This window comes from Sinohyriopsis cumingii, chromosome 1, assembly GCF_028554795.1.
Source record: "Sinohyriopsis cumingii isolate HCF-2022 chromosome 1, ASM2855479v2, whole genome shotgun sequence".
Taxonomy (NCBI): Eukaryota; Metazoa; Mollusca; class Bivalvia; order Unionida; family Unionidae; genus Sinohyriopsis; species Sinohyriopsis cumingii.
The window spans coordinates 190814216-190877654 of record NC_142961.1 but is presented as its reverse complement, the minus strand read 5'-3'; the positions used below and the strand labels follow the sequence as shown (position 1 = coordinate 190877654).

Here is a 63439-nt window from a genome sequence, read left to right as displayed (position 1 = left end):
CCTTAAGAACTGCTTATTTTGAGAAAATTGAATTTTTTTCCACCAGTTAGGAAACGTACATACAGAGATAAGACACATGTGTGTGTCTATATATATATATATATATATATATATATATATATATATATATATATATATATATATATATATATATATATATATATATATCTTCCGATTCTTTCTAGAGATTCAACGTAATTTTGAGATACGCCAACGTTCAATTACATCCCCGTTATCAATTTAGCTGTAGATGTAAATGTGAAACTTACTGCAAAAAGAAAATAACGATAAGAAATAACCACGACTCTTTAAATTGTCCACTTCAGAAATCTCGGAATTATATGTATGTAATGAACTGCGTTTTAAATACTTATAAATCCCCATAATATATCCAAACAGAACACAAACAGAAATGGAATACATTAGTATATGTTTGCACATATACACGTATGCACGCATGCATGCATGCATGCATGCATGTATGTATGTATGTATGTATGTATGTATGTATGTATGTATGTATGTATGTATGTTTATGTATATTGCTTTTCCGCGTATATTGACTATAGAAACAATCCCGATATCGTCTTGTGCAAAATAAATAGCGTACTGTTGGATATCTTGAGCGTTTCAAAATGACTGAAGGGATTTTGACATCCGCATTGTTATGTTTTACGGTTTCTGAACACTTTTGGAGAATATTTAAAAAATTAGAAACAGTGAAATAGAATTAAACAAAAATAGGTTATATTACTTACTATATATATATATATATATATATATATATATATATATATATATATATATATATATATATATATATATATATATATATATATATATATATATATATAATGTCTAATAGACAAATGTCACAAATAATACTATTAAAATTAATTTTGTCACCTGTTAAAAATATTAGGGAGATTCTGGCAGAAAAGTAGAAAATAAAAACTGTTGCCCTGCCATATACATTTTATTTGTAAAAAATGAAACTCTTCTTTCTTTCATTAACGTTTAGTTTTTAATTTACATACTTTGCAGAAGCGAATTAAGGAAGATATGTAATAGCAGGAAATGAATAGTCATTGGTTCTTTTTAAAATTATATTTGGTAACTTTTTCATCCTTTGGTCTCTTACATACATACATACATACATACATACACGCACACACGCACGCACGCACGCGCACACGCACACACACACACACACACACACACACACATACATACATACATACATACATCCATCCATGCATACATACATACATACATACATACATACATACATACATACATACATACATACATACATACATACAAAGCCTGGATCCAGAAATGGTGCAAGAACTGTTTCATGCTCAGTGTAAGAATTCCCAAATAGCCCGCATCTCAATCGTTCAGTGCAAAGTCAGAAGTCCTATATTTTCCGGCATTTTTGGACTTTTCATATTGCACTAGACCAGAGAATTCTGGTATCGCCCAAATTCACAAATTGCGCAGAACATTGATATTTTTAGCTCTCTTTAGTCAAACAAAACTGACGGTTAAGTACTCGATAAAATTTTTACACAGATTTGTCATGTAATGTTAAGGTCATTCAGTGATTGGGACAAATTGTCCGGAATGCGGAGATAGCGGCATTCACGGAGAGATTCGTAATCACAAGAAACGTTTGCTCTCTGTTCTCTACCTACCTCTTCCGTTGGCCGATAAATCTTTTTCTCCGGGCTACTGCTTAGTCTTTTGAAAACATCCTGAAGCAAGTAGTTCCGAATTACTTTGTTTTTAACTCTTCCTTTGAGGGGTGATCCACATTCTGATTTTGACTGATGCTCTCTTCCCCTTGAAGATTTCGAATTCCAAATGCTTGACAATGGAAAAGCGGTCAAAGATGCCATTGCGGGATTAGATACTTTACACGTAGATAAATGTCTTTTTGTTTCGCTCGATTCCTTACCCGGTACAAACTCTTGTCTGTAAATGTTGCTTTTTGAAGACTGGGTGGTGTGCATGACCCTATCTGAGCCATTTGTAAAAGAGGCAATTTGTACTTTTTTCCTGGCGCGGCTGATATTGTCATTAAATGAAAGCGGCATTCGGTTTTTACTTTCTCTGGCCTTGCGTGTTGTGTTTTCATTAACATCATTTATTGGTTTATAATAAATAAAACGACGTTTAACACGAAAATTGTCCACAGCTTCGGAGACATTCTTTTTCAATTTTGCTGCTTTAGTCAAGTCCCATTTGGAATCAACCTGCCTCCGTATACTTGGGTTCATTCTTTGTCCCGAGGAGTGAATATGATCTAAATAAGAGTCGGGCATTAACCTCGGTCCAGCCTCTTCCTTTTCTTTTAGGCTCCGTCTCTCTTCTTCGTACAGAGAAAGCATGTCATTCTGCTCAGTGCTTAAACGATCTAATTTCAACTTTAATTTTCTCTGGTAATTTCCGTAATTCTGCTTGTACCGTTCCATTGAAGATGAAAATGAAAATCTTTAAATGGCATGAACTTTCTCTTTGATATTCTGTTGACTGTTTATTAAACCGAAATTATTAAAACTATTGACATGGAACAAATATTGTGGGATAAAGATTTTATCACATCGTCATCAGATGATATTCATAAAACTGACAGGAGAAAATAGCCCACAAATAGAATGACGACTACGATGATAATAATATCCAAGGTAATATAGTGTAAAACCTCTGAAATGTGTCAGTAATATTGTTTATGGAAAGACTAATCCGTCCAATAATTTACCATCTTCTCTTAAAACGAACTTTTCACACACAAAAATGAACTCTAATCCAGACTTTCTTCAAGCCTTCTGCATGTGAAACAACCAAATTTGAGAGAAGAAAAGTTGCCATTCTTGTGCCCAAAGACTCTTCTAGATACTGATTCCTTCTTTAAAACGTCTTTCCTTAGTTGGTTTCTTCTTTACGAGGTGAGTCATGTCTTTAATTTCAAAGTCTAGCAGGTGCTTTTATATCCGGTATGCACTTGTCTTTTATGGCTGAAAAGCTGAATCGGTATTTCAACGTTCTGTGACAACAGGCAATTACGTTGTTTAATTGCTATACTTCCTGGTTCAGTTACAAACAATATTTAGAATTCATGGTGAAAATGATAATGAGGTGTTATAAGAGTAAGGTAACTCCATTAAATCAATACACTCAACACTCATTAGGCACTCGTGACGAATGAAATGATGTTCGAAGCTTCCAAGCACCATCTTTAAATATACATGGCAGGTTCATCAGAAATGACGATAGTTGAGGCAAAATCGTGATTTTCTTATATTTGTCTTGAATTCCGAAGGAAAAAATATCCATTGAAAGCGGACATTAAATAGTTTTAAGTTCTACATTTTTAACGCAGAACACCTAATGTACTAGGAAAATGGTCCTTTTATTACAACTGTGATGTGAGTGCTCTTTTCCAGCACTCTATCAAGCTGTTATGATTTGATTCTCTTCCTATAGCATAAATTGCGCAGGTAAAATAATCTGTTGCTATAGGAACACGTTATTTTCCTGCAGGGAATAGTTAATCTGCGAGCTTCATGCTGGTGGATGTATTGGTTTTGCTCAGAAATTAAACCGTAGCTCACTAAAGTTAATAGCAGGTACTTTAAATAAGATCTGCGTGTGAGGCAAATGTGCATGTTTGTCTTTATTCTTTATAGATAATGACAGGAACCCCTACATCCATAAATGTAATTAATCCATGAAGCAAATAATTGATTTTATGGTTAAAACTATTAAGTTGGTGACGTCAAACAGGACAGTTGTAAGAAACAAAGATTTTGACAAAATTTGATTTTCAACCAATAAGCGGTCTGATGACATTACGCGATTGAAATCATTTTTTCATCTCTACAAAACGTAGAAGAGCTATTATGCCTGTCCCCCAGCAATGGCATATATAAAACCGTATACGTATGTACCGGCTCCATGAATCTCAACTATTCCTTCTTTCTAAGTCCTAGACAACATCTTACGGCGGGTTTCACAGCACCTAGCCCATGGGGAAAGTGTTCATAGGGCAAACATAATACCTACATATACATTACTTTTACATTGTGGTTGCGATTTTGTGTTCTGACCATGCTAGTTGCACATTTCATAAATAATATTATGCTTGGAATCATGTTGGTGAGCGACTACATCTCGAAGTGTACTACATATGTTCACAAAAGTAGGCCGCTGTGACATGTATTTCGCTAGTTTATTTTTGAATCTGTTCATGTCAGAATCATCAAAATAGACAGTCATGTGCATCTCCATTCGTACCATGCCTTCCAAAGAAAGAAGGTCGATGTGACCTCCATTTCGCTTTGTATTGGATTGGGTTAAGTTTTGGGCTTAGTTTGTGACAAAACATATTTTCTTCTGCAAACATGCATTCTGCTTTACCTATTTTTTTTAAACCTTGGTGAAGGCGTGGATCTTGATGAGCATTACCTCATCGTGAAAGATGATCACAATGACCCATATTTCACACTTTACAAACTTGGTCTATATGTATTCTTATAAATTTATTTCTGAAGTTCCTTTCAAGATAGAATCATCAACCTAGATAATTCTATGAAATTATGTTCGTACTACACCCTTGCAGCAAAAGAAAGTCACTGTCACCCTCATTTAAGATTTACTGACCTTGGTCAATTGTTTGCATTTAGTAGATGAACAGATAGGTCTTTTGAATCTTGTGTATATATACCATTATACATAGATTCATGATAAAGAGTACTACATCCTCATCGCAAAAGTAATTTTCTGTGACCCATAGTTCATACTTCACTGACATGGTTTCACTCGATGTGACCCCTATTTCATAATTTCACTGACTTGGGTTTAATCACAAGCACCGTTCATGCCAGTATCATGAAGCTAGATGACTGTAAGCATTTTTAGTGCCACATCCTAACAATAAAAGGCCACCGCGACCTTCAGATCACATTTTACGAACTTGCGTTTTGCGTTTAGTCCGTGACCATTTACGTTTTGTACATCCTTAATACTATTTTTATATCTGGGATCATTAAATTTATTGAGAGAATGCATTTTGAAGAGTACGCCACATTTTCTTAAAAGTATATCCCTTTGACCCGTACATCACACTTCACTGATCTTGGTTGAAAACGTTTTAATGTTCATACCCGAATCATTACACATTACACTCTTAGTGCCATCCCGTACAAGAAATGTCACATTGACCTATATTTCACATTTATCTTCAGATAAACTGTTTTGCTTAGCTCGTGACCACAAGGGTATTTTGCATGTCACGTACATCTGTCCTTTCTAGAATTGTGAAACGTGGCGAGGGAATGCAATTTGATAAACACTGCTTCTTCATTTCAGTAATAGGTCATTATTATCCATATTTTATGGTTCACTGACTTCGTTTTTTCTTAGTCACTTTTCATGCTGAATCGTGAAATTAATGAGGATATGTATTTATTTCACTACTACACTTTTAGATATAAAGAAGCTCATCGTGACCTATATTTTAAATTTCACTTCCTTTGGTTAAGGGTTTGCTTATAGCTCACACCCACACGTGTTTTCGGCTTACTATATGCATTCTATCCTACCTAGAATCACAAACAACTAGGTTAGTGGAAGCATATTGATAAGTTATACACCTTTATTGCAAGAAGAGGTCATTGTGACCCATATTTTATGCTTAAGCGACTTTGGTGAAATGTGTTTAAACACATTTATCGGTTATTGTTTATGTTGCAATCATTAGTTTGATAATTTCATGTTTCTCTGTTAGTACTACACCCTTACAACCAAAGTAGGATACCGAGACCCTACATGGTATGCTGTACAATCACCAAGTTATTATTGTTATTATATATATATATATATATATATATATATATATATATATATATATATATATATATATATATATATATATATATATATATATATATATATATATATATATATGCGTACAACGTTACCTAGGGTGGATAATTGTTTTTCTAGTTAAGCAACTGAACTAGCATGTATCTCGTGTACGGTATGCATGGGTATTTCATCCTTACCAATACCCATTCTCCCGTAGATTCAAGGCAAGCTGTTTTTTCTAACTGACACACTGGTCTTTTGGATCATGTCAATGAGTATACGTTCTCCATCTTTGTTCTACAGCCATAGGGGTAAGTGTTACTTTTTTTTAATTTTATTTGATATGTGAATTATATTCAGTTTTTAATGTTGTAGTGTGAAATTTTGCCCTTACCACTACGCTATTAAGAGTTTAATTTTACTAGCATGTATCTATATTTCAATTCCGTACCTGTTTTTATGACCATTTTTTTTTGTAGCTGTCTGTGCGTATGTGTGTGCGGGTATATCAGGCTGTCGGTCTGGCCGTCTGTACGTTTGTATGGGGATATAAGCTGGTGAGACCATCAAGGCCATACAAGGACGAAACCGCTAATTTGTAAACTTGTGCGCATGGTGGATCCATGAAAGGAGTCTGTGGCCAATACAAGTGTATGCCAACCCAAGAATTAAGAGCTGTGTGGTTTGACAATGGACACGTAAACCAGGTCGAAATGTTTCAATTTGAAAGTTTTTACAAGTATTTATGAGTCATATGGCTGTACAAATTTCCGTGTCACGAGTTATATGATTGTTTCAACTGATTTTGTTGTTTCAGTTGAGTGCATTTGACTTACTTTCTCTACGTGAGATCATTTGTATCTTACTTTAATTACATGATAATATATGAATCACGTTTTTGTTTTCCTATTTGTGAATGTTTGTGTAAAGAAACTGAACGAGTCGTATGTTTAGAGCGTCAAAGAATCTCACTACATTTGCAGAGTATATACTTATTTTTATCAATTCATTTCATAAACTTCCATCTTTCATCAAATTGTGTTGTGTTGTCATTTGATCCAAGCATCCATTCAGGTCAAATGAGTATAGGAATGAGACGAATGAACTGTCTGTTACATACTTTTCATGTCAGGCCTAATTTGTAGTGGCTAATTAAATTTCTACAGGCTGTCACTCCATGGATACTCAAAGCCTGTAACTTTAGCCTAGTAAAATCGGGCCTCTAGAGGTGGAAAATGATATTGAATTCCCACGCAGATTTTAAAACAATAATTTTTTAAAAGCCAAATTAAAAAAAGAACATTATTCCCAGTTTTTTGTAAATTCATTAAATTTAAGTATCCTAGAAAAGAATACTATTTTGTATTTTGTTTGTCTTTTGATGACTTGTTATAGAGGTAGTTACGTAGTTGGGTTGGTAGGCAAGAACATTTGTTAACTGTGTGTCAAAACATAAGTGGCTATATAGGGCCAATTGAAAATACATTTTTTTTTTATAAATTTGAAGCCGATTAAACCTTAAAACAGAGAAATAAATTGCAAGAGAGTCCTTTGTAAAGATTACATAAGATTTAGTTTATTTCTGCATAATCGATCTTTACAATGGCTAATGGAGGCAACTAACAGCTTCGTAGAGGTAGGTTATGTAATCGTCGGATTATATTATGTTTTTGGTTTGTTTTAGCTTGAAATATCTCGGAGATTGTTGATGGGTCAACTTTAGTACCGTATAAATGGTGATTTTGTTATATTTTCTGGAAAGCTGTATTTTAAAAATTGATATTCCAATTCTTCCGGTATGGTGTTTTCAAAATTTTTTAATTTTGCGGTTGGAAACAAGCCTTGAACAAAATTACATACATTATAATTTTACATACTTTTACTGATATCTGAAGACGGCATGGATCTGTAATTTTCAAATAGTATTTCAGACCATTAAAACCACCGAAATAATACTTTGTGTAAAAAAGCTGAAAACGCAAGGTCCTCTAATGAAATTGTATGCCATGCAACCGAAGCCGTAACGGAATGGCACGTACCAAGTCAGAGATAAGTAGTATGGCAAACTATGGACACAACGATCAAGACGGCATACGAGCAGAACGAGTAGCTTCTTACACTTGGTACCAAACTCAATCGGCAAACCCATTTTTTATTTTCAAGAAAAAATGTTGAAACATTGTCGAGATCTGATGTTGACATTGTTTAGGAGAGTCAGCAATTGTTCCTGGCTCACGGCGGTATCGATCCTTTGAAGCATATGAATTAGTCTACCGAAAAAGTTCATGCCCGAGGACAAACTGTCAATTATACCACCATTATACCACCATAATCCATTCAAGCCATCATTCGTTGATCCGCAGCCAAAGCTACTTTATTACCGTACTCTGCGTAGGCTACATTATGAGGAAAACGTAGATTTGATCGAATGCAAAGTTTTTCCACGGATGAACTTGTTTCATTCTCTTTTACCATATTATTGCATTGGAAAAGCTTTATGCCGTACATGTGCTGAAACGTTTAATCAAGACCAGCCAAGTTGCCACGAACAAGCATTTACGGGAACGTTGGAAAATGTTGAATTGTTTCATGCTCAGGATAATGGACGCCAACTGTTAAAAGTCCACCAAATTTGGCACATTCCTATAGCAGAGCAATACCAACAATATGACGACTCCAGTGAAGGGATTTTTGTTTAGGATACGTCCAAAAGTTTCTAAAATTAAGCCAAGAAGCCAGTGGCTATCATTCTGTTTGCCTCCAGAAGACAAGGAGAAATTTAGTTGATACTGAGGTCAAAAAAAAAAAAATTAAATTAATGGCGGCTTAATGCTAATTTCGCGTTTGTCCTCGCAAATGTTTGATCTATTTATCATGCGGTTCTCGCTTGGATCTAAAGAGCTATTATCACAAGCTTCTCTCATTATTACTACTACTACTACTACTACTACTGAATATTCCTCTCTCAATGTATGATAAAACTATTAGGCGTATACGTGTATTTAATTTGTAGTGAGTGTTTGACCTTTGTTCGTAATTGAGGGTAAAGGCCTACCTGACTACTCGCAGGTTTCAAGTTTTTGTTTACTGATATTTCAGTTTAGGATCTAGTCTTGATTATGACCTCAGACGGTTCTAGAAGCGAACTTAATTACATTTTGGTATAACTTTCCATTAAGATGATTGACTTGTTTTTTTCATTCAGAAAATAAACATCGGTCTGTAATCATTTTACTGTTGTGTTCAGTTATAAATTGAAATGAATCATTTAAGTTATTCATTGGAATTGCAAAGTGCTCATTGAATTAAGGACCAAAATGCTACATTGGGATTATTGTGAATTCATTCCAAGATATTCTGGAGTATATCGTTCATCAAGACTGTTGGAACATCAACCCATTCAATGCTTTTGATACATCAGCACATCGTTCAAGATTACTGAAATTAATTCTAAACATTACGTACTTTTGGACTTGTAATAGAAGATTTGGGATTAGTTTTGACTTAATTCACAATAATGTACGTTCCTCATAAATTTTCACTTTATAATTTAAAGAAATTAATTTATTTGTTGATTTTACTAAATTTGTCTTTTCGCTTTTCTCTTTTACTTAGTTTAAGACCACACTGTCGTAACTCTATGGCTGTAAGGATTATGACGATGGTAATGGCGCAATCTCTCTCTCTCTCTCTCTCTCTCTCACACACACACACACACACACGTCATTTAAAATGCAATAATGATAATAATAATGATTATTATGGGTATGTTGACTAAAGCGCCTGTTACAGCCGGATATTAAATAAATTGGGTAGTACTTGCTGGAATTGTGCTTTCTGGATCGTAGTACAATCGAGTAAGCACGATGGATATAGGGCCATACCGTAAATTCGCTTAGCCTTTTATCCTGGTGACCAAGAAACCTTGCAGTGACAACAAAATTGCCACAGCATTAGAATAGAATAGACATTAATACTACTACTACTACTACTACTACTAATAATAATTATAATAATAATAATCATAACACTACAACTGCTGCTACTACTACTACTACTACTACTACTACTAACAATAATAATAATAACAATAATAATATACCCTAGGCATTGTATGATGGTATGAAGATCGTTTGAAGGAATCACGAATTTGACGATATTGAATCGTGAAATGAAAACAAACATCCCTTCTATGCTACAGTTTCTTTTATATAAAAAAAAAATCCATTAGAAAGTGATTTGGCCCATTAATTATTTTTCTTGTATTTTGTTAATAAATAAAGGATGAATGTGAAAATATGGTCATGCAACAATTCGATAGGTCAGGTTATATTAGAATATGCGTTAGAGTAGAGTATTCTGATACCTGTCACACATCAACATTTGTTTTAGCAGTATTACCAGATACGCCCTTGTAATTTTATATTAAGACAGCAAAATTTTGCGCATGATATATTAAATTGCATACAGTATTTACCTTGTTTATCGAAGATTAAGTATTATATTAGTCTCATTCAATCGCCACAATTAATCAGTCATCGAATAAATATATCACAATTTTCTGCCTGTGTGTTGTTTGAGCCTCTGTGAATGCGCGTGTTTTTTATTTGAGCCAAGAAGAAAAGACCTTATCACCTGTCGTATTTGAAGGCAAGAAGTATTATATTATAGACGTAGACTTTGTGGAAGTTTGCACCTAATCTTTAAAGCAAAGGAAGTTATTAAAATCATTACCCACAAGCTAGATTTCGTAAAACGTCTGCAATATTTTATTATTTATTTACATTTAAAACTATCGTAGAATTTGGAAGATTAACAATGTCGTGATACAGAACATTCGAAACATAATCGATGTTAATCGTTGTACGATTGAATGAATATTCAGTAAACCTGGATGTATATAGTATTTACACGTGTAATTGTCTCAGATCGCAATATAAAAAGAAAGATGAAAATCTGCCACTTGGATCTCACTGTACTTATCTCGCATTACTCTTGTGAAGAACAAAATCAAAACAATGTGTATGACACTCTTTGGTATTCGTTGATTTGCAGTAATATGTGTTTCTACTTGAAACTAGTGTTTTAGCATTATTTCTGACTAATCAATGACAAACTTTTTTCACAAAGAGTACAGCGTATTTCCAAACTTGTGTCGCTATGTGGAATTGTAGATTGAACTTTGGGTTATCATTTCAAGTGTTTCCTATCGGATCCACGCACGAAATACCCAAGAAACAAAATATATCAAATGTTAGGCCACATCTACATTTAAGATCGCAGGACACAGAACCATTTGTTATTTCTGGACGGCCATGCATTCAAATGTCCAAAAGTAAGGCCGTAGATTAAGAGAGGGTTTATACAAAATTGTAAGCTCAGGTCTCAAGATCTGCATTCACCATTTTAATGGCACTATATGTCATAAAAGAAGTCGAATCTGTAACTCTAAAGAATTTGGGATAGAGATCATGAAGGAATATATGTTTCAGAAAGGTTAGTAATACTTGTTTTACATCATATGTAGATTCCACAGAAAACTGCAACTATGCCGCAAGTTCATACTGGTAGATAATATGGTCTTATGCCATGGTATGCAATAGGAAGAACAAAACAGTGCAATGAGCAGCTGATAAGCTCTCAAATGATCCATCTAAATTAATTAAATGCACCAAAAGTTTCCCCATTACATGTCCTGCGTCTATGTTTTGCGTGCAAAGAATATTTTTTACCAAGTCTATAAACTAAATCTGTACACAATGACCCGGATGAATTTAATATGTTCTTTTTTTTAAACCAGCATCATACATACAAGTCAAAATATCCTTGAAAATTAATCATGCTGTACACGTGATACCTATGACAGAAACGAAATTATCCTACCAGCTGTCTATTAAATTATTGCAGTGTTTCCTGTGACAATACTGATAATAACTTCTCAATGCGCTTCTTTCCAGACAGTACAGCTGTGGTCAATTCTCTCCTTTTGACTCAACACGCACTCAATGCAGAACAGGGTTTAATAGGCACTTTTTCACACAGAATTTTGTTTGTTTGTTTGTTTCTTTTTTTGTTGTTGTGCAAGTAAACGTTCTGAAAACAAATATACACACAGAAAAAACATTTAAAGATGCATGGTGTTTCAAAGAATGATCGCCGAAGAATTGGTGTAAACGTTGTTCAACTGTAATAGAAGACGCTGGTAAAACGTTCGAACGAAGGACATGGTACAGTTCGACCTTGCGGTATCCATTCAGACGATTAAAGCACCTGCACGTATATATGCCTATTTACTAAATATGCATATTTATTTAAAAAAACGCATGATAAAATTTACACTTCGTGCGATGTATTTTGACATAAGATTGAATAAGCACCAAATTTTCCACACTACAAGGTCTGGAATAAAAACACGTTTATTGTACTCCAAATGAAAGGTCCAGAATATAAAAGAAGTAACAACTGGCATACGTTGTTCTTCTTAATGAAGCTGTCAATGATATCCTGCGTCTATGTCCTGTGTGCAAGAATATTTTCACGAAGACTGCAATCCAAACGTATATACAATGACGCGGGGGACTTTAAAATGTCCTTTTTCTAACAACACCCGTCAGCTCAAATAATCCGACCAATAATACACTGGAATGAATCGCAGTTTTAAGGTATTAATCCATTTAGGCATTAATCCATTTAGGTATTAATCCAGTGAAAGCAGCTTGTACCCTATTGGGGGTTGGCATTCGTTAGGTCTGGCAGCAAGTATATACAGTGCTTGATTTTTTAAATACTCTTCCCATGATGTGGCTCTGTGGAAATAAAAAGTGTACATGACTTTAGCACAGGAAATATTTCTTAATTTGGTTCATCAGTTTGTAAAACGTATTACTTGTAACAAAGGTTACCATAGCTCATGTAGGCATCATTCTGAGGCACTGGTGTTTACGTAGGATAGTTTTTATGCGGTACATAATTCAAAACACCGAGAGAAAAAGAACTGCTATTGAATGGATAATAAACTCAGTATCTAATGTCATTGGCAGACTGCTGAAGTCTGGAAATTAGTTGCTTATCCATATTTGTTTTCCTCTCGTTCTAGTTCGCTTTATATTTTTTCTAAAATGACACTAAGAAATTTACTCTTTTAGTTTATTTGAAAATGCCGATGTCCCCATATTGTAGAGAGTGTTAATGTCGAATTCATAATTGTATCTTTCGTGACAAACACCATAACATATCTCCATTTTAAAATAGTACATGTTTATTGAATGTTATTGGATAGAACCTTTCTATTTAACGTACCCATTCTTGTCTTCATCTGCGTCCATTATCAAGTTAACGTTCTGCTGGATGTGATGCTCCAATCGACTCAGATTGTCCTCTGAGAAAATGGCGTACCTGTTGATAACAGATATTGCTAAAATATTATGCATTAAAAATAATGATACTTTACAACTGTTTCCTGGATTGCATTTTAAATGATCACTTGAGTAAAATCTTCTATCAATAAATAGAAGTCTGCATGAAACACTTTTGTTTGCCATTCCAGCGTTGTATTTACCATCTATTTCCGTCCTTGAAACTTGCATTCCGGTTTCTGTTGGAGAAAAACAAATAAGAAAGCACCAACAGTTTATTTTAGATTGTTTTTTCATACTTTTACAGAACCTTTATAAATGCATTTTGCATTCAATACGATGTAATTAGTCTCGATTGTCTTTTATAAAGTTGGTCCATTGCTACTACGGTCCTGCAGTGTTATCTTCTTCAATTACTATTCACGTACATTAAAAGGTTTCAAGGAAAAAAGGCAAAGAAGTTTATCATGCCAGTCGTAAATTTAATTGACGCACCATTACAGCAAAAAGATGCTACTTCATCTGGCAACATTTGATCCACCCAATGTTATCTCATTTTCTAGTAAGTGACTGATTCATTATGGCTGGAGAAACGTAATACGATTTCTGGGTTTAAAAACTGTTATATTGGATTCATTTTGAACTGCCTAAGACAGGTTTCAGTAATTTTGTTTTTCATACTTCAAGTAGTTTTCAACAAATTTAACGATACATCCAACTTTTTAAAATTCAAGACGGGTCTGTAAACTGACCGACTTTTAGGCATTTGATCTACCTGACACGGAGATGGACAGGTACAGTTTAGCCCCTAATTAATCATCCGTTAATGTCAAATTGTTATAGATGGAGGCAACATCGCCACTAATCAGTACATTACGAAATGGATACATAGGTTATTTTCTTTCTATATCTCGTTTTATCCGACCAATTTGGAAACTCGGGTTGCAAAAAGTCGTAAAAGTGGATATAATAAAGTTAGAAGTATTGATGCAAAAATGGAATCTCTCGACCAACTCACCCGTGGAAAGAGTCGACTGGCTTGAAGAACATCCGGTACCAGGATAACGAGGCTTTTCTAGCCTCGTTTTCGGTTATCTCGCCGTCGCCATCTTTATCAAAAGCTTGAAATAATGTTCTCGCCATGGCGATCTCTCGTGGAGACAGCAATTTTACTAAAGAGTTCTGAAAGAGTTTTGTACAAAGATGTCTCTTGATTATCTCTTACAATAATAAGAGACCCAAATGGGTCAAAACAGAAATATCAGCAAAATGTAAGGCAGCTTGTTAAGAAATTTCGGTTAGTATACTGCTCTCTGATATTTAAATGTTTTTGGGGGCAATTCAAACTATATTTGAAGGCCGATTTGCATCATTCATGCAACAAAGGCCGCATTGAATAGAGGCTCAGTATCACTCATACCAGTTTGAAAGGCTTTCTACTAGGTCAAATTGATTGCAGATCAGCATCATTTATACAACCTTGACAGTTCTTCGTGATAAGATGCTTGGTGTCAAATTTTGTATAATTATGTTGTGTGATTATCTAAGTACGTCATTTAAAGATATTTCTAACTGTAGTAACGTTAACCATATTGGATATCGCATTAATATCAATAGTATAAAAAGGACAGGGCTAGAGAGTTTACAGTTAAATTTGATTTCGTTCTGCTCAAGCTATTGTCAATATCGTATAAAGGTTAGTATCAGTGGTCATATTTCATGACGAATCAGCGTTACAGACATAAACTTGAAAGACCGTTATGTGAGAATGCCTTCTGTAAAATTTGGTCACCTTGTGTGTTTAGGGGTATTTAAGAAGAATTCGTTTAAAGGTTTGTAGTTTTAGTAACAGTGAACATATCTGAAGAAAGGTTAGTATCATTGAAATCAAATTCAAGGGCCTTGACAACAAGGTGCGTTCTGTTAAATTCTGATGAGATTCTATACGACATTTCGTTTTCTTAGAAGAAGTTGCTTAAGGTTTTTTTTTTTTATTTTTCTCCTATTCTTGCAACGGCGGCGATATTTGGGGGCGTATCATCATCACATGTAGCAACTAAACGACTTTTTTTCCCCAATATGCTTTCTATCTAATTTTTGTTCAAATTCTCTTCCGTGGTCTATGACAAGAAGACATTTTAATATTTTTTTGCCTTTAGTAGCAGCAGCCATATTATACAACGGATTGGCCTCATTAATAAAAGTTTCATAAGACTATGATACGAAACATCTGTCAACTTTGATTAAATTGAAAAAGTCGTTTAAAGATTTTCAATATTAAGTATCGGTGACCCATAAAGTATGGCGGATAGGCATCGTTTACATAAACTTGAAAGGACTTTGTTCCAGAATGTTCCCTGTTAAGTCTGAATGAAAATGGTTGAGTGGTTGCGGAGAAATTGGAAACAGCAATTATTCATGGACGATACAAGCCGGACCCAGGACCATACCATAATCTCATGTAGCTTTATAACCAGCTTCCGGTATATTAAGAATTGTGCCAAAACAATCAACATGAGATAATTTTGGGAAACATTTTAACTCTAATAATACCCTGGAATAAAAAGGGCCAATATCTTCAGTGTAAATAGTTCAGATAGAAATTATAGCTTTATAAATACAACAGAAAGTAAAATCAGAATAATGGTGGCTTTTGTTTTGATAACACAATAAAGAAACAATCTCAAACTTATTACTCGGAACTCTCTCAATGGAAAAATAAAATAACGACAACTGATAATTCTTTTCTGAACATACTGATAAGTCCCTACATGAAATAATTAACTTCATGATTACATGTATCGCAAAATTAGAATGGAAAAAGAGCCCATTCATAATTTGAAGCATTCCCACCTAAATGTGTGTGTGTGTGTGTGTGTGTGATTTAGATTTTTAACGTAGCTTTAACATTTTTTTCAGTCATATCGCTATGATGTCTACACTATGGCAGTTTATAGTCATGTCTAGCAATGGGGCATCATGCCGCAGACATGTTGCATCATGTCCCACCCAGTCACATTATCTTGACACCAGGCTGACCAGCCCCAACACTAACCTCTTAATGTTGAGTGCCAAGCGAGGAAGCTGTTAGTACTATTTGTATAAGTGTTTGGTATCACCCCACCAAAATGAGTAGAGATGAAAAATCTTCATTGTTTCTAAATATAAGTGTGCATACTATTTTTGGATATTTTAGATTTAATTTAAGTCAATAAATAAAAACCATAATAATAATAATAATAATAATAATAATAACGACAAACTTACTTTCTTCCTTTGCTGGAGAATTTTGATGCTTTCGTAATTAAGAAACTCCCACCAAGATATGGTAGAGGTTTTACTTTTGTCCATAAGGTTGAAAATGGACTTTTCGTCTTCAATCTCCTCTTTGCTCATTTCTGTATTGAACAGTTCCTTATGACGGTGTTGACGGTAATTCAAAAACTCCTCCAGAGATATGTTGTTATCTTTTTGAAAGATGAGAGTAATGATCATGGAAATTAAGATTTGCAACATTGTTATTAAACTATTTAATGAGTAAAATCAACATTCTTTAACACTGCATTTTCAGAATGCTTAAATTATTGTTCCGCAGCGACCGATATTTAACATAAATGACAGACGATGTTAACATGCTTACCTTTTTATTGTTGAGTTGGATTCTTCCAGTTCGAGTGAAGTGAAATAAGATATTATAAACTCAATATAATGCAAAATTGGTGTTCTTATAAAGATTTCAGTCTGATCACACCTGTAATTTTTTCCAGAAAGTGAGAATTGTTCAGCGAAAGTTCGACGGAATAAAAAGAACATTTTATGGTTTCCCCAGACATATAGGAAATTTGTGTTATTAATATTTCCCCACTTTAGTAATGAGTATTAAAGCCTGAAATTGGTTAAAAGAATTGTTAAAGTTACTGATTGCATCTATACTGATACCATGTTAGCTTTAATATAAAGACAAAATGACTAATTTTATATATATTGGTACAATGTTAGCTTTCATATAATGACAAAATGACTGATTTTATGTATACTGGTACAATGTTGGCTTTCATATAAAGACAGAATGACTGATTTTATGTATACTTGTACAATGTTGTCTTTCATATAAAGACAAAATGACTAATTTGATATATATTGGTACAATGATGTCTTTCATATAAAGACAAAATGACTAATTTTATGTATACTGGTACGTGATGTTACCTAGCATATAAGGATAAAATATGACAGAAGGAGGAGAACCAATAGTTCCTTGCCATCCATTCAATGTCAGAAATGTTGAATTTGCATGCAAACATTTTAAGATTTTTAATGTATTGATTAGTTTCCAAATCACCATGGATTTATTTTAATTATAAAAACTTGTTAGCCTAAATTTAGTAATTAAAAACACCAGCACAATTGTATGTCATTGAGCAAGTACATATAATAGTACATGTTAAGCTTTGAGAAAGGCCCATATGTACCAGGTCAACCTACTGATCGCTTTTACAAATGGCGGCACATTTGAATAAACGTGTGACAGGTTTTACTTGGCTCAGACGATATGATACTGGTCAAAGTATTAAGCTGGTCATAAGTAACACAAAGAAAGGATACATATAAGTTGATTTAATGAATTCATTATCTTTAAAATATCTATTCTATTGGTCATTTGTAAGATTTTGATAATTTTACATCCAAATTCTCATTTGTAGCAGACATGACTCTGTTTCGTACATAGAGTTAAGAAGTAAATTATACATCACATTTCAAAGAGAAATTGCAAAAGAACACACAAACAAACGGGTTAACTTGTATCGGTATAATGATAAAGCAAAAGAGCACACAAACAAATGGGCGAATGGACGGAGTCTTATTCGTGTAATGACGAGACGAAGTCATATTCTACTTAAAGGATTGTTTACTTGACCATCTATTATAGATTTTAATGTTGTGCTTTACACAAGTAAAGTCTGTATTAAAAGCCTGCTATTCGGGTATAGTCCAGTAAATACGTAGGACTACTAATAATTGAGTGTCATCGTCCGACCCTAAAACTATAATTATGCTCACAATTATTTCGAATGGGAGGTAAGACATCACAATCATATGCTGAATAATTAATTTTGGCGTGAGAATTCTTTGTCATCTTGGAGCTGGGACTTTGGTACGTGTATTTGCTGGTGTTAATAGACTGAACTAGTCTGTTGAAGATTATGGATTCGGTTATACAGATTAGTACTTTAGAACTAACTAATGATCCAAGCTGTAAATTTTGTTGAAGACTTGCAAAATTAGAGCACGTGCTGTCATCCTGCAACGTAGATGTGACAGATGGTCGTCATCGTTGGCGCCAATACCAAGTGCTTGCTGAAATTGCTGCCAAAATGGATATAACCAGGAGAAAAAACATCATGCAAAAAGAGGTCATATCATTAGCTTTGCGAGAAGAGGACTGACCTAAAGGCAAATGACGGAAGCAAGAGGAATCCAGGTGGTACGAAAAAGGTGATTTTGTTGGAACTAAAGATGCCATGGAAAATTAGAATGGAGAGGCCAATAACAGGAAACTAGCCAAGTATCAACCACTCATCCATGAGTGCAAGTAGAATGGATGTAAGACCTTGAATCTGCCGGTGGAAATAAGATGTGACTTTGCATCACAGACCGTTTGGCCTTGGGAGTCATTAGGATTATAGGACCTAGCCGAAGGAATTTAGTCACCGATTTGGGCAAACAGTTCGAAGAAGCCCCACACTGGATTTAGCGAAAGAGAGAGGAGCACAGTGGAAAAGCTAATCGGTTCAGGAAGGAGTCATACCAACTCAATCGGAGCACCTCTGCAAAGATCTGTGGGTCAGCGCCGAAGCGTTCAACGCAAGTGCAGAACTATATATCCGCAAACCGAGTTTCCTTTTAATGAACAGTTTACTCAACGAGTGGTATATCATTGATAACAGCGTACATACTAGACATGTATTTTATTTATATCACATACAAATACACATATTTGACTTGTGAACGGAGTTAAGACTGACTACGGGCAACTGAGTATTGACCGAGTGAATTCACCCACATCCCCACCGAGTGTGTCCTCTAAATAATGTAGTTCTGTGCCTTTTTTGGCTGCTCACAATCAGTTTTGCATATCGATAAGTTGCATAATTTTTTTTATAAAGCCTAGTTTCATTCTAATGAAAAATGTATACATATCGTGGTATATCATTGATACAGCGTACATACAAAACATATATTCCTCAGCTCCTTGCTTTAACAATATTTTCAAGAAATGCGTATTGGGTTTGTCAAGGACAATACTTTTTATACGCAAGGATACACATAATTATCAGGCGTAAATGACACACTCATATATATATATATATATATATATATATATATATATATATATATATATATATATATATATATATATATATATATATATATATATATATATATATATAAGACACCATAAGGGACAAAACTGTCTTGACCTGAAACTATCTCTTAAATGCATGTATCACTAGTTTTTGGCGGAACGTCGCAGGGCTTATACAGTCACTATTCGAGGCCTAAATGAGAATGACAACGTAGCATGCCATTTTAGAGGTATGTAAAACACATTATTACCTTTGTTGACGTCATATTTGTCGAATGTGTCAATTAGTATCCTCAATTCTTCTTCAGTCAAAAGAGTACTGAGATCATCCTTGATAAAACAAAATTAAGATATATGTATTACAATTACTAGTCACACAATCGATCTATCTATCATAGGCTGACGGGCCATTGATAAGATAGATTGGCTGTGAGATACGAAAAGCTATGAAGAAATCAAGAAAAAAATCTTATATTTATGACCGTGTGGCACAGACATACATTGGCATGATAACTGATAAGTCCATGTTTGCTTCGTCAGCGTGTCCTTTGCAATTCAGCACCGTGGAAAAATGTCATCGTACTATAAAATAAGGATGCACATGGTACCATGTCTAGGCTTGTACATTGTCCATCAAGTCAAATGATCTAGAACCTTGGTCGGCAAAATACGCCCCGTCTAACATTTCTATACCTGGCCGACAAAATTGCTTACAATAATCTGTGTGTGTGTGTGTGTGCTATATTTAAGGCACCTTTAACAATTTGAGTTATATCACTACAATGTCTGCAGTGTGGCAGTTTATAGTGATACCTAGATTGGGGTATCATGTCGCAGACATGTAGCATCATGTCCAACCCAGTCAATTATCCTGTCACCAGGCCGACCTGTCCTAAAACTAACCTCATAATGCTGAGCGCCATGCGAGGCAGCTGTTAGTACCATTTTTATAAGTCTTTGGTATGACTCGGTTAGGGTGCGAACCCGCGATCTCCGGCATTTACAATAATGAATTGCCTCATAAAATAACTTTAGACAAACGTGTATTCAGCAAATTGTTATTAAGTGTATTTAATTTGTTGTGTAAAGAACATAATGTGGCTTTTATACAGCAAACTGTGAGGTAATTTTATTAATTGCAATGTGATGACTTACCAAATTTGTAGAGTGGCCACCACCCACACCACCCCTGCAAAAATTATTGCTCATCCCTGATCTAGAGACCGCAGAGCAAGCCGGGGTGATAGTTGGTGGTCTGACTAAAGGACTGTGTTCTGATCAAGAACTAATCAATAGAAATATGTTCTTATTCATTGGCAAACATGGTAATCTAAATTCAAAGATGTCGACCTCCTTTCCACCATCTTGCTTCAGTTCATGATTGCGACAAACTTCAGCGATCCCGTTTCCGGCAATTTACAACTGTCGAACAGATATTAATTATTATCGACATTTTGGTTTGAACAATGAATACAAATCAGTATCTGAACAAGGATACAAAAGACTAATTCTGCAGAAGTAGTAAGAGTGATTGAAATGAGGTCTTTTGGTAACAAGTATCATCTGCACAGTGGTCCAGTTAAACAACATTCTTTTCTGGTTTTCTGTTTCGGACTTCTTTGATTCTTTACTCCGTACTTGATTACTTTCCACATGCTATGAACGCGCATGTGACGTTATGCAAATCGTAGGTGTAATTCTACTTGCAATCAAATCGTATGACGCACCCATGCTTTGTCCGTAAAGCAGTGATACTCCATCTTGAGAAGTAAAGTCTTACTTTATTATTGGCAATGGCACGGACAAAGCAAACCGTGAGAAGGTCCACCTGAGGAAAGGCTCTGAGAAAACAATTGGCAACCAAGACTGCTCGTCAGAGCGCAAGGTAACTTTCTTTCCGGATAGAATTCAGAATCTATGTAATATTATACGAAGGTATAAAAATATACAAGAATTACACGAATCTACAGAAAAAGGATACAGAGAGTGAATACTACAAAGCTAGGAAAGAGAGAAAATATGGCGGCTGCTCACAATGCAATAAGAAACCTGGAAAAATATTTCAAAACAAGAGGAGCAGAGACTGAAGAAGGGTCATACCTTGAATGCTATTATCAGGAGGACATACTAGAATTGGATATGAGACACATACCGAGAGAAAGAGTACCTACTACTTCAACAGTAATAATAACCCCTAAACCAAGAACCCGGACATCCTGCAACAAATTTACTCGATAAGCAGAAAAGGATATGAGGGATATATAATAAGACCAAAAAGGAACTTTCCGGTATTACAGTTTGGAGAACTAAATATATCGGGAGAGACGATAGTAGTTAAAAACCCAGTACCACTCCTAAAAAAAGATAAAGAAACAGGAGAACTCTAATTATCAGATATCCCCATGTAAATACCCTTAGAAGACACGGTCGACCTTTCTGAAAACAAATTTGGTATAAAGGTATAAAAATCTAGATTGGCGAACGTTCCAAAATTTTCCATATATAAATGGATTTGAATACTGGAAATTGAAAAGTCGAAACTAGTGCGTTCAACTTGCACAGATTTCTGACAAAAGCTTGGTACAAGGGGTGTTGTTGGCTTGACTTCGCTTACGAAGATTAGGAAAGGGTATGTCCATGTCTATTGCACGCGCTGGTGGTTGACGAGTCTTATACGAGACAGGCACGTTCGTCCACAGAGGCTGAAGGGGAATGTCTGGGTTGTGGTGGGTGCTGCCGATGGTTCCCGGTTTTTTTCTTCGCCATCGTTTTTCCTCCAAGATGGTCCGTCTGTTTTGTTTAAAAGTGTCAGCCGCCTGGTGAACTGTGCGTCTCCAGCTCTCACGGTCAGCAGCTTGTGATGCACATTGGCGGTGATCGATGCCACAGGTGGTGAGGGTCTTTCTCAGGGTGTCTTTATATCTCTTTCGAGGTGCTCCTCTATCACGGTGGCCAGTTGACTGCTTACCATACAATGCGATCTTTGGCAGGCGATGATCCTCCATCCTGGACACGTGCCCTGCCCAGCGAAGCTGTATCTTCATGAGCGTGGCCTCAACGCTGGTGATCCCTGCTTGTTTGAGGACTTCAGTGTTGGTGACGAAGTCACTCCAGTGGATGTTGTGGATGGTGCGGAGGCAGCGCTGATGGAAGCGTTCAGGGATGCGGAGGTCACGGCTGTAGGTGACCCAGGATTCGGCGCCATATAGGAGGATGGTCGGTACGACAGCTCTGTAAACGCTGATCTTTGTATCTCTCTTGAGACTGGCGTTGTGCCAGACTCGTTTGTAGAGTCTGCCGAATGAGGCTGTTTGCCTTGGCCAGTCTATTGTCCATTTCATTGTCAATCTTGGCATCAGAGGATATCAGACAGCCCAGGTAGGTGAACTGGTGGACTACGTTCAGCTCTGTCTGTTCATTGAAGATGCTTGGTGGTCGATACTCTTCCTTTGGAACAGGCTGGTGAAGTACCTCAGTTTTCTTTAGGTTGACCTCAAGACCAAAACGCTGGCAAGCTTCTGTAAAGCAGGGTGTTACGCGCTGTAAGGCAGCTTGCGTGTGGGCAGCAAGGGCGGCATCGTCTAGGAAGGGAAGGTCTCTAATCAGTTTTTCCAAGGTCTTGGTGTGGGCATGAAGTCGCCTTAAGTTTAAGAGGTTGCCATCAGTCCGAAATCGGATATAGATACCATCTTCGTCATCAAGGTCTTCTGTTGCTTTTCTGAGCATCATGCTAAAGAAGATTGAGAACAGTGTGGGGGCTAAAACGCAGCCTTGTTTCGCGCTATTGACAATGAGGAAGGTCAGTGACAGATCGTTATTGTTTCTGACCTGACCAAGCTGGTCTTCATGTAGTTGGATGACCATGGTAAGGAATTTTGGAGGACAGCCGAACTTTTCAAGGACTTTCCACAGTCCAGTTCTGCTCACCGTATCAAATGCCTTCGTCAGGTCCTCCAATGTGATGTACAGTCCTTTGTTTTGTTCTCGGCATTTTTCCTGGATCTGTCTCAGGACGAACACCATGTCAGTTGTGCCCCTATTGGGTCTAAAGCCATATTGACACTCTGGAGCATGTTCTTCTGCAATGGTGGGCACCAGTCTGTTCAGCAACACTCTAGCAAGGATTTTGCCTGCAACGGAGAGCAGAGTTATCCCACGGTAGTTTGAGCAGTCAGACTTTTGCGCCTTTTTTTTGTACAAGGTGATGATGACTGCATCTCGGAGGTCTTGTGGAAGTTTCCCTCGCTACCAGCAGCAAACAAATAACTCGTGGAGTTTTGTGTGCAATGCTAGGACTCCTCTCTTCCATATCTCTGGTGGGATACAATCTTTTCATGCAGCCTTTCCTGTCTTCAGTTGTTCTATGGCTTTTACAGTATTTTGCAGTGTGGGTGCCTCATCAAGTTCCATCTTAGGTGGCTGTTGTGGGATGCGATCAAAAGCTGCCTCCTGGAATGTATGGCCAATGCTGAAGAGGGTGTGGAAGTGCTCTGACCAGAGGTTCAGGATTGATTCCCTGTCAGTGAGTAGCTCTTGGCCATCTGCACTCTGTAGGGGGCTCTGTATTAGGAATGAAGGACCATACACTGATTTCAGCGCTTCATAGAACCCCTTGTAGTCACCAGTCTCAGCGTACAGATGGGTTCTTTCTGCAAGCTTTGTCCACCTTTCATTTTGTATGTCTCGGGGACTGCACTGGAGGGGGCTGCAGATAAGGCGGAAGGCTGTTTTCTTCTGTGGACAGGATGGTTGTGCGAGATGGGCTTGGTACACTGATGTCTTTTTAGCATGCAGTTCTTGGATTTCTTGGTTATTTTCGTCAAACCAGTCTTTGTTTTTCTTAGTGGTGAATCCAATGATTTCTTCTGAGGTTTGCAGAATGTCACCCTTGATGTGACTCCACATCTCTTCCGGAGGTAGATCTGGCTGACAATTAAGTTCTTCAAGTCTAGACTGCAGGCTCTCTTGAAAATCTGCCTTGACGTCTTCATACAACAGGATTTTTATCTGGAGCTTCCTTTTCGCGGTACCCCCTTGTTGTTTGTTCCTAGGCTTGAAGTGGAAGTCGAGCTCGCATCGGACAAGACCATGATCTGTGTGGCACTCTGCAGTGGGCATCACTCTGGTATGAAGGACATCTTTTAAGTCCCTCTGGCGTGGGCATCACTCTGGTATGAAGGACATCTTTTAAGTCCCTCTGGCGTACTATAATGTAATCGATTAGGTGCCAGTGTTTTGATCTAGGATGCATCCAGGTAGTTTTCAGGCTGTCTTTCTGCTGAATGCGGTGTTTGCGATGGTGAGCTGTAATTCTGCTCCAAATTCAAGAAGCAGGCACCCATTGTCATTGCAGCCACCCACGCCATATTTCCCAAGGACGGCTTTCCAGGCTTCTGAGTCTCGGCCCACTCTGGTATTGAAATCTCCGAGGATGATTATTTTGTCGCTTTCTGGGACGCTCTTGATAAGTCTGCGCAGGTCAGCGTAGAATTTATCCTGTTCAGAAGGATCTGTTTGGAGTGTTGGAGCATATACACTGAAGAGTGTGGCGTGTTGTCGGTTCCCTAACGGGAGACGCATGGACTTGATGCGGTCGTTGTGGCCAGTGGGAAGGTTTGCTAATTTGGTGGCGATTGTGTCCTTGACCATGAAACCGACTCCTGAAAAGTCGTTTTTCAGTTTTTGGTTTTCCTGACCAGTACAGGGTGTATCCAGCGCCGAGTTCTCTCAAACTTCCCTCCTCTGAAAGGCGGACTTCGCTAAGTGCAGCAATGTCAACAGCAAGGCGAGAGAGTTCGTGTGCGATTAAGGCAGAGCGTCGTCCTGGTCTGTTGCTGTCGGTTGAGTCTAGCATTGTTCTGATGTTTCAACAAGCCAGTTTTAGTCTTTTGCCACGATGTGAATCAGGTGGGACATGCCTTGCTTTTTCTGTTAAGTTTCGACGGTGTTGGAAGATGCCCGTTGGCTGAGGCAGACCAACTGGGTGGGGGTAAGGAGACGAGCTTTGATTAGGCCACCTTTTCTATGCCCCTCTCCATGCGGAGCAAGCAGTGCTATCCGTAGAAAAGGCTGCTTGGTCACTCGGACTGCTGCCGGGTGATGGTGTCGTCTCCGGATCAACACCAGACAGCCAAAAGCCTGAGTCGCCTGCATGCAGGATTGAGACTGCGGCTTACAGTGACATCTTTCACCTGCCGTTTTCGCCCCTTTCCCATCGCTGCAGGGTTTGACAGAGTCGAACGTAAACAGTAGACAGTAGACAGTTTTTTCATGCCTGCGCAAAGGGGTGTATACATCACAGAAAATGTAACAGATGCGGAGAGACGGGGCTCACCCCACATAAATGCCTGCAAAACCCGGTGGAAACCAACTCAGGGAGATGAAAACAAACCTACACAGCTAAGCTGGAAATCTTCCCGACAATTAGGCAACAAGAACAACAGCAAGAACCGCCAGCGCAAAAAACAACAACAGCAACAACAAAACCAGAAACAATTAGAAAAGCAGAAACAGCAACACAATGAGGAAAAACAAAGGTTAGAAGAAATGCAGCAGCAAAGACAACAAACTGGACAAAACAATCTCAACAACAGGAAAAACTGAAACATGAGATAGAACGACAAAAACAATACAAAAAGCAAGAAACAGAAAGCTCAAAACAACAAGTCCAGCAACAACAACAACACAAGAAAGTACAGAAACAAGTAGCAGGAATACAGAAACCAAAATCAGATGTAATCCAAGAGAAACAAAGGAAACAAACACAACCGGTTATGAAGAAGGAACAAAAACCAGAGCAAATAATGGAACAAGGAGAAAAACAGAGTAACAATGAGACAAAAACAACAGCAAAAACAACATTGACAACGGAAACAATGCAACCAGCACAATCAGGCGTAACGGATGAACAGATTGAGAAATATCTGGAAGACTTCGATGATTGCCCGGAATATACGTTGGAAAATCAGAAAAGTACAATGATGACATCAAAAGAGAAAGTTACAACAGAACCAAAGCAGACAACATCGTCATAAGAAGAAAACAGAGACAGACGTAGAAGGAGAGCAATGAAGAGACACAAGAAAGAACAAGAGGCTAAAATGAATGAAACATACCTCTTAGAAGACGACGAATGCCCTGAACAGATTTTCATCCTAATTTTAATTTTTTTAAAAATAAAAAAGACAAGATATATATAATGCATATAATATGAAACTCATATAAAAGATGGAAAAATATAAATAAATGAAAACAACATAGCACATATACAACCACAAGTAGGGTAGAAGGGCCTCCCTAAAAGGTCTGAAAAGATCAACCATGGAGAGCACCCTCCAAACAAAAGTAAACCAGTGGGCACAGAGTTTATAACGGCAGTACAAAATATTCTTCCAAAATCGTTCAATGAATGAAAATTTCCAACTTATACTACTGAATATTTTGAAAGGAGGCTTTTGTCAATACTTTCTACAATGATAGTTCCACAGTAACTCCATGTTTTCGACAAAAAAACAGTAGCCAGTAGCTGTAGTCAACACTGATGTCGTGTGCTTTTCCCAACTTTTACACAACTCAATGAAAGGTCATGTGGCTGCGTGACGACATTTTCCATTACTAAAGTAACACTAAACAGTTATCGGCCACAACCACTGTCGACGATGTATGCCCACAGCTTTGAAGTCAAACTCTATAAAAAAAAATTGTAACACCCCTCCCCTAGCCATCAACATGTATACATATTCAGATTTGTCAAATTATGATTAAGACTGGCATGGCAAATGTGATCTCTTAATGATTACTCCTTATTGATTCACCCCCACCCCTCCAGACAATTCCTGAAAATTCCTATTACTTGCTATTTTGAACACTGTAAAGAACATATGCTAAACAAAATGTGAGGTTATCATATACAATTCCGGATATTACTTTAATGAAGAGAAAAAAGAAACATGAACGGGTCGGTTTCCACAGAAGTGGTCACCATGACAATTTTGGTTAAAAGAGAGCCTGAAGAAAATAAACAACTGCTCATGCACATTTTAGGCCAAAATATTAATCTCGAGCCCGGCTGACACAAATATACTGATGCACAACACTCGTTGCACAGCACAAAATCATACGTCCTTGAACCACTATAAATATAAATAACGACGGAGAGAAAAATATTGATGTTTCTTCAATTTCAAGTGACACCATGGCCAGTCATACGAAACTGCTTATTGTTGTCTAGCAGTTTAAAATCCGTGGCACCGGAAGTTCCTATGGTGACTGCAATTTACTTCCAGTATAATGCGCATACTTCATCATGGAAAAGAACGAAGAAAGACGAGCAAGGGTTCATAACGTTTATCTGAATATTTTTTCGTTCGTGGTACTTGTTTGCCGTTAAAAATGTTTATGTTTTGTACTCTTATTTTCCATTCAGTGACAATATAAAAATGAATAATCTTTTCCATCTCAGAAACATAACACATGCAACTAATGCGCAAAAGACACAATGAGTCCATATATCCATGATGTCGTTGTACCTCAGACAGATCACACTCACATACAAACATATATAGACAGACACACATACACTAGACTGAAAGGTTTTCTCGCTACTAGTTTTTACCTAATTAACATTAGTTCATCGCTATCTTTAGTAAACTCCCCACAGCTGATACCCGTTCAGAACAAATATCAATCACTGTCATAAGGCTGTTTTGATCTCTTGGTCATCTAGTCCGATAAATCAACCATCAAATATGTGTTGATACTGATGGACGATATCCATATATTTGCAGCTTTTAAGGAATAGGTGATATCTGCCCCTAAACCGAAAATCAATATCATCACGGATGAGTGGTTGATTTATCGGTCAATGGGTCATCTGAACTTTAGATGTCCGCAGCTAATAGCACGCGTGCCAATAGTGGCACGCCAGACTCTTTGGAATGGAACGCTGTGCAAGCTGTAATATTGTATTGTATGTGCTAAAAAATGATAATTAAAGTAAAGGGGGCATATGACTTGTCATGCAGAACTCTACAATTGAGCGGAAAAGTAGTTCTAAATGGTTACCGACCTGTAGATCATAGCTTAGAGAGGGAGAAAAAAAGGCTATGTATGGCGGCTCTAATATAAAAACCGAGGCTGTTAAATCACCGGGCAAAGCGATATGATTTTTAAAAAAAAACAACAGATAAAGCATATATGATTTCAAAACATTAATTCGCAACAAAATTATCCAGCGAGTGCTGATGGCACTATACTATATTATTATACTGTAATTTGTCTCTCAACCGTCTATGCAGTGTACGTCAGTGCAATGCATGCAACTAACGTCACACAAGGTCAGCCACCTATGCTCTGTTGGCTTTGACTCAACTACTGGTTTTCGCTGTTTTAAAATAAGCTATATTCAACCTAAATTCGAATTAGAGGATTGTGCGGAAGTTTTATATGATATTTGTAAACGAGACTGCACATGATAATCGTGAAACTTATCCGCAAATGCTATTATACATGTAAGCTTAATTTTATTGATATGCATAGAAATGACAGCAAGCATTTTTAAGCAGATTTGCAACAGTTTTCTCGTTTCTACTGATTTTGTGCGTGACTCGTACCTCTGATATAATAATAATAATAATAATAATAATAATAATAATAATAATATTATTATTATTATTATTATTATTATTATTATTATTATTATCATTAGTAGTAGTAGTAGTATATCATAAATATTAATTTCCCACGATAATGAATCTTTTCATTATATCAAATTTCACATTTTACATGTTTAAGCAAAAAATATTTCAGAAGTTTGTATATACAAGACGCTTACACAGGTGTAACAGGACCAGCCAGAGGGCGTTGTTGCTTTTCTCAGGATGGCGACGGCAGCCCCGTTCTGGCAGCGACCGATCTTTTGTAGGCAGGTCGTGTGATAGGTTCGGTTGCAGATCCGGCACGGAAATACCTCGCATCCCGTGTAAACCCCGCATATATGGCAAGTTTCCTCCGATAAAACCTATTACAGAAACACAGATTTTAGTGCTGTTGTTTTTAACATATTAAAAGTACAGTAATACCTGTAAATTCCAAACCACTGCTACTACACATTTTATTTAAATCGAAGAGTTTTTACCTTGCTTGTACTATACAAACATCTAAGTCACTGTGTTAAACTTGTTAGTACACCATATGGGCTCGTTACAAAAGAAATTATGAGTATTAGTCAAGTGATAGAGGCCATGGATGGTGGAGAGAGGTGTGGTGCTCTGCTTAATTAATCTGCAGCACATGCAATGCGCAATAAAATGTTGAGCAAAGCAACTGACTTGGAGTTTATAGTAACAGTTTTCTGAATTAAACAATACTAATGGCATTATATACAGTTTCTGGTGATGTAGTTAGCAATTAATGCCGTCATCCTTTACCTATCATTGCGCTCTCACCTCTACCTGCGTGGGTTCGAGTAAGAAAATTGCCAGGCATTTCACTGGGGTCGGTGGTGCTTACCGGAGTTTTCACTGCATTCATCCTCCACAAGTTATACTGGCCACCATGTACAGCCTATCATGCACTGAGGCATGGCGCCAAACTCTAAAGAACAACAACATTAATCGTATGTTGCTATTAATTGTTTTGAAACGTCCATCTTTCTCTAGTAACGAAAGATTTCAAGTCATTTCCCATAGACTGTGGGCTTCTAGTTCTGTTGTATGTGTTGTGCTATCTGCTATTTCTTCTTTCTCTGTCTCTGTGATGGAGCTAAGATCATCGTTACAGAAGGTTCTTATACAAAACACATCATCTCTATTTACACGGAATCATCAGCTTGTACGTAAACAGCCGCAGCTGTTCGTATATTCATGTGCACGATTTAAAGAATTTAAAAACTACTTCAACGCTTTTCAAAAATATGTAAGTTTGGCTTAGGGTATCTATGTAAAGCTAAATGTACTTTATGGGTCAGAGAGTTGTGGTTTTATAAGGACTGCAATTTCGTAGAGTTTTCTGGAATTTTGTAGTGCTCCTTTAACTATTGTCAGTATGTGACGTAAATTTTGGGACTGTTCTGTTTTTAACTTGCTTTTCCGTCAATCCCGAAAAAAGACAAGCTAGCAGGATTGGAAATACAGATGGGTGAGGAGTTGTGACTTCTCTTGTATTACACTGGTACTGGTTGGATCCCCGTCCTTGATCGATACTCTTAATTGCTTTTGTAACGAGCCCCTTTGGTACTAACCAAACGTCTAAACATTATTTGCTATGGGTCAAACTTTTTAAGGATCATGTGTTTTATTTCTTCAGATTTAGTAAGCAAATTAATTGTCACTAAATTTTATGCAAGCTAAAATTTATGAGATGACAATGTGTGTATGACAGAAACGTCGACTTCTACGCAGACAGGTCTTGGAGCTGCTGTAGCTTAGATGGTAAACCATCGGTTGAAACATTATATCTTTAGGTAAGGCACATAGCGCACATTTGACAGACCTGATATGGCGAGTAATGAGTTGAAGTCCCGCTAAAACGAACCAGACAAATAGCCCAGACAGACCTGGTTCATACAGTATTACCCCAAAAATTTATAAATGCAATATTATACTAATGATTGACCGGTCATTGTTTACAAGTGCCCGATCTAAATTGGCAAGCCAATGTCATAAGCCGCTAACTAGTAAATCTGTGACTCCTGTTTTGTTATTCTCTGACGTCATGCGCACAATGGTGACCTCATTCAAACAGCAGTTAGTTGGGAAACTTTTCCCTGGACTGTAGTTGGTTGATTGCTTCACACCTGGGATTCCGTACTTTCGCTAGTGATGGAGGATGACATTTACCTGTGGTCACGTGAGCATTACAGTAATGGTTTAACATCCCAAATACGGACACTGCTTCATTTTATTTACAGATTAACAGTATCGTGTGTAAGAATAAAATGACAATATATCATTTCCTCAGGGTTTATTGACGTAACATCTTAGCACAAATCGATTTAATTAAGCTCAAACTACAACAAAGGGGTATATATTGTGTTCATCAGTAAATTACTACAATTTTATGTCGCTAAAAAGTTAAATTGCTACAATTGCTACAATCAAAGATTTGCTAAATTTAATTTTAATAACGCTAAATATCCAACTATGCTCGCTATAAAAATGAGCTCTTCTTCCCAGAAATATATCTGGTCGCCATGATGTACCTATTAGAGAGTCTGTCGTACAGAGGAGTGGCATACGCGACCATCATTACATCTGAGATTCATTCAGTCGAAGCAGTTTAAACACATCACAATATTTCAGGTTGAGTTTTATGTATGATTGCACGGACTTGTGTATGTATATGGGAATATATTGTGCCACTTGACAAAACAATATTACAGAGCCAAAGGTGACTTGAACATTTGGCCCCCATTTTCAAAGCGAATAGGGACAATGTATTGTCTAAACATCTGTGCAGAGCTTTGTCATAGGATGAGTCTGCATGTAACAGTGTGACAATGTATTTGCGCAGAAATTTGACTTTGTTTGTCCTCTATCTGAAATGAGTATGACTCATACGCAGCGTGAGAAACTGCTGTCGGCCCGCCGGTCCGATGACAGCTAAATTTGCGGCGAACTGGGGAAAAATGAGTAATCAGTCTGTTTGGGCAGTTAAATATTTAGGTATACTAAGTAAATTTAATCTATACGTCGTAAATCATACGATATTAAAAGAAATAATAAAACCAAAGTGAAAAATTAATAAGTAAACAGTGGCCATATTTGGCTGACTTTAAAAACAAATTAATAAATTTAATATATAATCTACATATATTTCTGTTGTTCTTTATAGTATATGTTTCATAAGTTAAATAACCATACTCAGAGCTTTTTTGAGGATGCAGTTCAAACACTGGTAGGAGGCTAGGGAAGTTAATTTTATTATTGAGGTTTTAAATTCTAGTTGATTTTTGCTTTTAAAAAGCATGTGAAGTCTTATCATTAAATTTCTTGTTAAAGGCCAGAAAACCCTATATATGATAACCTTTGGTCGTAATATTCATTTCAGTAGAAGGGCAGGCAGACCTGATATATTACATTTCCAGCCGGGACAGACTCGTCCTGTGAAAACGCATGAAACAATTTAAACATTATATCATGACGCTATAAACCCACAATATGGCGGCCTAATGTTAATTTCACCTGCTTGCTATACACTTTTCATTCCTTTTATTCTCTGTTCATATTACCGTCTGAGACTAGACTCTTTTCACCTTTTAAACATAGGATCTCTCTTGTGCCATCAAATGGCTTCTCTCTGAGATACACACGTTATAATACACCACGTCGATGTACCTCTATATCAATATATTTATCAAGCAAAACAAAACACAGCATTTCAGGAACAGACAAGCTCACATTTCCGGCCAAACACATCAAACATGCTACACTACTTCAAGCACGATAAACATACGGTGCAATATGGCGTTTCAGTTAAAGAGCAGACAACTCTAGCCGAACCTCAAACAGTTAGTTATGGGTGATAAGCGTGTGTGGTGGATTGTCGCCAGTGGCTCACAAATCCAATTCATCGTAATAGAGCTATACTGTTTCACAATAATTTCATAGCAAGGTCAATGGTTCGGTCGATTTCGCGTGCATCGTAGTTCTCTGCCTAAATTGGCTAGCATACATCATAGGCCGATGTCTTCACACTGGTTACTAAGTGACGTTATTATATAATTTATAAAGTTATATTAGTTTAACGTTGATGCAAAAAACTGTCAATATCCATAGATATATAAAACATATTCACCGCTTCCTCCAAAGCATGGGCCCGTATTCGAAGAACTAGTTCTGACTACGGCTAAATAAAAAATGGCGATGAAAACAGGTAACGCTGACCATGTCATACATCAGATGGCCACAGAAGGTCAACCATGACTGTAACCCTTTCTATCCGACACAAGTGTCGGCGAATCAGTTGATATAGCTCTCATCCAAAGAAAAATATTAATCATTCAAACTAAGCAGAGAAAATCCGAATACATCAAATGACTTAAATTGAAAGAGAAAAAAATAAAAACATGACTTTCTTATATCATACTGAAAATGGTCGGCTACAGATCCCTAGTTGCTGCTGAGAGAGAGAGAGAGAGAGAGAGAGAGAGAGAGAGAGAGAGATCTATAAGAAAGTGGAGCAGGAAGAAAGAGAGACATATACTGAAGTTTAGAGAAATATTGACCTATAACCGTTTGTTTCTCCTCCTCCGTTTTTCTTTGATAACGGTATAAAGCAAGTATCACGTATATTGCCTAATACGTGAACAGATAGAATTTTTTAAAACTTAAGCAAATGTCTTTTAAATATTCAGGGATAATCTGTTGTGCGGAAAATATATTTATATGAACTCAAATAGGCAATTCGATATTGCATTTTACGCGCAATAGATCACGAAATTGATCTTATGCATTGTACAAATCTTGATAATAGAAGACTAAGCAAGATGCATTTTTCATATACACTGGACCTTGCCTACAATGCAGCTGGCAAGCATCACCATGTCATGTAAAAGGGGCTGCCATATTTGTCTTCTTCCAGGCAACCTGGTCTCTTGCATAGCAATCAAATTACATGTATAAAGGTAACCCAATGGTTATCAAACTTTCCATATTTAAAGTACGGTTACGGTCGGTACTGACAACAGCAAAAGAGAATTTCCAAAGATTTCTGAAATACATACTACAAAAATTGTATATTTACATTTTACTTCTTTTCATCTCCACTTTCACCGCATGTAGTTCTCAAAATATTAATCGCCGAAATCTATATCTGCGGGTATCGTCAGTCTTTCAACCTTAATATACGTCAAAAGATAATGAAAAGTACTTTCCATTAGCTGAATATCCTAAACAAACTTAATATGTATGCATAAATGGGATACATTTTGAATTTTCTTGTAAGTATGAAAAATAGTGTAGTTGTAATATATGTTTCACTAGTGGATGAGATGGCATTCTATGCAAAGCATGAGTGTGATTCAAATTAAGAAAAACGACAACTTTGACAAAATGACAAACTGATCCGGTAAAATATACGAGCAGCTGCATACTTCACAAGATGGTTCTTCGTTCAGTTCTACTGGATGCCACGATTATCACTAATTGTGAACGTTAAACTTAATATTGCGCAACATGCTTAATTACGGTAAAATATGACATGTACAAATGTATTAATGCCTATGTGCTTTTCGACATTGGATTCCACGGTGTGTCAAATACGCCACGTATAGGAAAAGGTTGGCACTTATTTGTACAATTAGCTGTATACATATTAGCGGTGATTTAGTGACAATTTTCTGTATTTATGAAAGCTAATTGTTTATGTTGTTTAGACATTTGAATACTGGGTAAATGGGTGTTTATCGTTGTACAGAGTGGTCATTTGCAAAGACACAGAGTGCTTTAGAAAGCTGGATGCACGGAGGTGGCATAATGTGGCTTGTAGTCTAATACAAATTTGACCAAAATATTGCATTTTGCTTCCAACCCATCACTTGGATACCAAGAAAGTGGTTAGAGATATAAATACAAGATTCATTAATTAAACTGAATTAGCAATTATTGGTAAAAAATGATAGATGTACAACATGCACAGAAAGACACGTGAGCAGTGTACAGAAAGGCATGTGATCAGTGCACAGAAAGACATGTGATCAGTGTACAGTGCACAGAAAGACATGTGATCAGTGCACAGAAAGACATGTGAGCAGCGAATACGAAAATATTAATATTAATGTTTATTTTGGGAATTATCAGTCATAATATTTGGGACTAAAACAGTGTCGTTATTATTAGTATTAAAATACTTTGAGAATTGTGATATTGTATTCATAACAAAATGCTGTTTATATCCAATAAAGGCCTTCGTACATTTTATTTTTAAGCCCTAATGTCAAAGTTATTCAGGATCTACTAAAAACCATTTTGTTTGAAAACAGTATGTGTAGGAAACAGATCGTGTTCAGTTTCTCCAGGTTTTATGCAAAATCCACTTCTTCTTAACAATAAATGGATTATTTATAAGTGTCAGTGGCATTTCATTTTCACTACGTACAGACACCTTATTGCTTGCTGTAGATTATATCAAAGTATGTGGACAATAGAGGTACAAAATTGTACTGTATTATAAGTTATTCTATCACACACACACACACACACACACACACACACACACACACACCTGCGCGAACGCGCACTGCTAAATGTTGCACGATACATAACTTAAAAAATGTGACATCACTATTACCATATTTTTTGGCCATTTCGTCACAACCAGTGTACCATCCTTACCCACCTATACTGACTTGTGCATTACCAATAGCCCTTAAAAACATGCTCGGTGTCCAACAGAGAAATACTCTTCGTTGTGTAGACACTATATTTATCATGTACAACCGGATGCGTGATAAGCACTTCTTGATATGAGATTGCAACCAGGAAATACATGTAATACATTTCAATTTATAAAGAGCGATAAGGGAAGTAACATCTTGAAGATGTGTCATATGCTACACTAAATATCTTGAAAAGGAGAAATATATATGAAAGATTTTTCAGCCATTGTTCATGTTGTATTGCCTTCCTTTCAATAATTCGGTTTTATGGTACACTTGAAGGCTTGCACAGCATATATAATTTTCCTCGCGATTCTTTCATGCACCTTTATATTCGATCAGTCATGTAAATTACATGAAAATTAAAATCATATGCATTGAAATAGTTTTTACGTATGGATAAATTGTTGTGATCCTTAAATTCACTTGGCTGACGCTAGGTCTTCTTTTTGATCAGTTAAGGACCAACATGCCGCAGAAATAGAAGCACGTTTACAGTTGTTCTTCTTTTAAAATGTCGCTTCTTCAATGATTAAAACATTAAGATACCAATTCTCTTCTGTTTAAGACCATGGTAGGCACGAAGGATACGACCGAGCCTTTCGTTGTATTATGTATGGTGGTCACTCATAAAAGGAAACATTCGCAATGAAAAATGTACCTTTATGACAGGCTTCTTGAGACATTGCTGTAGGTTTACGTTAGCTCGCGTATCGAGTTTTTAATCTACAACTAAGTGCGACAGCTAATTAACATTTACGACTCGAGAAATTTCGTTGGGCCTTAAAAATTTAAAAAAAAGAAGAAAAAAGGCAAATTCTTTAGGCAGAGCTGGTGTCAACGCTTTTTTTGTTATTTTATTTGGTATCACGTGACTACCACGCAGACGTGCTCTCTACGTGGGCTTTTCTCCAGGTTGTAACAACAGCGACGGATTTCTGGCTGGTTTTATTTTAATAAATATATTGAAAGTTATGTGCCCTTTCGCTAGTTTTGTTTTTTACAAATAGTACATTACTGTCATTGCAAAGGGTGTTTTTGTTGGTATCATTTGATTACGGGTGTTTATTGGTATCATTTGATTACCTGACCTCTGGACTCACGGACATGTAGGTCGATCGATTTGGAAGGTCATTGGTCTACCGATGAAAACGTACTTAAGGTGAGTAAAAAGCAGATCTTATTAAGTAAGAGTTACAATTTCACCTCGTTTGTTAATGAATTAGAGATCAGGAATGTTATTCTCGGAATTTCTGAAACGATTAATTATCTTCCTTAATGGATGTATGGTCCTTGAAGTTTGCTAGGTCCAGTAGCAATCGGCTACCCTATGCCGAATCCATGCGCTTTTTGTGAATTCAGCTTTTCGATAGGCAGTGCGCTCCGACCTGACGTCAAAACATACATGCTAAATATCTTAAATGTGGTTGGAAAGGTCAGGAGAAACTCGACTATGTGCCAATTAACTTGTACGAAACATGCATACCCATTCGGCGTATCTTCAGCAAATAACTCTGAGGCATATATCCAGGTGAAAACTTTAAACCTAGGATAGCACAATGACCTGACTTTAGGAAGATTATCTAAAAGTTAAAGTATTGATAAAAATGCTACCTAGGTAAACATCCTATAGGCGGATTATGTCAATGTAAAGTTTGATGCGAATACTAACTTGGTACGTACCCTTTCCGTTGCTTTGTATGGTATATCAAAAGGTTCATCGTCACTGTCATCAACTGCTTTTGGTCTGGAAACCTTTCTAAAGTCACCCATTGTTAAGGGAACTTGAGGAAGATTTTCTGAGCTTGGGACCTGTCCGTCACGCAGTTTCTCCCATGCTGCGGTGGTGTCTGTTATAACTAATGGTTGATTTGTCTCCGATGTAATACTTTTCTTGCTAATTTGAAGACAAATCTCTTTCGAAGTCGTCTATAACAAACAAACAAATATTCGTACTAAATATTTGTAGGCGAAACGGAAGATAAAACAGTTAAAGTGAAGATGGAAATAAAATTACTTTTTGAATTGGCGTCACTATCATTGACTTCGCTTTTATATTCCTCGGCAGCAGCGAGTTATCACCATCAAGATTTTGGAGGTCACTTCTTTACTATATATATATATATATATATATATATATATATATATATATATATATATATATATATATATATATATATATATATATATATATAGTTTGCATTAGGAATGACCCAAGGATTTATTGCTTGTGCAACTATTTTCAGTTTTGTGGTCTTCAAATTCTGTGTTCTCCCACCTAGTACACCAGTACAGGCCAGCTCCTTCTTTCCCTTCGAAAACAGTCTATCTTTACATGTAATTGAAATAAATAACATTAGGGGCCGTGCTAACTCTCAACAAGTACGTGTAACTGGCATATGTGCAGATTAATTATTTCACGACCCAGAGAGGAAAACATTCGACCGATTCTTTATTTCAGAATGTGATAACGTACGGCGTGTACATGAATAACAAAAAAGGAAGGAAACTGTAAACCAGTACAAAAAAGGTCTGATGGTTTAGCATTTGGACTCTTGTTTCTTTTAAGATGTAAATTCGATTCTCACAGCAGCCATTGCTGATATGCGTGCGTCTGAATAAACATGCCACTTCATAAGCTCGTGTCGACTTTTGTTGATCTGAAGGACATTAACCTATGCTTGAATGGCGTCCAACACACGGAAAGTTTTCTAACAGGAATCGTTTCATGCAAGACCCCACCCAACACCCCCTCACCAACCGAAATAAACAAAACAAAAAAAACACCACCACCCCAAATAACTCACAGGTTCCAGAGAAAACTTTTAAAATAAAATTGTTAGTCTTTTATCAAATCTTGGAACAGTGAATTAAAAGTTAGGCATCAATGCGTGAAACTTACCTCAGTTGTTATTTTGGTTTCCGTGCTGCCGACGGGTTCTTGCCCACGGCTGTGTTTTTTGATGGCTTGAAACTTAGCCACAGTATGAATTTTCGTTTTGACGTTATTTCTTTTAGACGGCCCTGATCCCATATTAATCGAATCTGTGTTCCCGTGGACACTTTGTAAACGATGACAAAACACCCAGAAATAATTAAACTATCGATCCTTTCTTCCGGTGGCAACTTTTCTCCGATACTATTCAACTATGTATCGATAATTGATAAAACTTAATTGCAATGGTTCATTTACGTTCTAGTTTGAAGTGATTTTTCCAACATTTGACCTCCTACTGGTAACCTAGGCTGGTCACATCGTGCAAAACATATCATCCCGTCACTGGAGTCCAATCGAATCAAACATATATCAGATATTTCCGTTTGTAACTAAAACTTATTCAGCTGTTTCTTCTATAATTTAACGAGAAAAGACTAATTACCCCAAGTCGACGCTGTGCAACTGTCGACACACAAACACCGCACATCAAACAATACATGACATATTCTGACCTTCTAAATATCCACTGATTAAAAGGGCTTTTATCAATTCACCAGACATAATGACGGCAGGTTGTCCTACGCGATTATCGCATAAATAGATAGTCGTCTTCTGCCTCTCTTATTATCACTACTGCGGAGAGGAAATTATAGCAATGTGTTCCACTTTGATTCAGTATGGAAAGGGAAGTATAAATGCGTAAAGTTGGCTATGCTGTCTCAGCGTGTAGGGAGTGCTTGTGATGATCACTGAGCTTTTCGGGAAAACACCACTACCACAAACAGCACCTACAACAATAACTACCACAAGAACGCGACTTATGTGATCCTATATGTCCAGCAACCAAAACCGCAATGTAGCTTGCAGAATTCAGTCCGCGGAGAGGGGCCAAATTCAAGCAGTTGAGGGAAGCAAAATTTTGCAATTTTGATTCATAATTTTTTTTTACATTACCGTCAGTTCCTCCACTGTTTATGATCCATAGAAAATACATTCACCCATCTTGTCTTAAACATTCTCCTGAGTGAAGTGATGAAAAGAGTCTATAAAACTAGTCTTTGTTGAATAGAGCCTCTTTTCTACACTAACATGGTAGTGGTGGTGTTGGGGTGGTGTGCTCTTAAACACTAAATAGTGGCTTTTTATTACAGATGACAGCTTAATATAAATAACCTTTAATGCAGATTTGATGTGCATACATTTTCTTGTCGGTAAAATACACTGCTATCTTGACATGCATGCATTGTAAGTTTTCTTTGTAAACACTTAGCTTGAGAATAATAAGTAGTAACGTTAGTTATGTTTTATGCGCGGTGAAGAAAGTCAGAAAAAAGATAAAATGAACAGAAAATAAACTATTAATATCTACGAATGAACGAAATTTAACAAATATAATGAAAAAATGAAAATAAAATAAAATATTTATGGGATAAATCTTGAATATAATTAGTGAAATGATACTTTCCATAATTAAAAAGTAATTAAAGACTAATTGTCATATAAACAAGGGATTTGAACACCTACCTTACCTATCATAATTCACTGTTTTCTTTGTCTTATGGACTGTTTCGATCACACTTTTGATTACATATGCAATCTTAAAATGTTTAAAATTATAACGTCATAAATTTGTCCCGAAAGTGATTAAGTCATAAATTTGTGTCGTTGACAAGCACACGCTAGCATGTAATCGACATGAAACGTCCCGGATTCGGTAGAAATTAAATGTACAAGTAATTATTTGTCATTTCACCCCAAACCCCGGATTTGGAACTTGTGTCTTCTTTAATTAACTAAACTGCACCGAAAGCTTCCATAATTTTGAAATGTCAAAATACCTTATAATAACATCCACAAACTTATTAATTAAAAACAAGTGAAGGTTATGCTTAAATTATTCTTTTAGCAAGCAGTGTTGGAACCTGATAATTGCATACACTTTCTTTATTTGCTTCAGTTATTCGGTTTGCAGATAATAGTAACTGATGAATTTGTTTTTATACATCTTATAAAATATTTTCTGTTTTGTATTATTCAAGGAGTGGCAGTTATATATATATATATATATATATATATATATATATATATATATATATATATATATGTGTGTGTGTGTGTGTGTGTGTGTGTGTGTGTGTGTGTGTGTCTGGATGTGTGTGCGTGCGTGCGTGCGTGCTTGACAGCCATCTAAACTTTATGTTTCAGTAAATGGTTAATGGAGGGCTTAAAATCATGAAATGACTTTGTTGACTGCATTAGTATTAAGAAAAACTCTATGTTCATATGGATGTTACAGATGATGAGACAAGGTCAATGATTTTATGAGAATTCATAAGTTACATTTTTATTTTTGTCAGTATTCTGATATCCATATCTTATGCTGTGCTCATATAGTTTTACCTATGTCCGTCCACCGTGTCAGTATTCCCACCACGATATTCTGTGGAGTGGCCATGTAGTTTGATTTATGTCCTTCGACGATGTCAGAATTCCTGCCACTGCATTTTATGGGTTGGCGGTACAATTTACCCATGTGCAGCCAACTTGTCAATATATTGTGTGAAATAAATTTAGCACAGTTACTTTTGCAGGACTTCGCGGATTAGACCGAAATTGTTAGATGAGTGTGATCAGTGGTGTAGCAACCACCAAACAACACCCGCAAATGCTGGGTGGGGTGGGGTCAGGCCCCAAGATTACAACTGAACTGTATTCAAATTAAAAACAATCAATTGTCTAGTACTCTCGTTCTATAAAAGGTAAAGAAAATCCTGAGATACTGAAGTACTTTGTTATCTGATCGGCATGATTGTTCATGACGCACATTGGTCAGCTACACCTGGTTATTTATACGTACGGGTTAGACTGTTAAGCTTCCATTCCAGGTCAAAGCAAGATAAACAACGTTCCATTACTGCATTTAAAAAAAGTTATGTCAGCATGGTACTGATTGGCATCCTTTGCCACTGATGAAAATTTAGATATCATGATCTGTCAAAATATACAAGTTATGCAGTACACATGCTGTCATTACAAGATTACAAATCTCTTCAGCATCAGTACATTTAAGTGCATGATCACGCCTAAACCGATCGTTTAGATGACCAGTGATCTGTTCAACAGTTTGCTTAGTTCCTAATATGGCTTTTTTATATGGCTTTGTTATATCTCCATTGCTGAGCATTCAAGTGGTAATTTCCAGGAAATGTTTTGGAGCCATTTCATTATTGGGTAAGCATTATTTCCGACTAGGCACTATATATTTCTTTCCTTTGCAAATGGGAATTTATGTGAACTCTCGCATCATGTGTACCCACGACCTGTCGTCTATAATAATATGTAGCTGCACTGACGGCTCGCCTATTCTGTTAGTATAGTCTCTTTTTCCATCCACACGATTGGTTAATTTGACTATATATGTCTCATTTGCTGCAAAAGTCATTCATCCAAACTGGCACTGGACACCGATCGAGTCTGGAAATGAGGGCGAACAGATTCATACGGATGTTATCAACATTGGTGTGGTACAAGCGGAGGACGTGGTTCTGTTAGGATCTGAGAGTTTTTGGAGTGTCCAGTGCACCCCACCCTCACCCCTCAAAAAGTCGGATAATTTGCACTGGTCGCATCACCAGTCAAATTTCCGTCCATCTGTCGTTAAAATGTGTTCGTGCCCAGAACTGAAATACATTTTGAAGGTTTTTAAAATGTTCCAACACAACCGAATTGATTATTCATGTACATCACAGTTTCTCATATAAGCGATTGACAACAGATGCGAGTACTTATCGTATGATAACCAGTCGTATATGTCCTCAGTTATTAACACGAGGGAAACGTATCTTATAATTTTTTGCCCCCGACACAACTTCTGCATCTAGTAGAACCAGATAAAAATAATAGTTTTCTTACATCCAGGCAAAATGCAATATACGTACTCAGTTTTAATTAAGTGCGTTTGCTCTACAAATGTAAGTTGACTTCGGAAGTAGAACCCTCAGCGGTGATCGCCATTTGTCGTGCTCAAATAACCGCCAATTTTCACTGCATTCTTTTATGGATTCTGGTACGTATCTGTGTTTTTGTTGTTCGCTTCGTCCTTGTGTAACACTGTTTTAAAACATCTCTGTTTACCTCGGACATTGAAATGGAAAGACAGGAAAAATTCATTTTGCGAACAATCCATTTGTCTAAACGAAACTTGCACTTTAATACAAAACGAAAGTTAAAATTCACTAGATAAAATACACGCAGGGATGTTTGAAGAATCTAAATTAAAATCAACAAACATCTTTTTATGTATTACCATCTCGCATAAGGATACGAGAACATTACAAATCAAAATTACGAATATTTGGTGTTGTCAGACTATCTAACAACATCAATATTTGCTAGTGCAGTGTACAGGTAAAGCATTTTATATTTGTACAGTGTTAATAACTAGGCCTGCATTTTATATTTGTACAGTGTTAATAACTAGGCCTGCATTTTATATTTGTACAGTGTTAATAACTAGGCCTGCTTGGTCAAGAGTATGGTGTAGGAATGCAGCTCAAAGCTCTACGGTTCAGTTCTTGCCAGATGTGAAATTTATTGTGTGTGAACTAATAACCATCTTTTTGTCTACAGAGGCTACTTCATATTATGAGGTGGATCAGATATAATCCGTTGTAAAAAATGTATAAGCTTTGTGACTAAAAAAAAAGGGTTTTAAATGTGAACTTAACATACAAGGTTGCAAAAAGAACAGCCTGTGACAAATTTGTATTGTTCATTTTACCTACAATTCCAGTGTCACACAGTTCTTATGTGTACGAAACCACACGTACAAGTAAGAAAGTTATCTCAACACACAAATAAAAGAGAAACATGCAAAATATTTGTGTTGTACGGTTTATGCACCAAAATCAGTGAGAAAATCGCTAACTTGGAAGTCGCATGTAAAAAGATCCGATTGCATAGTGTAGATACAGATCTGTTTCAAAAAAGAGTCCACCATTGTTAATATTACGTTGTGCGGTTCAAAGAGGACTGTAGGTACCAGATGAATATTTCACAGACTAAATACGTGATAATGCATATAGATAAGTATCGGTCATTGGGATGAAACTCATATAAAGATTTGTCTCAATGCATTAAGGACACAAAATATGTTTTATCAGTGTTTAAAGTAAAAAACGCAGAAATTTCGTTAATGTTTTGGCAAACCTTGGTCTGTATAGATCATTACAAGACCGTTTCGATGAATACAGTCATTTGCGTGATAAATGTCTGGTTAAAATAAAGGACATTAGGAAAATTGAAAATTAATTGATATATCTGCAAATGTTTATTGTTACCAGTCTATGCTCTTATCATAAGGACAAGAAAAGAGTGAAAGGCAACAGGCTTTGTAAAATTCAACAAATAATTTATTTCCCTAGAATACAAAGTAAAAATGAAATAAAATTGAACTTACGGTATTAAGACTCAAATCCCATATACTCTTAGAATTACAGACTCAAGTCCTAATAATTTAAAGTCCTAAATAAAATTCAGTAGAAGTCCAATTTAAATCCATAAATGAAGGTAATGAGGTGTCTGTGGAAGCACGTAGAGTGTTTATGTGCCAACAGTCTTTTATTGAATCACAGTAATATAACTCCAGGTTTTAAATCACTGTAAATTCCAGCCCGAAATAATACTACGCACAACATATAATAAATCGATTGTGCTAGAACTTACAGCACGAATGAAAATTCCTCTCAGTTACAAGATTATGTAATTCTCTGTCACCTCAGGTCACAATTAGCATTTTCTATATATAAAAATGACTATTACCTAAAGGAAACAAACATTGTTGAATGATCCAGATGTTTACACAAGAAAAACATTCGTTATTTTATTAGAAACAAGAATCTGGACTATGTCAAATAAAGTAAGGAAATTCAACAATGATCCTCCAAAACATATTTACTTCCATTAATAATAATTCTGATTTTAAACTCATACACATACAGAATAATTTAGCTATGTATTGATTGTTTACAGAACAAAATCAATTCAGGTCAAGTAGAAATGAACTCAGTTTTGGACACTGTCAAGTCCAACATACAATGTTACATTCCAATGGCATATAATGAAATAAAAAAATTAAAACAAAAGTAACAAACAATGCAAATTAAATATGCATAACAATATGCATAACAGGCCTGTGTCAGATGATATTGAGAGAAACTATGCTAAATGTTTTAGAGTAACTGAATTGAACTGTAAAGAAAACTATACGTTGACATGGAAGTAATATTTTATTATAATGAGTCAAATGACTACATTGCATGGATGTAACATTACGTTCAAATATAAACAATCAAACTTGCTGTCATCACAGATAAACAAACATTCTAATCAATTGTGATTTTCTGTAATAAGGACTTTACCTTTGAATACAAAATAATCAAATTATCAGGATGCAAAGGAGTATGTAACATGAGTATAGATCAATAACAACAACTGACTCGTTATATCAGGGTTTAATTTGTACGTCACATCAATGCATACAAGATTTTAAACAATAGTTTACAGAGTAACAAATTGTATTAAAGTATTTTTCGGTGTGTTAGAAATAGTTACTAAGCTTAACTAATAACAAAATGCAACCATTTGATGTTCACAAAGGTAAATGAAAAATGGCTAAATTCAACAAAACAAACACCATGCATGCGATACAAAACGTTTAACGACAAAGTTCGAGATGGCGAGGCACACGCAAAAAGGTGCGGGATTGCGATCGCTCAACATTCAATTATAGCGGATAAAGAAATGCTATTTCAACTTTAAATATCCAAAAAGTATATTCCACTGTTTATTCATTATTTGCCTGGCTACAAGAAACATCTGTTCGTTGGTGCGGTTGGTTAAAAATGATCAAGATCATTGGTAAACATCATATCAAACAACAAATATATTTAATTCAACACTGATTTCATAGTTGATAAAGAAAAAACAGTTAAAAGTACACTCTGAATTGTAGTTACCTTTTGAACCGCAGGACTGTCAATTCAATTACTTGCAACAGCAGCAGGGAGGGTGAACCCTAAAAAGGTTCAGAAGTGTCCGTTCGCGAAAAAAAGCTTCCTACGCAAAAATAAAAATATAAGAGCAATAACATCAAACCGAAGCCTCTAACCAACCGAATTTTTTTCTAATTGGGTTAGCTCATTTTGTTACTTTATGTTTTAACGTTTGTATTTTAAAAGTTTTATGCGTGTTTGTTTACCTACCCGGAAATTTTTGTCGTCATCCTCCATGCTGTTGTCTCTTACCCGAAATGTTTTATCAAGACCTACACGATATCTTGTTTGAAGATCATGTAAATTTATTGTGGTAAATTTGTGTGAGGTAGGTTGCGCACGTGAAAAGAAGTTTATGAATTTAATCCTATCCATATCCCCATAACACCAAGTCTGATAAATGTTTCGCATACTATGTGTATCGACTCCGTTAAATACAACTAAAATATTAGAGTTATCTCTGGTCACTGTAGGTATTTGTGTATATCGCTGAGTAACATAAATCATGTCTGTATTTTTGTGCCTGCCTCGAGAAAATATGCGAGCTGGATTTGATTATTTTCCCACCATCATATCTTCGTATGCTACGAGATTATTAATAAATCCATCGAGGTCATCTACAGATGGGGCCTCATCAATATCGGTGATAAAATCAATAATACTATTACCATCGAGGTCCAACAATTTTGCATTTTAACTAAAATCTTTAAGCACATCGTAGCTTCTCTATTCATCTGCAGATGGTGCCACTAAATATAACTTATCCCACTTGAGCCATCTCGTTATCAGATTAAGCAACAATTGCGTCTTACCAGACTCAGATGAACCTATGATAATTGCTCTGATAGAATTTGGTAGCGCTGGATGATGCTTGACTGGGTCTTGCTTTCGTGTCGATGAGAAACCAATGATATCCATGTTGTACAAATATATTAAATAATATGGATTTATATTGTGTTCGATGCAGAGCACCCACTCACACAAGTGGATTAGCAATAATAATAACAAAAAATAAAAAGCGCGCTCTTACAAGCAAGTGTTTGAAATGTGGTACAAAAATACGAATTTATGTCTAATAAAACAGGTGTTGATATCGCCGCTTCACTGGGATAATTACCTAGAACTCAATGGGCTAAATACCCAGGAGAAAAACAGCTTCCTGGATATAATTAGTGTGGTCCTGGGACCCGACTTGATATCCGACTTGACGCGAAAGATCAACCAAGACCCGGAGAGTAACCAGTAAATGCGATCGAGCAATTGTGCCATGTTCATGATTTAGCGTATAAAAATAAGACTTACAGATAGGAAATTGATTCACTAGTTAAATTCCATAGAAAATAAATGTCTCAGAAAAAAACTTGCTACCCTCCTAGTAAAATTTGCTATGAAAGGTAAACTAGTGTTAGGGGGCCGGTAATTAATCAACCGATTATTGTGATGGCAATATGGCAAAATTACCAACCATCACCTAAAAAAATTCAGTACGCACATTATGATGTCAGCACTTCCAATGAAGTAGATATTTTGTTTCTAACACACGATATCGTTAATACTGGTAGACATGAATCACGTACATACAAATACGCGTTAACTGTCGTTGACGTGGCAAGTAAGTGTACAGAAGCAGAACTACTATCAACTAAAACAGCAACAGAAGTTGCATCTGTGTTTGAACGAATTTATCAACGTGGCGGTCTACGATGGCCACAGTTGCTAAAGGTTGATCCATTCGGGTAAGGAATTTCTTAGTGCAGTATCATCTCTGATGAAAAAACCTAACGTCAAAATCAGACGAGGCCATACCGCAATTCATGGCGAGCAGGCAATCGTTGAGGATTTAATCGAACACTTGCTGAGCGATTGTTTGGATATCAACATGCGCATGAAATATCCTTGAATAAAGTTCAGAAAGACAAAAGATCTCGTGAATGGGTCGAAAGACCATTAAGTTTGATAGTAGCGTTAAATAATGAAATTACTCGTGCAATTTCTATGAAACCAACCAATGCAATCACAAAAACATATACCAGTACAACGATGTGATTCTTTCCCAAAACAACCAGTACTAGGTAATGTGACTGTAAGATATATTTATATGTACCTGGTGAACTTGAAGGTAGTAAAATAGAGCAACTGATCCTATTTGGAGTATGACCACACATACAATTTCCAGCCAGGTACGATTCACGGGTAGAGCTGCAATCTACAGACTAGATTCAACAGCTCCTCATCGTGGATTTGTACGTGAACAATTACAAGTAATTCCTAAAGATACACAATTATCACCGCGTTCACTTTTGTGAACTGGCGCCCAGACGTCCATTACATTCAAGACAGGTCAGCATTACATTTTCGCGTGTGTGACAAAGAGTACTATGAATTCTATCTACCGTAAACTGTCTTGGATTATTATTTGAATATTGCCACAACATTACTGTGTTACAGCTAGCACAGTGATTATTCTGTCGTTGTTTCAGCGTCATGATAAACTCAGAATCGAGATCAAAGTCACGATTATTTCATTTTTGGTCAAATTGTTTATAACTAGCTAATTTTCTTTTTATCTCCATTGCTAGCAGTTTGATTATTATTTTCTGTGAAGTCTATGATAACCCGACGCAGATGAGATATTCTTCTGACTCGAGACACTGCAAGATAAACTAAGTTTGACCATTCAATGCGATCATCAACAATCCAAATATTTGTATCGGAAATAGTTAATCCTTGTGACGAATGAATCGTTAAAGCATATCCTAGAGTCCACATAGTTTTGTACATTGTTAACCGCAATCAACAACACTCATATGAACTAAAACAATATCATTTAACACAAGATTTTGTTTCCTTGACTCTGTCAAGGTTCCTGGAATTTCAACGTCGATATTTTGCCGTCGCGTATCTGCCGGTCGATAACACAATGGTACTGGTAGATTTGAAAACTTTACTTAATGTAACAGAAATAATTGTTTCTGAAGTGTATCCCGAACTATATTTCTACTTGCAGCTATCAAATTATCTGGTCTTCATAAATTCCAAAAATCATTCATAGGAGTTTCTGAAATTACTTCACGCATTATTTCACACTGAAATTTTTCTGGTTGTAGTCTGATAAATTTCTTAAGCTCTCTTAATTCTTGACCAAGCGCTCTATGATCATCTGTTATCTCCTCATAATAATCAACACATTTTTTTAGTCATTCATGCGGAGAAAATCCAACAAAAGGCGGTGGTTGACCATGATCACCACACACATGATAACAGCAGTATTTTTGTCAGTAACTAATCAAGAAATATTTTTAATGTCTCCATCAACACTGTGCATATTTATTTCTAGATGATAATCTTTGGAATATATTTCTCACCCATTCGTTCAGGAGTCTATGTATCTCCCTTCCGTCGGAAAAAGCTACGATAAGTATGAGATTTAACTCCACGTTCGTTCATTTCTCTGGCGAGTCTATGTGTGGGTATCAAAACAACCATATCAAAATTTCGAAATAATTCAATCGCACGTGTTGTTTTACCAGAATTTCCCGGTCCATTGAGATAAACAGTGTTATGTCTGGTCACATGATCATATACCAATGGTGCTGATGACAATTCTGACATCTGTTGATTTTTGTAATATCCTTGATTTCATCATCGGCAGATTCAGAAAAACTAAGCATCTTTTCTTGTTTTATTCTCCATTTGCCTCATGATGCATCAGGGCCTATATCTAATTGTTCTAGCAGTCCTGCATTTTTTTAGTTCATATAAAATAAATCTGTGGAGACTCTAAGCGCGGTATCAGGAAGTCTGTTTATCATCAATAACACAGTTATCGACATGTACGCGAGCATCGAATATCTCACATAAGTAAACTGTGGTGATTCACCATCAATATAGTTCACAATTATTCCTAATTTAGTTCCGTCTGATAAGTTAACATTACTTCGACTTATAAATATATTTCTCTTCGCTGTATCAGCAAAAAATCTAACTCAGCATCGTCTATAATTACTATTGTGCAATGTCGTTTATGATCATATGATCCTCCTTGCGTAAATTGATCAATTATTTTTCTGCTAAGATCTTTCGCGGGTTTATTCTCAAAATCAGTTATATCAGCATTTTCATCATCAGATTATTTCTTTTGTTGTGGTAACCAAACCTGCCTCTGCGAATGATATGATATCGCTGCTTCACTTACTGTTAACAATTATATTATTTTTTCATCAAGCATATACCGTAATGATACTGTTGGTGCCCACATTTTTTCTAAAATATGTTTACCAAACCAGACAAAAAATCACATTAAGATCTTCATCAAACTTAAATGATGTAATTCGTGCAAATCCAGTTAAGTCAAAATCTGGTAAAGGTCCATTTATCGCAACTCTTGTCATCTCGTGTGTTGGATGTCCAAATCTCTTAAAGTATTTAGAACATTCTCCCATTCCAAGAAAACTTCCAGAATAACATGCAACCATATCAACTGACATAATATTCTTATAATCGTATTTAGTATTCCATAATCCGCTGTGCCCGTATTTGATACAACTGCGTTGGACGTCTTCAAGAAATTCCATCCGTGTTGGTTTCCATGAACGTTCCTTCTTAACAAAATGAGCAGCAACTGACGGAACGGCCAAACAATTACTCAGTAATTGTTCAGTATCATCGGTATATTTCAATGAAAGATTTTTCATTTCTTCATGGATAGATTCTGTACGATTAATATCTCCATTTGGTCGTACGAATTGATCATAGTTTCCATTATCGGAACTTTGAAACAGCCGCACGGATACAGGATCATTCTTAAAATTTCTGATGAAATCAAAAATATCACCGTGATAGAATATAACAGTTCGATTTTTTGGAAATATTGTTATAGCCGAACTCCATGCGTGTGCATTATGATTAATAATCTCTATCGAAGCTCCATTTTTTAAATATATATTTCGATTCGTTCAAAATCTCACCGTTTAATGTCTTTACCATTATTGAAAATCTTTTTTTCCAGTTCAGCAACATCTTTGATAGATGCTCCGGTATCTTTAACTGTTTCTGCCCACTTATTTATTTTTATGTCGTAAATCCGTTAAGCCATTTCCACGTATCGCGTTTTTAAATTGTTCTGTAATTCGCTCAGCTACACAATTTAGCCTTTACAGCTTCATCGGTCTCAAATAGGTTTATCATTCGGCAAATATATCGCACAAGCAACTACATTCACAAGATACGCTCGATCATACTATGGTTTGTCAATACCAGTAATAATTCCTGGTTTCTAATTTTCATTTTACGTAACAATATTTCCAGTGTGATGTAATCGAACAGGGTTACGTTTGTCACGGATAAGCCAAGTATCATCTACTTCCTCAATAAACTTTATTCTAAAACTTTTTGACTGCCGAGATAAATAATAATCGTCGCTGCTGTTTGATCATTCATTATATTATCGACAACACCATCGATGTCACATACAATTTTGAATGTTGACAACACATGAACTGCATCGTCGCCGCAGAATTCTTCCTTGGTGCCACGAATACGTTTAAGCAGCGTTTTATTCGTTGGATCAACCAGAGCTCGCTTCGTCAAGTCATGGGATATTCTTTCAAAATCGATTCTAGCTTTGGAGGGTTTAATCTCTCAAATTCCTCCATAATATAATTAAGGCAAATATACATTTAAATTGAAGTATACTTATATATAATGAATCAAGCAAAGAATAAATGTAAATAGTAATGATTAGTTCTACAATTCCTTGTAGCACAACCTGCGTAAATGAATTCCTTGGATATCAGATACAAATCGTACGAAGAGTAAGGCTATAAGACCCCAAACCGTGTTTAAAATGTTGCAAAAGAGGTAGAGGAGAAAAGCAGTTGTTTGTAAAATGCGGTGATAAAAAAAAGAGAGAGCTAAAATGATATTATGATACAAAAATGTTACCGGTAACGACGTTACCAGTATAAGAAACTCCGAAGACTATCTAGCCAGATTTTCAGAACAAATGTTTAGACAAATAATATTATTATATAAATGGAGCGAAATGCGTTTGTGAAACATCCCATCATCGAGAATAATGAGGCAGCTGTTGATGGTGTAATCAGGGATTGTACTGTTAATAATGCCGAGTATTTCAGATTTACTGTTGTAAAAGAAATATATCTTTGTCATAGGTTTGTCAACGAATGTTTTCATGGACTAATCGAAAAATGTCAGGTGATTGGTCATATTAATTCAGATCCAAAGAGTCAGAAGTGCAAATTTGGAAAAACCTGTAAGCACGATAAGCGCGTGAGGTCTGTTGTCTCTATGAATGTAGAGACAGGCGAGGAAATAATATTTCCATCGACATATGCAGCTGGCAAATATTGTGATATATACACGTATTCAATACATCTTGTCGCAAATACTATAACCAAATCAGCGTTTTCAAGGAAATAGAAACAAAAAATATCACTTCCGTATTGCACATAGCAAGACTTTGATGGGACACAACTCTGTTAAGCAAAGTTTTCTCCGATACAGTGATTAAGCAGTAGTCTCACTAGTACTAATATTAGTACCCTTACTCCTACCTCGTGGACAAGGTACTAACATGAGCATATACGTGTCAATGGAGCATTTCTCTTTTAGCCTAATATCAACAATTTGAATATATTCCTTGCATATAATCCAACAACTTGAGTAATCCTCTTATTTAATACCGGAAGTATCGAAAATCATTGTAAAAATTATTGTAAAATCTCGTTTGCCTATTTTTTATCCGATATTTTCGTTTAGATCATCCGCCATATTAGTTCAAATTATGATTACTTCCGTTCTCAGCCTCGTTTGTTTATGTGCCATATAAGGACATTGAGACCTTATTTGGAAACGTAAACAAATCGTAGTAAAAATTTGACGGGATTTGAGTCAGAAATTCTGTGCATTAAAAGTAAATACGGTTTTTCGGCAACTTTGAAACTCCACCAAGAAGCCATTATTCGCCACTTGATTTATAATAACATAGCGTAGAATATCCAAATATGGTCTGGCAAGCCTTACGTAGGAAAGGGGTCACGGCGAGAGTCGCGCGTTATCTGTCATGGCGGACAAGGTGAGGTTAATGTAACCATGCCAATTTATTTTATCGTGTAAAGGCTTAATACATTCAAAATAAGCCAAACTTCTTTCACAACATGATTGTACTTATGTAGTAGATTTCTACACTGTTTGTTTATCTGACTTTAGTGATGATTTTGTGCTCCATTACATATGGGATCAGTTCGTAGCCTCGACCAGAACAAATCAAGTTGAGGCTACAACTTCGTAACTATAATCCCACTTCCAAGTGCGTAATATTATATGACTGCCTCAATTTTGTGTGTGGCTCACACGCTGTATTTCATGTCCCCAACGATAAAATCGTCGACTTCGTCAGAGGGATTATGTCAGGGTGACTGTCACCCTCCCCTTCTTGTATTAATTCAGAAAACATGAAATCATATCGTTAGTGTGTTGATCCAGGTAACGGAGACAACTCTGTCAAGCAAAGTTTCACAAATATGATTTTGTTGTAATTGTCTGGTAATACGAAGGGATATAGATCTGTCCTGATTATGTTAGGGGATGAATAGAATGATTAAATAATTATCTTATTTGTATTTTACAACTACTTTCACTTTTAAATAAATTTTTTTGGTTGTTTCTTTATGGATTTTTTTAAAAAACATTTTCTTTGTTTTTCTGAGTCTTTTCTTGCTTCCTTAGATTTTATCAACGATAATAATTAAGAAAAAGAAAGATACAACCAGCGAATAAGCCACGCCCGTTGTGTGAGTTACATTTGGATTTCAAAGTATTGGACAGCTTATATAATATAAGACCCGTATTATCATTTGGGTTACGCCCCAATTGCTCGAACTTCAACAGACAAGCACACCCTACTACCATGTCATCGCGTTGTGGGTATTCTTTTGCACTCCCCGGGGGTGATAGTGTGAGGGTGCGCAGAAATCTGTTGAACGTAGAGAAGGTCCCCGTTCGTATGTGTGTGTACCGTCCTTAATTAAGATTATATATGTTGTACCGTCCATAGAATCAAGATTGTAAATATAAAATCAAAAACAAACAGTAACATTGATGAGCTCTCAAAGTAATTGAAGGATACACCACAAAAGGACATTCAGAAAGAATGTCGTCAGAAAGAAATAAAACCTCATAATGAGTGCCCCATACAACATTCAAAAAAATGGCAAAGAATGTCAGAAAGAATAACATAAAATGTCGGCCATAAGAAAGGCCTTGTATGAAGGGACTCCATGGAATGGCAAATAATGGCAACTGAAGGGTCACACGGAATGGTAACCGTTCATCATTGTTAATGTTCATTTTTTGTTTTTAATTCAGAACATTTTATTCTTTGAGAAATTATTCAGATTTAGTTTTAAAAATTTTTAAACAGATATTTATTATATAATTAATTTCGAAATCATTAATTATATTGTTATGAAATTAAAAAATTACATAATAATGGCATAAAAAGTTCTGATCCTGAGAAAATGATTTGTGATTTTGAATTATTACTACAATGAAAATTTAAAAAAGATGTACATTAGCAGCAGAATACAGATTCATTGAGTTGATTCAACTGTCTATGTTACAATCTTTAGCGACAGTCAAAGATACACAGTTTGAAAAATTCTTTTTGCTCGCAAACACGATTGCAATTGAGAAAATTACATCAAAAATTGGTTTCACGAATACGAAACGAAAAAGATTGTTAATACGCGTGTAAGACATTGAGAAAGATGATATCTGGAAGTAACCCTGTTACTGGTGAAAGTGAAAACGAAAGCGCTGTCACCAGTGACCTTAGTGATGGTGAAATCACTGTCAGTAACAGCTAAACAAAGTGAAATTAGTAACGGATTCTAAAAATGAAAGTAATTGTAACAGATGAACAAAGTGAAAATCCGACAGAGTCGATGATTGAGTCCTTGACTTCGTCAACGACAGAGTCGTTGGGAGAATAGTTCATTTCTTACTAGAGTAAAAAAAAAATATAAATATTTGTTTTATTCAGAATCAAAATATTTTAAGCTGATCAAATTCAACGCAATAATGTGTATAATTCAGAACCTGATCTCTATCGCACACAATCGTAATAATATGTTCACGCTGCAGCTCATTTGACTGTTCCTGCATTAACAAAATTTCTCCATCGCCGTATTAATCAATAATTATATTAACACTAAATTTTCTGCCTTGACTTTGTCAAGGGGGGGGGGGGGCAGTGTCAATATTGTTCTGACGGCACTTGATAAACCGGTGGAATCCCTGGCCATCCTAACACAGTTTTGATCGATGATTGATATATATCGACGGCATATTCTAGAGAATTTATTTCTATCGCGGATGATAATGTTGGTTCGTGAACTGTGATTGGTTTTTTGGATTCTGTGGTGGAACTCATCGTTGATCTGTTCGATTTGATAATTGACCGTAGGTATGCTCACAACTTGCCAATCGGGGGTTCCATCGGGTTTATTTTTATACGCAAATACCAGTGAATTGTTTGCTTGCAACCTACCGAATGATATTGATCTAATATTTGTCCAGCTGTTATATACTCGTAATTGTACTAGTGCAATTTTTTTGGCTGGAATCACAGTCAGAAAGTTAACGCTGAGCTCATGATTGGTTGAGCTTGCTAATATCATCGTGTTTTTTGTAGGTGTTGTATTAACGACGATCTGTTATAGTAATTCACTAGACGTTGACATTATTATTATTTGATAAATCCTGATCCCAAATCATTTGTAGATTCTGACACAGTCATTCCCAAAGGTACATTTGTACGTTCATGATAAATCTTAATCATTTATGTGAGCTCAGTATCTGCTATTATTCCATCACTGAGACTTGATGATATCAACGAAGATAATTTGGAGAATGGTAGCGTTGATGTATGTAATTTTATTGTATATTCGTATAGTTTATTTTCGCTGCACGTGGATATCTTTATGCTATAATATTAAGAATATTCGCAATTCCTGCTACAACTGCGACGCCGATTCCTATCACTGGTGCTATTACTTATGTAGCTGACAATGCGCCGATAACCGTTACTGTTCCAGCGATGATCGCAGATGCAGAGTATAATATTGAATCAGTAACAACGACACGTCTGCGGTATTTTTGGATTTTACTGTATAAGCGTCAATTATATTTTTTCAATTGATTCAATCGCGTACTTGATCGTATCTAAAACGTTGAAAGTCGATTGAAATTTGTTTCATAATATTTTAAGTTGGTGGTAGTTTAGCGACTTATTCGAGATACTAATAGTGCAACAGGGGGGTGTCTTTTTCTTCGGGTTCCACCACAAATGTTACTTCGTCGTTTGGATCTAGTACTGCCAACGATACAAAAGATCCAGTTAGTGGATACTGCTGTGAAATTGAAGTAGATATAGTAAATCTTGTAACGCCGATTACTGAGAACCTGTTTTTGCCGGTAACATCAGAGCGATGTTTAATAGATTTATTGAGTGGCGTCCATAATGCTGATCCAGATACTGCTATAAATACTACACTGTCGGTGATCTTTTTGATTTCGGAGAGCTTAGTGTCAACGGCTGTTGGCTTTCCAAAGAAATCCTCAACGATTCCATTCATTCTTTTGCGATATTTCAAATATGTTTACTTGAGTAGAAAATTCAGACCTAAATGGTGTCATTCCGTCATTGATTGTCATCATCGTGATGTTACTGTTGTCGACATATTTCGTTGTTGCATCGTCATCATTTGGTTATGGTTCCCTAAGACCAGCAATCTTGTTATTAGACATATTGAGAGAACAAGTCATTGCATCACCTGCGGTTAGTAATAAATCATCGATCTCAGTTCTGATCGTGTTATTGTTGTTGTTTACGTATTTTTTTTTTGTTGCCACCTCATCGTCTGATTTTGGTTCTCTCACAATGATAATTATATTTCTGCTCATGTTGAGATCGCCATACATAATATCTCCAATTTTTCTGATTCATCCAGTAATCTCTCCCATGAGTGTTAAGACTGATTTCTCCGATTTTTTAATTTTGCCGTTTTTAGCAAACACCACTAAGTTATCTTCGGTTGCATCTGGAACTCGTAGAATATTATTTGTCAACGGGATATTACTCGTCTTTAACCGTCCTTATTTATCTTGAAAAACAACGACTTCATTTTGATCCACATTTGCGAGACACAAAAGTTCAGCGAGTTCATTTTTGACCTCGTTAAGAGTTGTATATTTTGGATAAATCGCCTTGCTGAGTTTTACTCAGGCGAGAAGATCTTCCATAAATATCTACCATTATATATTAACTAAGACCTGTTTAAAACGTTGGACAACGTGGTATACTCTGACACGACTTTATTAAGTGGTATTAGAGACCTTGACGCAGCGTCGAGTACACCAATTAATTCAAGGCCACACATTGGCGGATCTGTTATTGTCTGTGTTAAATACCAGACGAGAGTTTGAAACCGGCAGATATATTTAAAAAATTCTTTTGGTGTCGCCAGTACATACGAATGAAACAAAAAACAATTCCACCTGGATTAATCGCGTATGCAACCCAATGAATATCTGGACCAGAACTTCAATCCAGATTAATGATACCGGTTTCCTGGATATTTGGTTGTTCTGGTAATTGATCACGCATAAAAACATCTCTGAAGTTTTCTTTGTTTAACTCTTAGCGGCATTAAGTAAATAAAAATTGGACATGGGAAGCATCAACGAAGTGTCCCGGGATGTCTTAGACCTTTTCCGTACCATGAATGGGGAGTTCATGGCAGTCTCAGACCCTTGCTTTTTTGGAAGTCTTGATTCCGTGACCTGCTGCATTCTTTAATGCCTCCAAGTAGCAGTTTCGACATTACCAAGTGCAGCTGCTTTTGCAACAGCTGGGGCTTCAGCGGCTATCAACGCTGGTATAGCTGCAAGAAGTGGAAATATACCACTCGTCTTGATCGAGTCTTTAATGGTAACCGCAGAAAGTCGTACGCCGGTCTTTGATCGTTTTTCTTCATTGAATTGCCTGAGTTGACATTCTGACAATGATAGTTTATTCGAACCATCTGCGATCTGTTCTAATTTCAGTAATATCTGTATTACACAATTCCTTTTTGATACTGATTGTAGCTTTTTAATCTGACCAGGAGTGAGACTGACACTAACATTATAATATGAAATTATTATATCATCAGCGATCTAAATATATATTTTCTACTGGGGCATCAACAACTATCATTCGTCCATCAGCACCTTCAAGCAGCATTGTTTTGTCTGATGGAATAACAGCAATTGCTCTGTAATTAGTTATAAATCCTATTGTCACACGAGCTCGAAAGTGTATGTCAACACCAAATTGTCTAAAGAAATCCAGGTGTTCCAGTGAGAAATAAAAATAGGATACAGCGTTGTAAAATCTAGTTGTGATATTTGCAGGCCAGAATCAACATTTTGATCACGTCCCATGAATGTCATCAAACGATGATATACACGTGGTACATGATTTTCAAAATTCAATAATATATCCTCAGCTGGTTTTTGATGTCCATTTATTCTCAGCGTAAATTCAGTAATACCAAGTTTGTCAAATATCAGTATAATGTGTGTGAGTTTGCTCGTTCATTATTTACGAAAGCAACGAATATATGTAGCTGTGCAGAGACACCTTGCTGTGATGCTATCTGCCATATGAATAAACCATTAATGTTACTTTGAACACTATCTCTGGTCATCGTCAACCATGATTATCTTAATTTTCCACCAGAGTCCATGTAAGAGAGCAACCGTCGTTCTTCAGCGTGTGATGGCATCATTGTTGGCATCCACAATGCAAGTTTTGTCATCACTAGTTTACCTGCATCACCAATTGGGCGCCAAAGTAAATCATCATCAGTAGTCTTTCTTACAAGTACAACTGTTTGTTTAGCTCCCCAAAAAAACCTTTCTCACATTTCGGCAAAATCCAACGGTATATGAAATTACACATGAAAATCGTCTGCTTCCATCCTTAAGTATTGAATGACTTGCTGCGAATCCTAAAAGTTGAATTCTGTATTAGCACCATTAACCACCAGCTCCACATCAGCGTCAGCGTTGGTCGTCTTATTTTATACTGTTCGTTGTTAGGGTGGTAAGAAGTGTCTTTGGCAAACAACATTGACGTACCAGTTGATCTTGAATAATCGTCGGATTATCTTGCTAAATCCAATATCGTCGTGGCAACGTCGACATCATTCTGGCATATTTCAATGTTTCTTTCGTTAATCACGTATGTAGCATTGGTGAATAATGCCATAATACCATTATTAAGAAAAAATACTCAAACAATAGCTCCATAGTCAGTATCATCTGTTTTTAAAATTTCACCTTCTACTTCAATAAATGCTTCAGCAGGTAAGAAATATATACCTGTATCCTGAACTTGCAGTTCGATTCGTCCACGCGTCATAAGAATAATATTGATAATCATGTATCAGTCCATCTTTGAGAACTGGTGCGTCCATGTCAAAGGCGGGATCAGATACACGTTTGAACATCTTTAATATACTTGTTATCGTCTAACACGGAGACCACCTCCCGCTATCAGACTAGCAGTTATATTTTTTTAATTTTCTGACATGGGTACACCAGCCAGTTCTGCTAGGTTTTGATTTGCAGCTTGATTTATTATTTTACTAACATTTGCAAGCATAACATCGGGACTGGGTAAGTTTACTGGCTTAGGTTTTCTTCGTATTAATCGTGCTAGTCTATCCTTGATTGCTGAGAATGTTTTGCTAGCAACATCACCAACTGCACCAATAACTTTATCACGAACAACGTCGATAGCCTTCATTCCATGTTAGTTGGCAATCGTTATTGCTTTTGGGGCTATCTTTCTAGATAGACCCTGGACAACATCACCGAGACCATCTCCGTAGATCGCTTTGTATGCTGGTAATCGCGAATTTATCACCCTGACTAGTACAGGTCCACGTTGAGAATTATGTATAATTATGTCTTCCGCCGATTAGAATTTCTAGTCCGCCCGCATCTGCAAGGACGTTATTGGGATATGGAGTAATAACGCCACTTACTCGAGCAGCAAAACCACTTCCACTGGCAATGCGACTAGGTTATATATCATGCCATTCTTCTTGCTTGTTCACATTCTGGTGGAATTTAGCAAAATTGTTATCATCACCTTCGATACTCTAAAGATCGGGGCCCAGAGTGACCGAGTGGTCTAAAGCGCTCTCCGTTACGGATCACTGCCATCTCACCTCTATCTGCGTAGGTTCGAGTCTCGAATTCGGCTAATGTGGGTATGTGAGAAAGCTTGCCAGTAGCTTCTCGAGGGTCGGTGGTTCTTTCCGGGGTTTTCCGGGTTCTTCCTCCACCATTAATATTGTCCGCCATGTGTAGCCTATCGCGTGCTGAAAAATGGCGTTAAACCCTACAATAGCAACAACTCTAAAGATCATTAGCGACGATATATACATATTTGGGTTTTACTTATTTTCTCTTTCATCGTATCCATGCGCGGCAATATTTACTATTTGGTCCAGATCCTGATAGCACTAATACCTTCAGGCTTAAATTTATCTATACAATTAATTTTAGCTTTTGAAGGCTGATGTTCTGGCTGTGGTTGTCCTCTTGTTGTCTTTGTTGTAAAAATGAGAAATATTCCATCGATAAATGCAATATATTTTATATCACTATCTACAGGATTTTTAGTATACTCAGGGTTTTTTTTCTTTGTTACTAAAACTTGCCGCTGGAATTTCAGATAATTGATCTAAGGTTTTAACTCCTCTTATGACGGCAATACCTTTATCGGTAAATTTATTAATCACTTCAACTTTTTCTGTTATTTGTTTTTTCTTTGGATCTGGTTCTGGTTCTGGTATACGATCCTTTACATCACCTATTTCAACATGAACTTGGTCGACACCTTCAAGTATTTTTTTTATTGGTTGAGTAACAGCTATTTCGCCTGGAAGTTCTCTAAGAATCTTTTTTTTTTGTTTAGTTCTTTTTGCTATTTTTCCAGTTGTTTCAATTGTTTGCTCCAACGTGGGAAGAAGACCTACGGTAGCCTTTGTAACTCTTTCGGTAGCCTTTGTATCCGGTCTAAATAACTGTTCTGTACCTTCTGCAAATTCCACCTGAGACTCCTGACGCACTTGTAGTTGTTGTTTGACAGAATCACGGACTGGAAGATATTTCTTTATTGCCTCTAGTCGCTATCGAGCTAATCTAGCTGTGTGAGATTCCATAGTTGGCGTACAATCACTCATTATTATTTTATATTTTTATTGATTTAATTACACCAAAGCAGCAGGGAGGGTGACTAGAAAAAATTAGTGTCCGGGTGGGTAAACGAACACGCATACAAACGTTGAAAATACAAACGTTAAAAATAAAGTAACAAGATGAGCTAACCCAATTAGAGAAATCTCGTTTGGTTAGAGGCTTCGGTTTGGCGTTATTGACCTTGTATTTTTATTTTTCGTAGGAAGCTTTTTTTTCGCAAACGGACCCTTCTAAACCTTGTGGGGTTCACCCTCCCTGCTGCCGCAACATATTTCGGCGATTAAAAATTATTGAAAGATTAACATATTTTAGAGGCTTGAAATAAAAAATACTTTTGGATAGATATTAAGCAATATTTATAGGTTACTGGATTTGTATGGGAAAATATGAACGAGTTTTTCGAATGGAAATACTGAACGAGCTTTGGAGTCAGTATATTCATCCGAGAAAAGGATTTTTTTCTTATATTCTACCTAATGCTTAATTATATTAACAAAATAAACTACAAGAAACATAGTAACTGACTGTATGCCGTATTCCAAACTAAATACACAAGCGCAGATTCAGCATTACACAACAACAACATTATTACTGCGCACATAACTCCGCCCAGACAGATTTGAACTTAGTCGCGCGCTCGATATAACTTTCGAAAGAAAATGGCGTCTAGTTAAAATTGAAATTTGGAGTCATATTGTTAATGAATGCACATTGCAACAACTTTTCCATTTGATCTGGAATGAATAGATTTTGGTATATTTTTTCGATTCTACGAAATTTCGTTATTATGGACTGGATTTATATGTGACAATTCCACATGAAATACATCGGATTGAAGAAGCGAGGGAGAAGCGTGTTGACATTTGCAGATTTATTTCTGTTTCTATCACTGAATGTTTGAAGTCATAATGTGGGAAAAATATGAAGTCTTTCAATTGCATTTAGGGAGAGGGCTAATTTTAGTTGTTAGAACTTGTGCTCAGTCCCATGGTATTCTATTGTGACAATAAAATATATGTTTAAAACAAAAATAACCAGGACTAGCTAATGGTGCAAGTTTAAAGCATGTTACTGTATTACTTGATAGAGCATACATAAGCCAAAGCAGTAATGAATACTCTCTGGATAAAAATGGAGAGACAAAGCTGAAGAGTATGAAATGGTCATGGACATTCATTGTACACTTAGATATTCTGTAATAGAGCCATGAACCTTTAGCAGCCAGTAAAACACGTTAAATGGGCAGATGATTAACAAATTAGATCGGTACAAGGCTGTTGTATTCATTATGGCCTTGACAGTAGGAAATGTGGAACCTTAATGGTATACATTAAAATATCTGGAAAGTGTTCATCTTTTAAACAGAGCGATTAGAGACCATACGCAAAGACAACACATAATTTAGCATAGAGGCAGAATAATTGGTTCTTTATGTTTAATCACACAAAATGCCCTTACCTTCTTCCGCTATTATATGTAGGAAATGGCCGTACGAACATAACGATGTCCGTGCGGTAAATGACCATTTTTGAATAAGAGTTGCATTTCAGAAGTATATTTGTATTCCATTATACATACGTGACTATTTCAATGACTAACTGGCTTGAGAGAAATTGGTTTCGGACGAAGATAATTCATAAACGTTACAGAAGACGTTGATAAATGATTACAAGGGCAGAAAACGTGTATGTACATTGAAATACAAAGAAATATGTGATTACAACAGACTCGTAAAGCTTTATATCCATTTTGGCTTGAAAATGAGTAAAGATACACAATTTGTTTAGGTCTTACCAACGTGAACTCTAAAGCATGAAAACGAATAAACTGTCATGGTCCATGTATGACGACATGGATTTATTTGTTGGAAACATAAATGCTTTATCTAGCCGTGTCGACATTTTTTGAGGAATATATGCCAAAGCGTGCGAGGAACATATGCCAAAGTGCGTTAGGAATGTATACTAATGTGTGTGAGTAATATATGCCAAAATGTGTGAGGAACATATGCCAAAGTATGTGAGGAACATATGCCAAAGTGTGTGAATAACATATACCAAAGTGTGTGAGGAAAATATGCTAAAGTGTGTGAGGAATAGATGCCAAAGTATGTGAGGAACATATGTCAAAGTAGATGAGGAA

The 63439-nt window shown here is 36.3% G+C and overlaps 1 protein-coding gene across 3 annotated transcripts; it reads right to left on the bottom strand.

The window, feature by feature from the left end:
- Positions 1–11256: 11256 nt before the first annotated feature.
- LOC149808577 (PHD finger protein 24-like) lies at positions 11257–39879 on the bottom strand. 3 transcript variants are annotated; one of them, XM_089979441.1, is made up of 8 exons: positions 39861–39879; positions 37652–37897; positions 29426–29611; positions 19845–19923; positions 16494–16693; positions 14245–14408; positions 13171–13266; positions 11257–12677 (listed from the first exon to the last, which is right to left on the bottom strand). In XM_089979441.1, the coding sequence occupies exons 2-8, from the start codon at positions 37739–37741 to the stop codon at positions 12569–12571; spliced, it is 924 nt and encodes a 307-aa protein (XP_089835567.1). In that variant the 5' UTR covers positions 37742–37897; positions 39861–39879; the 3' UTR covers positions 11257–12568. The 3 variants fall into 3 exon arrangements, with proteins under 3 accessions (XP_089835567.1, XP_089835551.1, XP_089835558.1); XM_089979425.1 differs by lacking the exon at positions 39861–39879 and adding an exon at positions 38871–39665; XM_089979432.1 differs by lacking the exon at positions 39861–39879 and adding an exon at positions 39419–39656.
- Positions 39880–63439: the final 23560 nt, after the last annotated feature.

Bases quoted from the DNA above. Each gene is read 5' to 3' on its own strand.
- LOC149808577 (XM_089979425.1), bottom strand. From the start codon at position 39,002: ATGGGATCAGGGCCGTCTAAAAGAAATAACGTCAAAACGAAAATTCAT. The intron at 19,924-29,425 runs GTAAGCGTCTTG...TGTTTTATCAAG, and splicing joins GCTGGTCCTGTTACACCTGT to GATGATCTCAGTACTCTTTT. The intron at 16,694-19,844 runs GTAATAATGTGT...TCTTTCAAAAAG, and splicing joins CAAATATGACGTCAACAAAG to ATAACAACATATCTCTGGAG.